The sequence below is a fragment of the Lactuca virosa genome, chromosome 2 (genome assembly GCF_052849685.1).
Source record: "Lactuca virosa cultivar CGN04683 chromosome 2, Lactuca_virosa_CGN04683_v6, whole genome shotgun sequence".
Lineage (NCBI taxonomy): Eukaryota > Viridiplantae > Streptophyta > Magnoliopsida > Asterales > Asteraceae > Lactuca > Lactuca virosa.
The window spans coordinates 120,391,506-120,463,594 of NC_136427.1; the positions used below are offsets into that span (position 1 = coordinate 120,391,506).

A 72,089-nucleotide genomic window follows, 5' to 3' on the forward strand; every position below is an offset into this window, starting at 1 on the left:
GATCTGAAAATCCTGATGCTAGCTGAATATTGTCCCTGATGCGAAATTCAAAAGCTAGAGGAAGAACTCTGGAGTCTGACAATGAAAGACTCTGATATTACTGCATATACTGCCAGGTTTAGTGATCTGGCTATTCTGTGTCCAGGGATGATTCCCACTGAGAGCAAGAATGTTGAGAGATATATCTGGGGACTCTCTCCTCAGATACAAGGAAATGTAATAGCAGCTAACCCTCTCACTTTTGACAGTGCCAAGCGTTTGGCACAAACACTGGTAGACCACCGAGTTCGTCAGGGCTTTATGGTACCCATTCCGGAGAAACCAAAGGAAGAGAACAGTAAGAAGAAATTATGGAAAAAGTGAAAAGGGAAATCGTCTCAATAGCCCTCGAAAAAGCAACAAACAGTGGCAGCACACACTGCTATTGTTCCTGCTGCTGTTCCAACCCCTGTTCCTACCACTGTGTCTGCTACTCCAGCAACCCCAAGTAGATACGTTGGAACATTGCCAAAGTGCAATAAGTGCAGCTACCATCATAAGGGAGTTTGCAAAGAAATGCACTGCCAGAATTGTAACAGAAATGGGCATACTGCCCGTTTCTGCAAGGCACCAGCACAACCCATTTCTCAAGTCGTTGCCGCGGGAGTGAGCCAAGCTTGCTATGAATGTGGGGAAGTAGGACATTTCAAGAGAAATTGTCCTAAGTTAAAGAACGCTGGTGGTACAGGAAGAGTCTTGGCGATTGGCTATGAAGAAGCAGTAGTGGATCCTAATGTGGTGACCGGTACGTTTCTTCTCGACAATTCTTACGCATGCATTCTTTTCGATACCGGTGCAGAGAAAAGTGTCGTAAGCCATAAATTCAAACATCTTCTAAAACAAAATCCCAAAGCACTAAAAGATACATTCACCGTTGAGATGGACAACGGAAAAACCGAGAATACCAATGACATATACATAGGATGCACACTTACTCTAAATAACCATTCGTTCCAAATTGACCTTATGCCGGTCTCAATTAAAAGTTTTGACATCATAATCGGCATGGATTGGTTAAGTCTTCACCGTGCTGATATCCTGTGTTATGAGAAAGCTATTCGTCTTAATCTGCCAAGTAATGAATCTCTTGTTATCTATGGTGACAAATCTGGTGCAAATCTCCAAATCATTTCTTGCGTCAAGGCTCAGAAGTATCTTCGCAAAGATTACTGCGCCTTCTTAGCTCACGTTGTTGATAAGACACAATAAGTGAAAAGCATCAAGGATATCCCTGAAGTCTGTGATTTCCCTGATGTATTCCCTGAAGATTTCTCAGGAGTTCCTCCTGAACGCCAAGTCGAATTCCGAATCGACTTAATTCTCGGAGCTACCCCTGTAGCTAAAGCCCCATATCGTCTTGCACCTTCAGAAATGCAAGAACTGTTGGGTTTTAGTATACTACAACATCCTATGGTGCACATACACCTAAATACCTTGGATCTATGTTTTCTCTATTATACATGCAAATATGAAGTTTCCAAGATATTACCCTATACTAGCATACAAATATCATATACTTGGGTAATAAAATAGATAGAATACATACCTTTGTTTTATGTAACTTGTCTTCATGAAGCTTGAGTGCCTAGTGCCCCAAGTGTGACACCTCAAATGGTTCACACAACACCATGAACACTTGGAATAACCTTGAGAATAAGGATACTTTGGTTCTCTCTAGTGAAATCGGCCTTGCCCTTTTGTGTACACACACTAGTGCCCATTTCACCAACCAAGGACATCTTTATATAGTGTGGAGATTAGGGTTAAACCCTAATACCCATGACCTTTCATTTCATATGATCCATGGGTTAAACACTCCATGATCTATCCATGAAAGCTTAGCCCAACCTAAATGAACTTGGCCCATCACACACATATATCTTAGAGTCCATATTTAATTAGTTCCTTTTGATCACTTAATTAATTATAAATTAATTCTTGATCAATACTAATTAAATAATATGATTATATATTAATATATTAGAACTTATAATATATTAATATAAATCACTAGTATCCTTTTTCCTCATCTTGTCTATCCAATTGTCCCGATGCCATGCAACCCAAATGGACCATGCCGGGTCGGGTCAAGTCTTACTAATTATAGTTATGGACTTAGACATTAATCCAACAGTCTCCCACTTGGATAAGTCTAAAACTATTATTGAGTATGACTTCAAACCCCGACTAGCAATCGTAGCTCTCAAAAGCTTCTGTCGAACTCTGACCTTGCCGATGAACTCTGACCTTTGTCAATGACTTGTCCATTAGATAAGGGATCATATATTCCTCCATTCTAGATATCATATGGACTGAGACATGGATTATAAATCATTCTCTCTGTCCATTTGTTGTTTCCTGATTTCCGATTCATGACGACTGACTGATTGAACATATCAAATCAGTCCTGACTTGGCCAAGCACTCACATGTGTCATCATTAAATCATCGAGGGGCCCACAGATATCGCTTTTATCCCGAAGGTAAAAGGAATGGATAAACTTCGATTCATAAGGCTTGTTCTACTACTTGTTGAATCATACACAAAGGCACGTTTTATAACATCGAGTTACCAATGCGGTTTCGTGCAATCAATGTACAACCAACTCATAGTAACAACTCATATCTCTAGGTTTGAAGAATATAAGATATTATCGATTCATGATCACTCGTGATAAAATCCATGAAGTGATTCAAATGAGCGCGGGTTGAATCTAATACTCAGAACTTATGAGCACTCATGAGTGTTGTAGCACCACTTTGTCCAACATCTTAGACCTCTACAAGCCAACCCATGACAGTCTTGATTCATATCTACTTCCAACATATGACCGACTGTGGATGGTTTTGAATAACTTAGTCATTCCGGAAGAATAACCTAGTTACTATGGAAGTCAAAACATGCAAAGTGAAACACAAGAATAAATGAATCTAATATGGTATCAAAACCTATGAATATAAATAAAACACTTTCTATTTATCACCATACTGATTACTCATTATTCATTTTTTCGGTTTTATCAACTTTATACTTGAATTAAAACACTAGGTGTCCCATGCTCCAAGCATGTACACTATGTTTTCTAAACAATAGCTTTGCCATACACCAAGTATGCACTCTATGTTTGTCTATGATCCTTACTTTTGTGAAATAAACCAATTGACCAAACTTTCAATGATTCTAATTTCACACTCCCAAATCGAAATTTGTTAGATTTTAAACTTAAATGCACTACCCTCTTGCAATGAATGTGTACAAAGTCACAAAGGCTTGTCAACAACCATTACAGGGTATTCCAATGAAGACCTACTCCATGGACACAAAGCCTTATGTTCAAAGTATGCATTGCTTTGAACATGTTTCTTGCACTAAGTTTTTTCTAATCTTACACAGATTGCTTCCATCTATGGAGACAACTCTATATTCCCATTTTGACTACCACTTATGAACAAGAGTTGCCTCTTTTCAGACTATGTCAATATGGTCCTTCCAATATTAACAGTATACTTCCAACTGTCCTTGAGCAACCAATCTTTGGTAAACCTCAGATTGTCCTCGACAATTGCTTAATCATTTTAGTCATATCCAATTCTAGACCTTTTCCCTTCTTAATGCCTCTGGGCATTTGGAAAAATTTAGAAATGACAAATATTATAGCACATGCAATCGATCCTGTACCCAAAGCAAATGGTACACGATTCATGATGTCTCACATAAAGACATGATTCTAGACCAGTCTTTTGCTACAATATTTTTATTTGCCATGTTTTCAAAATTTGACTATGAAGAGGGATGCCGTAATCATAATGGAATTTTGAGAACACAATATATAGAATTTCCTTAAGTTGAACCAATCCAACATGAAATTCATATATATATTCTTGACTAAAGATGATTAAGGTCTCAATCTAAGCCTTTAGAACTGAAATGAAGTATATCCTCTCCCTTAATTATAGCAAAACAACTTTTTCAATCCCTGCAGCCTCACGAATTGAAACTTTTGTTTTCTATAACTAACATTGCTAACTTGCAACACTAACAATAATTATCATGCTCCCACTAACATGATGATTATTAGCATAACACTTATGCTCCCACTAGCTTTGACATGTACTCAGAAATCAGCTGGACTTCTAGAAATCAATACTTTATTGACTTTCTTACCAAAGTTTAGATTTCTGATACGAGATGCTTTGATAAAACTTTATCAAAATCATACACCTTTCCTTATATAGCATGCATGTGTGTCTAAACAATTTCAGAACTATGAAAAGGGATGCCGTAATCATAGTCTCAATTGTTTAGACCTTTTGCCATCTGCTTCAAATCTACTTGGTGGAAGTGTTTCCTCACCATCATTTTCATGAATCGGAGAGAAATCTTATGACCCTTAGATTTTATGGTGTATGTGTTCTTATCCATGTGAATCGTCAAAACCATAGTCACAAGACAAGGATAATGACAAATCCAAACTCATATGGACTGAACTCAATCTTAATTTACCACCTGGAAGCTCAAGGGTCTGCCATTGCTTCCAAGTTGTTATGCAACCAACTGAGAACTCTAAGAACTCATATGCAAAGACAACTTTAACTAGAATGGGCACAGAAATAGAAATATGTCAACACGATAGGTTATAAACCTCAAGTCGTGTGCTAGTGAAGAACCTCAGGTTTTATTCTTGATTAGTTCTTGAGACTTTCAAGACCTTTAAGACTCCCACTGTCCTCTTGACATATAAGACTCTCTTGTCAAATATTCAAGGAATAGTGCGGATTCTTTATCAAGACAAACACTTCACACAATTGGCCTAAATTGGTCTTTGTTTTATTCAAAACATCACAACTTACCAATTTCAAATGTACAAGAGTAGGACACTTTTACTCTTACATTTGACAAGTGTTAATAATCCTTCTTTAAGATGTGTCACTCAAATTACAATCTTGGAGCATGACTCTAAGAATTGTTTTGGAACGAGGTATGACTCATCTTCTTGATTTAACCATTTCAACAATTCATGACTCCTCTTCTTAGCCATAAAAATGCACTAAGATGTCCTTAGAAGACCAATTGTGATATGGTTCTTTAATCATTAAGATGATCACAAAACTTGATACTAAAGTACTCTCCCATCTTTTCAGATTTGAGAAACTTTTATCTTTCTGCCTAAGTTGATTATTCCCATTCGTTCTGCCATACATTGAGACTTTTCCAATGTTTCTGAATTATACTTAAACTTGTAAGTATAACAATATTTACTAAACTTTAGTAAATCATGACGAATAGTCTTATCGATCTTTGTGGTGGACATGACCAGTGCACAAGAATGTGTACTCGATCCCTTTAGTCCGTCACTTGATTCACACATCCATGTGAACAAGTCTTAATTTTCCAATGCTTGAAAGTTCTCATTCATCATACTATTCAACTTGCATGATTCCAAGTTTCTATCCAACTGAAGCCTTGGGAATGAGAATCTTTCCTTATTTGGTAAATTATGACACTACCACAAACGAAAGAATCAAGTCCATTTTTTTTTCAAATATTGCTATCAATGGAATCATATAAACAACCATTTTTCACAAATGCCACTTGTAAGGATATTTAAAATAAATAAAACAAAATTTTCTTTTATGTAAAACTTGCAGAGAAACTTATCCTTACAATGCAAATGCATATGAAAAACTTGTTGTTATCTATTCCTAAGCAATATATCAAAACTCTTAAGAAGTACCTCAAAAATTCTGATCACCGAACCATGCGATCGAAATCTATCTTCGCGATCAGAATCAGCATATACTTCCTTTAAGTTTCTTCACATTTCTTTGATTCTTAAAACATCAACATGTGACCCAGTCACATCATGCAACAAGAATCTCAGAATAGAAACTTAACAGAGTTAGATAGTGGACTTTACCTAAAGTAGAGTCAAACTTCTTGACTTGATCAACCTTATGATCTTTCAGGTAAATAGGCAGCTTCGCAATCAATGCCCCTTCCTTTGGCAAGAGAAACATATGGACTCTTTGGGAATGGTGTACTGGACTATCATAGACTTGCCCTTCTCTTTACCATTTGGTCAACCGAGTTGACTATGGCCAATCCCTTTCCATTGGGAAGCGAAAGCTTTTCTGGATATCCAATGTTACCATTTTCAAAGTCCATGGAAGTTTGGAGAGTTGATCTTCTAATCAAATTTGCTTTACTAGTCCTCCAAATCATTGTTGATTCAGTAGCACCAAGCAAATAGATATGATCATTATGGTTCATGTCATAGTCTGTTTCATAGTAGTCCCAAAGGAACTCACTATGTGACTTAGAAAGTGATTGAACATCCAACTTTCTCAAGACTTTGACACCCAACTCTCCCGACTTGTCAATATGTGACTTCATCTCCAAGATGTGATCACACCTAGACCTTGCCTTGCCAATAGGGTTTGAGTGACCTTGAACTTGTGGGTTAGGGAGAATAATTGGAGGAGGTGGAGGAAGTAAATTTCCAAGAGATTTGGGAAGATCATAGATGTCTGAACTAGACATCTTTTGGGAGATATTCAAGATAGTTGATCTAAAGTCCTTAATATAACACCCAATATGAAATATTAAGGCTAGGATCCAACAACCTATTTATAACTGGAAGAGGGATGCCGTAATCCGAGTTATAAAATAGTTGAAGGTAGGTAAATGACGATTTACCAATTTCCACCATGAAAAACGAAATAATTTATTTAGGTTTTTACTTGGATTTGAAACTCCTAGATCTTTTGAGATTCATTGAACTTTGCAATGGCATGTTTCAATCTCGAGTGTGCCCTTCAGGTTTTGTGACTGGGATGCCGAGGATCACAAAACAAGGTGTGAAGTAACCATGCAAATATACTTGGTACCCTTAATATTTACCCCTCAATCGATGTGCCGGTTAACCACACGAGCTCCACCGATACTATGATAAATATTAAGTTACCCTTTGCCTACTTTGTTAAATCCAGGTTAGTGTGCCGGTTAACCACACACGCTCCACTAACGGTTTAAACAAAGTGCAAAGTGTAATTTCATGGATTAGCCCCTTATTCACGCTTTCCTAAGTAACTAAGATTGGGAATTAATAAAAGGTTTAGTTACTTAGTATTTATCATTAATACTTTTAATGAAGGGAGAATTATAGTCCTTGTCCTACCTGTTCGGCTAACGACCCTCCACCAGTCAAGGAAGCGGTGGGTGAGAGTGGACACCCATTAAGCTGCCATTTTATAGGCAACAACCTTATACCCCCCTTATAGACCGGCTTCGTGAATGAGTCCTACTAATGGTAAGACTGACTTGCTCTTATACACACACACACACATATATATATATATATATATATATATATATATATATATATATATATTATTAACTTATAATATTATAAAGTATAAGGGTTGGATTTTAACTTTTAAAATTCTAAGGGCTTAACTTGGAATTAAACTATTCATTAGAGAAAACTTTTCAAATTCAAAAACTTGAGGGCAAGTTTTGAAACTATTCAAAACTCTTGGATTTTCATAACTTATGAGTTTTAAGTAAAGCTTTAAAACTTTTAATGAAGAGACTCTTGGACATCCATAACTTGAGGACAAGTTATGGAGCCATAAAAACTATTTATAAGAAAAGACTCTTCATTTTTTTTGTAACCTAAGGCATATTTATGAGTTTTTTAAGATTCATAAATGTGACTTTTCATATAACTTGAGGACAAGTTACAAAAAAACACATTTTATGAACAACTTTTAGATTAATTAGGATTGAAAACAACTAAAACACAATTTTTTTTTCATTAATCTAAACTAACTCATAAATCAAGGAAACATAGAACTTTTGGTAATCCATAACTTATGGAGTTAAACGCTTGTTTTATGATGAAACTTTTCATGTTCCATAACTTAAGAATAAGTTATGGAATTCTTTAAAACATTAACACCAAATTTTCTAACTCCATAAAAACAAATTTTTTTTTTAAAACCTTTTCATATCCATAACTTATGGAGGTTTCAAAACACATAAGATCACAACTTTAAAAAAAACTTTTTGAGCTCCAAAATTTTATGACAAAATTTGTAACTCCTTAAAACATTTAGATCAAACTTTTAAAACTAATAAAATAATCATATCATTTTATCTTTTACTAAATTTGACCTAATTCAACTCATATAGCAAATGATTCAAATTTTACAAATAATTAGTTTTTCACAAAACAAGTAATTATCTTAAAATTTGACAAACTTCATGTTTTTTTTTTCCTTTTTTTTCAACTTTGAAAATCAAACATTTGCATGAATATAACAGAAAACAACCCATGGCTCTGATACCACTGTTGGGTTTTAGTATACTACAACATCCTATGGTGCACATACAACCCTAAATACCTTGGATCTATGTTTTCTCTATTATACATGCAAATATGAAGTTTCCAAGATATTACCCTATACTAGCATACAAATATCATATACTTGGGTAATAAAATAGATAGAATACATACCTTTTTTTTATGTAACTTGTCTTCATGAAGCTTGAGTGCCTAGTGCCCCAAGTGTGACACCTCAAATGGTTCACACAACACCATGAACACTTGGAATAACCTTGAGAATAAGGATACTTTGGTTCTCTCTAGTGAAATCGGCCTTGCCCTTTTGTGTACACACACTAGTGCCCATTTCACCAACCAAGGACATCTTTATATAATGTGGAGATTAGGGTTAAACCCTAATACCCATGACCTTTCATTTCATATGATCCATGGGTTAAACACTCCATGATCTATCCATGAAAGCTTAGCCCAACCTAAATGAACTTGGCCCATCACACACATATATCTTAGAGTCCATATTTAATTAGTTCCTTTTGATCACTTAATTAATTATAAATTAATTCTTGATCAATACTAATTAAATAATATGATTATATATTAATATATTAGAACTTATAATATATTAATATAAATCACTAGTATCCTTTTTCCTCATCTTGTCTATCCAATTGTCCTGATGCCATGCAACCCAAATGGACCATGCCGGGTCGGGTCAAGTCTTACTAATTATAGTTATGGACTTAGACATTAATCCAACAAGAACTATCCAGCCAATTGAACAAACTTCTCAGTAAAGGCTTCATTAGACCAAGCTTCTCACCCTGGGGAGCACCGGTCTTATTCGTGAAAAAGAAGGATGGATCGTTTCGCATGTGCATAGACTACCAAGAATTAAATAAACTTACCGTTAAAAACTGATACCCTTTACCACCGATAGATGACCTCTTCGATCAACTTCAAGGAGCTAGTTTCTTCTCCAGGATTGACCTGAGATCAGGATACCATCAACTACGAGTCCAAGAGACCGACATTCCAAAGACTGCTTTCAGAACTCGCTACGGTCACTACGAATTCGTAGTGATGCCCTTTGGTCTAACGAATACGCCGTTGTATTTATGGACCTGATGAATCGAGTATGTCGACCTTACTTAGAAAAGTTCGTTATAGTCTTCATTGACGATATACTAGTTTATTCTCAGAGTAAGGAAGAACACAACCAACACTTGCGACAAGTCTTGGAAACTTTAAGGGTAGAGAAATTGTACGCGAAGTTCTCAAAATGTGAATTCTGGATTCGAAAGGTGGAATTCCTAGGTCATGTAGTCAGCAAGGATGGGATTCATGTTGATCCCTCCAAGATCAATGTTATAGAAAGTTGGGCGACCCCACGAACCCCAACATAAATTCGTCAGTTTCTAGGTCTCGCTGGCTACTACAGGAGATTCATTCAGAACTTTTCAAAGATCGCGAAGCCACTCACTACCTTGACCCAAAAAGGTGTAATATTCAAATGGGAGGAGAAACAAGAAACTGCTTTCCAGACACTAAAAGAAGCCCTTTGCAGTGCACCGATCTTGTCCTTTCCAGAAGGGACGGAAGATTTTGTAGTCTATTGCGATGCGTCCAAGCAAGGGCTAGGTTGCATTCTGATGCAGCGAGGAGAGGTTATATCATATGCCTCGAGATAGCTTAAGAACCACGAAGTCAACTATACTACGCACGATCTCGAACTGGGAGCAGTGGTTTTTGCCTTGAAGATCTGGAGGCATTATCTGTATAGTACAAAATGCACAGTCTTTACGGATCATAAAAGCCTTCAACACATATTTGATAAGAAGGAACTCAACATGAGGCAACGACGATGGGTAGAACTACTAAATGATTACGAATGTGAGATTCGTTATCACCCTGGCAAGGCCAATATGGTAGCAGATGCCCTTAGTCGGAATGAGTACTCGGGTCGCCGAGTAAAGTCTCTGACCATGACTCTCCATTCCCACCTATCTACACAGATCAAGGAGGCTCAGCTGGAAGCCTTGAAACTTGAGAACATGACAGGTGAAGCCTTGAGGGGAATGGAAAAGAATTTGGAAATCAAGGGTGATGGAGTTTGTTATTTCATGAATCGAATCTGGACACCGAAGTTTGGTGGCTACAGAGATGTTGTCATGAATGAAGCCCATAAAACTCGATACTCCGTTCACCCGGGTTCAGACAAGATGTATTTGGACCTAAAGAAACTCTATTAGTGGCAAAACATGAAAGCCGAGATAGCTACTTTTGTGGGCAAGTGTCTAACTTGCGCCAAAGTCAAAGTAGAATATCAAAAGCCCTCAGGTTTACTTCAACAACCAGAAATACCTGAGTAGAAGTGGGAACAGATTACAATGGATTTCATAACCAAGTTACCCAGGACAACGGGTGGTCATGATACCATTTGGGTTATTGTCGATAGACTAACCAAATCCGCACACTTCCTGCCAACAAAAGAAACAGATAAAATGGAGAAGTTAACAATGACGTACATTAAAGAGATAATACGATTGCATGGTGTGCCAATATCTATTATCTCTGACTGAGATAGTAGATTTACCTCGCGGTTTTGGCAATCATTGCAAAAGTCCTTGGGAACAAATCTTGACATGAGTACATCGTACCATCCTCAGACTGATGGGCAAAGCGAGAGAACATTTCAAACGCTGGAAGACATGTTAAGAGCTTGTGTGATAGATTTTGGTAAAGCTTGGAATACCCATTTACCACTTGTTGAATTCTCCTACAACAATAACTATCACACTACTATCAAAGTTGCACCCTTTGAGGCTCTCTATGGCCGTAAGTGCAGATCCCCTCTGTGCTGGGCTGAAGTGGGCGATACGCAACTAGCAAAGAACCAAATACCTGATAGTACTGTAACCGGTCCCGAGATCATTCGTGAAACCACATAAAAGATTGTTCAAATCCGGGAACAGTTGAAAGCTTCTCGAGATAGGCAGAAGAGTTATGCGGATAAACGACGAAAACCATTGGAATTCCAGGTTGGTGACCGCGTTCTGTTGAAGGTCTCACCCTGGAAAGGAATGATACGTTTTGGTAAACGTGGCAAACTGAATCCAAGGTACATTGGACCATTCCAGATTATTGCTAGAATTGGTCCTGTTGCTTACAAACTCAATCTACCGCATGAACTCGGTAACATTCATCCCGTTTTTCATGTCTCAAATCTTAAGAAGTGTTTGTCCGACGAGACTCTTGTTATCCCACTCGATGAAATCGAGATAAACGAGAGCCTCAATTTCGTAGAAGAACCAGTAGAAATCCTAGACATGGAAGTGAAGAGAACTAAACAAAGTCGTATCCTGATAGTGAAGGTTCGCTGGAATGCAAAACGAGAACCTGAATTCACTTGGGAACGAGAGGATCAAATGAAACAGAAATATCCACATCTCTTTCCCTAGTCTTAGTGTATCTGTATAGTCTTAAATTTCAGGACAAAATTCCCTCTAACGAGGGGATAATGTAACACCCGTTATTTTCTACTTTGTAAAAGTCAACCTTAGTCAACAAAAGTCAATATGTCGAATAAAAGTCGAACTTGGTAAATTATTATTTTAATAAACTTAAAATAAATAAGTTTGATACATTTAAACACTAGGTAAAGTGTTGTATAAAATAGGAGCCTCGCTTTTCCTTTTTCCCCTCAGACCGCAAACACTCTACGGGCCGCAAACGGTTAGCAACCGCAACCATACACTCCGAACTACAAACCTGCGATGTGGATTCTATCTCCTCGGGAAAGACATCTTATCGTCTCGGTAAGTGTTCTCAGCTGTGAACTCGCTTTTGACCGCAAACGGTTCGCAACTGTGAACCCTTCGCGGCCGCAAACTGAAGGTCTTATCACCTCGGAAGGTGTTCTCGGCCGCAATCTCTTATGTATATATATGAGTTTGACTGATTTTTCCTTCATTCTACACCTTCCAACCGAAAACTCAAGCATTCTCTCTCAAGTATCAACAGCCAAAAACCTCTTCTCTCCTCAAGAACATGCGAAATTCTCTTGAATTCAACTTAGAATCTTGCGAGTATCATACCTTGATCTTGTAATCAACATACAAACACTTCCAATCTCCATAATTTGGGCCGAAAACCCTTGAATCTTCTTGGTTTCACCAAGAACACCAAGAACACATACTTGAAGGTGGCCGTAAACCCAAGAACATCAAGAACTTCTGGCCGTAAACTCCAAACAGCCATCCATTTTGCTTATAACACTCTTATTTGTAAGTTAAACTTACAAATTGGTTCATTTCCTTATCATATTTGTGATTATATTCACTAAAAGTGTACATATATATTACATAGAATGCTTATAGGATTCATTTTGCTTCGAGATCTAACTTGTGGAAAAACATCCTAAAAAAGAACCTTCAATCGAATCACTCACAAAAGGTGAGTTCATACCCCTATATTTTTATGATTTTTAACTGTTTTAGGGGGGGGGGGGGAAATACAAGTGAAAAACAATAAAATTGTGTTAATATCTAAAATGTTTTTAATGTTTTTAGTGTTTTTAAATTGTTACAATTATTAAAATTACATATTTATATCTGTGTAAATTATATAATTTGGATTTAGAAGATTTAGAATATGTAATTTGACCCCATTTCATGTTCCTTGTTTGGTTGTGGGCTTGGGGTAACGTTATTTAATCGAAGGTCTAATTAATCACAATTATATAAATATTACATTTATATAAATATAAAATGATTTTCAAACTGTTTAGTACTATTTGAGTACAATTAGTGGATTTCATAGAACAACCGTATTACAGATTCTTACAAAAGTTAACAAAGATTTTCATTACGGTAAAACAAATAGTTAAACTATAATAAGCATAGTTTAGGGAACTTATTCATTGGTTTCAAGGTTCAGAATACATAACAGAAAACAAACAGAGTACATAAAGGAAAACAAGCAGAGAACATTTTTCAGAAAACAAACATAATACTTTACTGAAAACAAACATATAAACTATTTTCTATATAGTTTATGAAACTTACTTACAGTGTATTTATTACAAAGTAACTTTTCAATATTTTACGCATGATCATCAATATAACACTTGTGAGACAACCTTCATGTACTTTTCTAAGTACCCAACAAGTCCTGAAATTATAACCAGAGTCTCCTAGAGGGAGAGCGCGACACTTGTATATAGATCTATATGGGACTGACAATTCCACACCTGAACTGCTAGCTACAGTTAGGCATGCATGCCTGGGGTGACAAATGTCCTACCAATTGCGACACCTGAAGAACGTTGTGTTCAGGCGATCTTAGGTCATCAAACATGGTTATAATAACTCACAATTTGGTATTGAACAAAATGATTAGTGTATGAATAAGAAATCAACTTCACATAGTTTTATTAATATGAAACTATAATACAACATTTTACAAGTATAAGTACAAAATACTATTTCAGTACAGAGAAAACATACTTTTCATGATTTCAAGTAAACGAAATTACAATTTACCACTTTAGAGTACAATAACTTTCACACGTTTTACTTACATTTTACTACAACATAAAATATAGGATTTTATGGGAAAACATAATTACTTTATCAAAGAACAAGAAAATAGATTTCATTTACAAACATACTTATGAACTCGCCAACTTAATTGTTGACACCTTTTCAAAACTACTTGTATTCTCAGGGAAACAGTAATACAGGTACAGCCACAACTTTTGAGAAGACGGAGATCTATAAACTCATGTCTTTAAAACTTGTACTTTTGGTGTCATATACATTATGTTTTGAACACAGATGTAAAACTTATAACTTTGTAAATACAATGGTTGTTGTTGTACTTTGATTACTATTATGCATTGTTGTGATACTATACATGACGTCCTCCGCCCCCGAACGTTTCCGTCGTTCCGGTTTGGGGGTGTGACAGATTGGTTTCAGAGCATTGTTTACAGTGAATTCAGTATATCAATCCATAAAAGATATACAAACTATAAATGCTATGGGGCTGAAGCGCTCTGACTAAAAGTATACTTTAAAATCTAAGTGTTTTATAAGAATTATACTAACATGCATATATACAAGAAACAATGTCACAGTAAGAATTATACAAAAGTATTTGGATGTTGGACACTACAGTTAAATCTGGACAATTATGTAATCATATCTGGGATCAATATAGCCTGATCAACTATATTTATTTGAGATATGACCAACATGTGTTTGGGAGTGATTGTGGTGTTGCAACAAGTCTAAAAGTTATCTAAGTACCAGAAGAACTTTAGAATCAAACATAAAGATAAAATACTATAGGAGTATTTAATGACACTATAACACAGAAACAACAAGATACAAGAGAGTCGTCCTTACTAGAAACAAACATGTGAAAACAAAGGATTATTACTGGTAAAGCTATAATTACTAAGTGTATACACAAAGTTATATATAATTAAGGTTTTATAGACTTAGAATCTGTGATTTAGCTTTATTTCCTGTTCCTTGTTTGGTTGTGGACTTAGAGTAGGATCACTTATTCGATGGTCTATTGAGTTTTGATTATGTATGATTCTTATACACTAAGTGATTATAGATAGACCGAGTATGTATTACATTATACATATTCATTTGAAGAGATAACACAAGTACCATTGTGATTATTTACTTATATTAGTAAACTCCTGTTGTAAATCGCAGAATACTATGAAAGTCAGGATATGATGTGTTTAGAACTAAAATTATAATTGTTCAAATATCACCCGACTCATAATTGCTATAGAAAACTTATCATTATTTTTCTCTTAAATTATTCTAGAGAAAGATGCCTCCCAGGAAGTCTAACAGAAAGAACAACAACAATCCACCAAATCCACCACCACCTCCACAATATGATGTTGCTGTCTTCCAAGCAGCAGTAGTTGCCGCCATGGCTGCTGCCATGACGCAAATTAATGCCAGTGGTACAAGTGGAGCTGGCAGTGGGGCTCATAACTCTAATCGTGGGGAAAGTCTAGGACACCCTCGTGAATGTTCGTATAAAGACTTTACAAATGCAAAGCCCAAAACTTTTGATGGCACCGGAGGTGTCATTACTCTGACCCGTTGGTTCGAAAAAACAGAATCAGTATTTGAAATTTGTGCTTGCCCTGAGGCAAGCAAAGTAAAGTTTGCAGCATGTACCTTCCAAGATAGAGCCCTTTCCTGGTGGAATGGCTATGTCAAATCCTTATCCCTTCCTGTCGCCAATGCTATGGGCTGGGATGATCTGAAAATCCTGATGCTAGCTGAATATTGTCCCTGATGCGAAATTCAAAAGCTAGAGGAAGAACTCTGGAGTCTGACAATGAAAGACTCCGATATTACTGCATATACTGCCAGGTTTAGTGATTTGGCTATTCTGTGTCCAGGGATGATTCCCACTGAGAGCAAGAATGTTGAGAGATATATCTGGGGACTCTCTCCTCAGATACAAGGAAATGTAATAGCAGCTAACCCTCTCACTTTTGACAGTGCCAAGCGTTTGGCACAAACACTGGTAGACCACCGAGTTCGTCAGGGCTTTATGGTACCCATTCCGGAGAAACCCAAGGAAGAGAACAGTAAGAAGAAATTATGGAAAAAGTGAAAAGGGAAATCGTCTCAATAGCCCTCGAAAAAGCAACAAACAGTGGCAGCACACACTGCTATTGTTCCTGCTGCTGTTCCAACCCCTGTTCCTACCACTGTATCTGCTACTCCAGCAACCCCAAGTAGATACGTTGGAACATTGCCAAAGTGCAATAAGTGCAGCTACCATCATAAGGGAGTTTGCAAAGAAATGCACTGCCAGAATTGTAACAGAAAGGGGCATACTGCCCGTTTCTGCAAGGCACCAGCACAACCCATTTCTCAAGTCGTTGCCGCGGGAGTGAGCCAAGCTTGCTATGAATGTGGGGAAGTAGGACATTTCAAGAGAAATTGTCCTAAGTTAAAGAACGCTGGTGGTACAGGAAGAGTCTTGGCGATTGGCTATGAAGAAGCAGTAGTGGATCCTAATGTGGTGACCGGTACGTTTCTTCTCGACAATTCTTACGCATGCATTCTTTTCGATACCGGTGCAGAGAAAAGTGTCGTAAGCCATAAATTCAAACATCTTCTAAAACAAAATCCCAAAGCACTAAAAGATACATTCACCGTTGAGATGGACAACGGAAAAACCGAGAATACCAATGACATATACATAGGATGCACACTTACTCTAAATAACCATTCGTTCCAAATTGACCTTATGCCGGTCTCAATTAAAAGTTTTGACATCATAATCGGCATGGATTGGTTAAGTCTTCACCGTGCTGATATCCTGTGTTATGAGAAAGCTATTCGTCTTAATCTGCCAAGTAATGAATCTCTTGTTATCTATGGTGACAAATCTGGTGCAAATCTCCAAATCATTTCTTGCGTCAAGGCTCAGAAGTATCTTCGCAAAGATTACTGCGCCTTCTTAGCTCACGTTGTTGATAAGACACAATAAGTGAAAAGCATCAAGGATATATCACTCCACAATTCATTTCCATCTTCATTTTCCACTCATTTTCCTCTCTAATCTTCAAGTGTTCTCTCCCTCTTTTCTCCAAGAAAATTCGTGAGTGTGTAGTGTGTTTCAAGAAGTTTTCTTCAAGCATTATACACTTGGTAAGTTCCTATCAAACTTAAGATGTTTTATTTACAAATTATACTAAGATTATTCCTCTAACAACTCCATTTTCGTGTCAATGCTTCGTAGAACCACCTTTCACTCGAAAATCTTCTCAAGGAAGCAAGCTAGGGCCGAAAACCTTCTTCATTCTCCTCTACAACTCGAAAAAGCCCCCAAGGTTAACTTCATACCCCTTATTTTCGAGTTTTCTTTCTTTTGGGGGAGGATACAAGTCTAGTCTTGTGAAGATCTTTGTATATTTGCATGTATTTGTGTGTATGTATGTTTATGTGTGATGAAATGTTGATATTTCATGCTTACACTCCAAGAACTCGAGATTTTGCTAAGTCTCAAATTGTTGGAGCTTAGTTATCTTGATATGTTCTCACTTATCTTGGTGTTTGTCAAATATGGAAACAAGTTACTAAGTGAAAAGAAATGATTTTATTGATTTGTGTTAAAGATCACAAAAATATGTCCAAGAAAATGTTAAAGCAATTTTTTGTCATGAAAACTTGAAAAATGGAAAAATATGGAAGTTTCACTCAAAAGGGGCTATTTTCGACCATAATGGTAAAAATGGGCTAGTTTTGACAATTATGGTAAAAATGGGCTATTTTTGACAACAGTAGTAAAAATGGGCTATTTTTGACAATTATGGTAAAAATGGGCTATTTTTGACAACAATAATAAAAATGGGTTATTTTTGACAACAAAAGTAAACATGGGCTATTTTTAAACACTCCTAGTAAACTGTATAAATTCCGAAAGGAATTATTGCGTGTTATAATTTTGTAGTCGAAAATATACACTAGTAACATTATTTATAACGTTAAATAATGGAATGCAATATTCGCGTAAATTTCCGTTAAGGCTCTTATGAGACACTCCTTCACTCGTACCTACCTAGTGTATATCGTAAACCTGTGGTTATAACCAGAGTCTCCTGGAGGGAGAGCGGGATATTGTGTATAGATCTATACGGGGTTGACACCCACACACCTGAGCTGCTCGCTACAGCTAGACATGCCAGTCTAGGGTGACAATTATCTTTAGAAACCGACGACTGAAGAACGTCAAGACAGACGCTTTAGTCACATTAGTATGGTTGTAACGACTCACATAGAGAATAACAATATTATTTTAGAGAAATTAAATATCCTCTTAACTTTTGTTCCTACCAATCTTCCTACCCATTTAAATGATGACATGTGTTATATTAATATCCTAAAATATCATTAAATTTCATTTAATGAGCATTAAATGTTACACATGTCACCATTTAATTGGGTAGGAGGATATGTAGGAACAAAAGGTAGGAGGATATTTAATTTCTCATTATTTTAACATTTACGCAAAACACACACTCTACTCATTATTTAAAGTACAAAACTACGGGTCGTCTATTTTGCAACTAACTTCACCACTCGGGTCTTAGGGTTTTAGGACCACAACTTTTGTAAAACAGAAAATATAGGATTTTCTGGGAAACACTCTGTATATATTTTTAAACAAAGAATACACATGCAATTATACATGATTTGAAACGAGACTCACAAACTATTTTTTTTACAAGAAAATATTGGATTTTCTGGAAGTTTTCAAACTATTACGAAGTTTTCTTACAAATATGCTTATGAACTCACCAACATTCTATGTTGGCGCTTTTCAAAACGACTTGTATTCTCAGAGACTCAGTAAGCCGGTTTCGCAGCTATGGATTTTTGGATAATTGTTGTATTTTGAAATATCATACATTATGTTATTTTGGATGTAATTTCATGAACAAACTCAAAGTTGTAAACAATGCATGTTGGTATCTGTAATGTATGATGTTTGGATGGCTATGTTTCAATTATGATCAATTATTATGATATTACAAGATGAAGTCACTCGCCCCCGGACGTTTCCGCTGTCCCGGTTCAGGGGTGTGACAATATTTAAGCATTGCAACCAAATGATGAATTATTTTAATGGAGTCTGGTTGTATAAATACAATGCAAGATATGTATCTGTTTGGACTAACCAAACTTTACACTTTCACAACCACACTAATAACATATTTCAGAGTCAAAATGCAAATTAAAAAATACTTTGATTCACAACATGCTAACTTAGATATATTTTTTTTACCGTATTGAACTTTTAGTGAGATTGCAACACAATGAAAAAAGTTATTTTTGGAAAAAATAATTAAGCTGGTGTAGCATGTGAGATGTTACTTTTTTGGAGTTATAACACCATGCCTGTACCCACCAACCTTAGACCGATGAGTGTCATACCACACCTTACCACACTTTTGACCAACCACGTTAGCGCCACATCATTTTCCCCTCATCATACAAAATTGGTGGGTGTCATACTACATTTTTATTTATTTATTTAATTTTCTTTTTTTAATTAAATAAAATATAATTTAATAATATATAATTATATATAATTAATAAAAGAAAAGTACTTCATTAATTAAAAAAAAATACATAATAAACTAAAAACATAAAAAAACATAATCGAAACATAGTAGAATAGCATGTGACGCAACTATAACGTATCGAATGAAGTGGATGACGATGAAGACATTTTGGAATTATGAATCAAAGATATATAAAAGTGTTCGGTGTTTTTTTTTTCTGAAAAATAGCCGTTGGTAAATAAGGAAATTAAGTGCAGCAAAGGAGTCTCGAGTAATGGTCATACCGCACCTCCATCATACGATGTCGTGTTTACCGCACCACCGAACCTGGTGCGGTAGAGGTGCATTCTGACCGGTCTTAGGGCTTTGATTTGAGTGGTTAGTCGACGTTTTGTCGACTCTTTAGTCAATATGTTTGATGCGGGTAAATTTGATCTCTAACTCGGTTCATAAAGAAAAGAATTGCTGACTCGGTAACGTTCACGTTTTTGCCCTTTGCCCTGATACCATCGGCATCACAGACGCTCCCATCTTGAACGAGACCTCACCCAACGCTGCTTCAGCCTCGCCGGACACCTCCTCCACCGTCGTCCTCTCCAGCGCCGTCCACCTCCTCGACCGCCTTCCTTCCCTCGAATTGCAATTCAAATACTCTCCATTTATTCAACCTAACATTGACATCGAAGGAAACAGGTGATCTTCTAATTTGGATAACTCGATAACTTAATTATGTGCCGATCTTTGTTCTTATGGATTCATTGTTTTGATTTGATATTAAGTTATCGATTGGTAGGGTACGAGTTTTTTAGTTTTATGATTGTTGTTTCTCCAGCTTAGGTTATTGGTTGATCAGTATTGTGTGTTTAGTTTTTGCCCACCATCTGTTCGCTAAAATTCCTCAGGGGCTGTTTAATGCTTCAATTTCTACTCTTCTTTCCCACTAATTGCACTGTGCGATTGGGCTTTTGCTACAACACACGCTCTCAGTGTTTGATGCTTCGATTTATCATTTAGTGCCCATCATATGAAGAACACAAAGAATATCATACTTCCAAGATTCGGCTTTTGATACAACACAAGCTCTTAGTGTTTCCCAAGTTTTGGGTGTTTGGCAGTGTGCAAACTCTGTAGCATACTTACAAGATTCTCCTCCAAATGTGAGTTTATCCCTTCTTTTTGTGCTTTAGTTCATAGTACAGTGCACTTGAATACAATAATCTTTTAAGGTTAATCACTAAAATGTCCAAAAGGGGATCATAAAGTCTACTATATATGGTTAATTTGTTTTCATTATCATGACAGAGTGTTGTTCAAGAAGTTATACGGGTTGATGGTGTAGAAAAGTTATTAGTAAGAGAGAAAGAGCATTTGGTATTACTCCGAAAAAACTTGTGGAGTTCAATAAAAGAAACAGAAGATGGAGAAAAAACTTGCTGTGAGCATCTGGTATGTAATTTGCTCCATATTTTGTTGTTTGCAATTGTTATATATTTGAGATATTCATTCATGGGACAGTTTCAGACGATGATTTAAATTACAAGAGCCATGGTAGAACTATAGACAGAGCCGAGAGCATTGATTTGGAAACAACTTTGAGTGTGGATAAAGGGTTTGCAACAAAGATGGAAGATGGACAGTATCATGGTCATGGTGCAGCTGAGGATGATGATAGCTTATTGAATTTAACAACTTCTAATGCTACTACAAGGAAAACAACCGGGAGATGGGGGTCAACATTTTGGAAGGACTGTCAACCCATGCATCAGAAGCATGGGTCAGAGGAATCAAAAAGCAGTTCTGCTTACAACAATGAAGACGGATCTGGCAATGATTTGTCAGATGTGGATAAGGCAAATAAGGGTCAAAATGTGGATGAGATGCTGTCTGATGATTACTACGAGTTGGATGGAGATGACCAAAGTGATTCAAAGCATCACAAGCTGTTAAATAATGCAGCTGCAGGTGGTTATAATTCAATGCCACAACGGGGAGTTTCTGCCAATAACTTGGTGTCTAGAAAGAAGTCAAAAGATTCATCTCGGGGTGCATACGTGGAAGATGCTGATTTTGAAGATGACGAGGAGGATGAAGAAGATGGTAACTTGATGTTGTTTGATGATATATATATATATATATATATATATATATATTCATGTGTGCTTCTCTTAAAGATAAGATATGGACTTACATTTTCTTAATATACTGCAGAAGATGACCCTGCTGATGCAGATTTTGATCCTGACTTAGTCACCACAAGTGTTGGAAGAGGGAAGAAGGTTATTATTATTACTTGTACTTTATTCTGGCTTACGCCTATCTATTGGGTTTGAGGAGTAAACACTGACATTTTCAATCCTTCAGGGACATGATGATGACTGGGATGGTGAGGATTTGGATGAAGAAGATAACTCTGAGGAGGATGAAATCGACATTTCAGAAGATGATTTTTATAAAAAACCAAGTGGTATGCAAAGGCAGAAGAGAGGGCGTAGTATTTCAAAGTCTAGTAGAGAACCCAAACCATCTACATCTACATCTTTTGGCAGGAGGAAAAGAGGGAGAGCTTCATTTGATGAAGATGACTCATCGCCAGATGATGATTTAGACGATGATTTAGAAGAGGACTTCAAAAGTATAAGAAGGAAAAGCAGCCATCCTCGCAAAGACACATCTTTTCTTACAAAAGGTTCCGGAAGGATCAATGAAGTTAGAACTTCTACTAGATCAGTACGGAAAGTATCATATGTTGAAAGCGAAAGTGAGGAGCATGATGATGATATCAAGAGAAAGGGCCACAAGGTGTGTAGAATAGATTATACTTATAGTAGTCATATCATATGGTGTTGTTTATTATTAAAGCTTAATTTGTATACCCTTTTGTGAGGTAAGGATGACATGGAAGAGGAAGATGGTGATTCGATTGAGAAGGTGCTATGGCATCAGCCAAAGGGCATGGCAGAAGAAGCTGCAAGAACCAACAGATCTACAGAGCCTTTACTGTTGAACCAATTATTTGACTCGGAGCCAGATTGGAACAATACTGAATTTTTTATCAAGTGGAAAGGCCAGTCACATTTGCATTGTCAATGGAAATCGTTTTCTGAACTACAAAATGTAAGTATTTCTAGTGTAATGTTATGATATTATCATTCCCTTTTTAATCATTTTTGTTTTCGTTTGTTTGTTTGTTTGTGGTCATCTCAGCTGAGTGGCTTTAAAAAGGTTATAAACTACACTAAGAAAATTATGGAGGAAATAAGGCACAGGAGAACAGTATCTCGCGAGGAGGTAATGGTTATTTCATGTTCTTAATATTTTTCCTTCTCTTCTACAATAAAGTCAAATGGGGTTGTTTTATTTGTTTGATAGAGATTAGAGAAGCAGAGCCTTAATGTTTGCTTTGAAAGTTCATTTAGATTCCAACTCCCTCTGCCCCTCACATGCACCATACCTTATGCATGGAAGTTGTAGTCACTCATGGCACTTTGAATTATGGTTATGTTGTTCTGTTTCTTGGGTGTTACCACTGAATAAGGCAGATGTAAGCTATAAAGACACTCTTTTATGCCTCATAGCGTTTATTTAGCTCTGTCACTTTGTTCTAGGGGTGAAGATTTTGATATGAATGAAGCAGAACAAGGCTTAGTAGCTATATCAAGGATCTCTAAAATAAGTGGCTTTGACCTTATTCAATTTTTTTAAACTGTTCTCTATGTCGTAGTGTATGAAGTATGAACATGTTTCCCCATGGAAGTTATGCATATTGAGGAGTGTTTAGCCTATTAATTGACATGTTAAAGTCATTATTTCCATTGCAATTTACAAAGACATCATTGTAGAAGGCAGTGACACTTTTTGACATGTGAGAAGGAAATAACATTTATTTTGGACAATGGAAATGACAAGACTCGGTTTTAGTTATTGGCTAATATAGTGGGAGAGTTAAATCAAGAATTAAGCATTCAAAGTACAATGCTATAATTGGAATAAATTAAAGTAGGATGCTATAACAAACAAATCAATCAAAGTACATTGCTATTTCTTGCATTTGACTTGATTTATGATTTGATGATCCTATTCCTAGTTCTATGTTCTTTATGAACTTCATCAAACCAAAATTATTTATTCTTTCTTTCACAACTGACAACCCTGCATATTGGTTTGCAACATGATATTTTGCTTCCGTTCGTGTAAAACATCACTTATATTATTTACTTTTTGCTATCAAGAACTTATAGCCTTGTCATTTTTTTTCCAAAGTGACCTGATTTTACTTATTTTGTATCCTTTTTTGGTTAGATCGAGGTCATTGATGTGAGCAAGGAGATGGATCTGGATCTTATCAAGCAGAATTGTCAGGTTTTATAGCTTATGCAATTTGGGTCATTCCTTATTCTCCTTTCACACTGCTCTATGTAATATGTTTTATTTGAATTGCACCAATTAGGTTGAGAGAATAATTGCTGATAGAATCGGCAAAAGTTCGGAAGTGCCAGAGTATTTGATTAAGTGGCAAGGACTCTCCTATGCTGAAGCAACATGGTATGTGGACACAGTTAACTTGTATGTATGAATCTTGATTTTTTATCTCTCTCAAGTGTTGGTAGGTGGCACTGTGTATAATTATTTTATTCGTATTTTTTGCTGAATCAAGTACCATGGCCTAGTAGTAATCAATAATTCCTATTTATGTTTGTTTCTATTAGCAGTCTACTTTTACTCACACTGAGGTGGACACACAGGAATAGAGGGAGTATAAACTCATTTTACCTTGTATGTAATAATGTATACAAAATTTTGTATATTGACTTTTATTCTAAAGTGCTCTTTTTTGGGATCTTCTGGACTCAATCTCGTATTCTGCCATATCATTGTTACAAGAGTAGTTTTATTTTTTGATTTTGGTCTAGCTGATATGCTGTAACTGATAACTGGTGGTTTGGTTAGTTTGAAATATTTTGTGGTGCGTATCGTTATTTGATTTTAGTATGATTTGTTTATAGACACTGAAAAAGTAGGTTCCCGTGTGTTAATTTTTTCCCTAACCAATGAAAATGAGACACAGCGGCACATGCTTGTATTTAATTTTGATATTTTCAGGGAGAAGATTGATGATATTGCTTTCGCACAAGCAGCAATTGATGAATACAAGGTAATGTTCTAGTCTTAATGTGTTTTGAGTTGAAGAAGGATTATTTGGGTATCCTTAGTTTTTATTCCTTTATTGGTTTTTGATTTGTGAATTTGGATGCAGGCTCGAGAAGCTGCCCTTGCAGCTGCACATGGAAAAATGGTAGATTTTCAACGAAGAAAGAGTAAAGGTATGTTTGTTTCAAGATGCAGTTTTTATTACTGATCATATTATAACAACAATCTAAGAATTGGTTTCCTTGGACAAAATATACTACCATTTCTAAATCAAGAACACAGTCTAACATTAGATTTAAGAGGATAACAAGTATTTGTAAGTTTGCTGTGAACCTTGTTATGTCTGAATGAAAGCAAATAAATGAAAAAACTGTCGATAACTTTTCCTTGGCAACTTAAATAGACATTTTAAAAAATAACCTTTTGTAACATATACAAATAAACTAACCCTAGAAGGATACCGATATTCATAATTTCAGTCTCGTGGGTATTAGTGGTTCTTGTTTGTTACCTATCAAACATTAAGTCGGTTATTTATTATTTTTTTTATATTTAAATTATTGCTTTTATTCTTATAGCAAGTTTGAGAAAACTTGATGAACAGCCGGATTGGTTAAAAGGCGGGAAACTGAGAGATTATCAACTTGAGGGGTTGAATTTTCTTGTTAATAGGTATGTGATACAGATACCTCCATTAGGGCTGGGTTAGGTAATTGTTTTATTTAAAGCTGTACTTATTAACAATATTCACAGTGCAGTTGGAGAAACGATACAAATGTGATATTAGCTGATGAAATGGGTCTTGGGAAAACGGTTCAGTCTGTTTCTATGCTTGGTTTTCTCCAGGTACCGTATGGTATTCATATGATATATTTAGTTTCTGCCAATTTGCTTCACAAAGCGATTAAAAATAGTGTTTTTGACAGAACTCACAACAAATTCATGGGCCGTTTCTTGTTGTTGTTCCTTTATCAACATTGTCAAATTGGGCTAAAGAATTCAGAAAGTGGCTTCCTGATATGAACGTGATCGTATATGTTGGGACTCGTGCTAGCCGAGAGGTATGTTAGTTATTTTTTTGTGTTTCTTCCATACAAACTTTTTCCATAATTGGAATCCACGATTCCATTGTTGCCAAATGTATGAAATTCATTTCTGTTGCATAGCATTAGCAAGGGGTAGCCAGCTGACTACTTATTAACAATGTGTGACTGATGTGATATTTCAGCCTTTTATTTATGTTAGTTTAGTATTAGGGGTAAATTCAATGAATGTGGTTTCATCTATTTATGCATTATAGCATCCTACTTCCATTTCTTTCTATTACCAGAATTATACTTTCATTTCTTTTATTAAGGTGCTGGCTGTACTTTAAAAAATCTACCCATTTATAGCATTGTACTTTGAAAAACCTACCCATCCCATCTATAGCAGTGAGATAAAATTGCTTTGAATTTGGATGACAATTTGGTAAGACAATGCTGTAATAGGAAGAAATGGAAGTAGGGATGCTAATGCTATGACAAACAAATCAATGGAAGTACGTTGGTTGCAATTTCTTGTAGCTCAGCCTCAGATTATTTGAAATGAATTCCTTTTTCATGCATGTGATTATAATAGGTTTGTCAGCAGTATGAGTTTTTCTCTGATATGAACACTGGTGGAACTACCAAGTTTGATGCCCTACTGACTACCTACGAAGTTTTACTAAAGGACAAGATGGTTCTATCAACAATTAAGTGGAACTATCTTATGGTTGATGAAGCACATAGATTAAAAAACAGCGAAGCTTCATTATATACATCACTCAAGGTACAAAAATTCACAATTCTCTGTCTCTGTCTCTGTCTTTGTTTTGCTTGATTCTTAGTTGGTTACTTGTTTCACTCACAGGAATTCAGCACGAAAAACAAGCTTCTTATTACTGGGACTCCCTTGCAAAACAGTGTTGAAGAACTATGGTATGGTAATTTTTATCTATCTTTTATTGGAGTGCCAGTTGTTTTCTCAACTTTATCTTTCAATCAGTATGAAATAAATACTTTTGTATTATGGCAGGGCGTTGCTTCACTTTCTGGACTCTGATAAATTCAATAGCAAGGATGAATTCGTTCAGAACTACAAGAACCTCAGCTCATTCAATGAGATTGAGGTGCGAATTATCATACTTATACATACATCCTTTCCTGTTGCATTTAGGGTTAGGGTAATGTTACATTATTTTATTTATACTTAATAATTTGTATACATATATAGCTTGCGAATCTTCATATGGAGTTGCGGCCCCACATTCTGCGAAGAGTTATAAAGGATGTGGAGAAGTCGTTGCCCCCAAAGATTGAGCGTGTTCTCCGGGTTGAGATGTCCCCTCTACAAAAACAGTAATATTCTTATTCCATTTCTACCCATGGATTCTGAAGATCTTGCCACTTAACTGACTGACTGCTTTATAATTTATTTGTCAGGTATTACAAATGGATTCTTGAACGCAACTTTCATGACCTCAACAAAGGTGTACGTGGAAATCAGGTTAGTATTTACATGAATAAAAAATATTAAGTTCGTTGTAGATGTTTATTGCCTGTGTTAGTTTTTATGTTTTTAGAGAAACATGTTGATGTTAAATTCGTTTTTGAAATAATTTCTGTGCTAATGCCTAATACTTTTTATAATTTTTGAGAAATCACTTCACTACTGCATACATGCTGTTAAAATACAACTTTTTAGTTTTCTTTATAATATAATTGGTGGTTATCGGTGTTGTTGGAACGTAAAAAAACTTATTTATATTCTGTTATTTTTTTAGACATACACATATAGTTAAATAAATATTGACTTGGGTCTCATCTGTTGCAAATGTTGAGGTTTCCCTTTTGAACATTGTGGTGGAGTTGAAGAAATGCTGTAATCATCCATTCCTGTTCGAAAGCGCGGACCATGGCTATGGTGGAGACTCTGCTATTAGTGGTAGCAGTAAACTGGAGCGGGTAATTCTTAGCAGTGGAAAGCTAGTTATCCTTGACAAGCTTCTTGACAGACTTCATGAGACACATCACCGGGTTCTAATATTTTCACAAGTATGTTGTAATAAATAGTAAAATAAAATGATTTTGCCCAACATCAACACTTGGTTATTCCTTCCTTCCTTGTTTTTTTTAATGCATTGCAGATGGTTAAGATGTTGGATATTCTAGCGGAATACCTATCAATTAAGGGGTTCAAGTATCAGAGACTTGATGGAAGTACAAAGGCTGAGGTCCGGCATCAAGCCATGGAGCATTTTAATGCGCCTGGCAGTGATGATTTCTGCTTCCTTCTTTCTACTCGTGCTGGTGGTTTAGGTATCAACCTTGCAACAGCAGACACAGTGATCATTTTTGACTCTGACTGGAATCCTCAAAATGATCTCCAGGTATCTTTTTCCTTATTTCAAACATTTTCTCTTCTTTGTACTCATTTTGAATTAACTATATGCTTCTTTTTACTCTTATCTATATATGCTTCCTTCACGTCTTATATGCTTCTTTTTTACTGATTTTGAAGATTTCCCTCATCTTATTAATCTTGTGTATGTAGGCAATGAGCAGAGCCCATAGAATCGGACAACAGGAGGTTGTTAATATCTATAGGTTCGTGACAAGCAAGAGTGTTGAGGAAGACATCTTGGAGCGTGCAAAAAAGAAGATGGTATGTATGGTTATGCTCTTTTAACTACCAATTTGCATAATCTCTTACTTAGTCTAGATTGATACATTAATTCGATAATCTGAACTGTAAATATATAGCATTAATTCGATAATCTGAACTGTAAATATATAGCATTATATTACAACATTGTTTTTTGAAAGATATACCCAGCTATATAACATGGTCATGGTGATCCAAATACAAAGCAGTTTCAGCAGACAGATTTTTTAAAGTAATGTCATAATAAGAGAAAAAACTGAAAGAAAATGGTATAATTGGGTAGATTTTTGAAAGTAGGGTTCCTTAGTCTGAAAAGAATTAGAAGTACAAAGGTGTAATAGAAAGAAATGAAAGTAGGATGCTATAATAAACAAGTAATCGAAAGTAGGTTTCATTTAGCCTTTCCTTGAACAAGGTTCAAGTATCAACATGCACTTTTGCTTTCTTCTTTGAATACCAGCACAAATATGCTTCTTTTTCTTATGTTTGGATTTGTTCTTTTCAGGTACTTGACCATTTGGTTATTCAGAAACTAAATGCCGAGGGAAGATTGGAGAAGAAAGAAGCGAAAAAAGGGAGTGCATTTGACAAGGTATTGTATTGATCACAAGTATATGTATGTATATGAATGAATTTTAAGGAGTCACACACATGTTGATGTTGGTGTTATGGTTCCAGAATGAGTTATCAGCTATTTTAAGATTTGGAGCGGAGGAACTGTTTAAAGAAGATAAAAATGAGGAAGAAAGCAAAAAGCGGCTTCTAAGCATGGATATTGATGAGATTCTTGAAAGAGCAGAGAAGGTTGAACAGAAAGGTGCTGAAGACGAGGCAGGACATGAATTACTGAGTGCATTTAAGGCAAGAAATATCATAAAATTTCTCTTCTTTCCAGGGTTATATCATGTGATAACATTACAATAATAATATTCCTCATTTGATTTGGCAGGTTGCAAATTTCTGCTCTGCTGAAGATGATGGAAGTTTTTGGAGTCGCTGGATAAAACCTGATGCCATCTCACAGGCTGAGGTGGGTGTTGTACTTGTACATATTATATATATTATTTTGAGAATGTGTATTTACTATTTATTTATTTAAATTAATGTAGGAAGCCTTAGCTCCTCGAGCTGCAAGGAACAGCAAGAGTTATGCTGAGGCGACCCCATCTGAGAGAAATAATAACAAAAGGAAAAAGAAGGGTGTTGAATTACAAGAGCGAGGAATAAAACGCCGAAAGGCTGCTGCTGATTATTCTACTTACCAACCACCTGCACTTGAGGGAGCTTCTGCTCAAGTCAGAGGCTGGTCATATGGGAGCTTACCAAAGAGAGATGCTACACGTTTTTTTCGTGCAGTGAGTCTCCCTCTCTTTATAATTTACATATATATATATATATATATATATATATATATATATATATATATATATATATATATTTATAAATGGGAATAGAAGGAAACAGGAGTCCTTTTTAAATGCTGAAAATGACAAGGGTCTAACTTCCCTTCCATGATTTTTCTCTAAATTAGCACCCTTTGGTTACATTCTTTCTTGCATTTTATATCCTTTTAATCCTATATGAACAAGGGTAGAGGCATATTTCTATTCCTATGCAAAGTTATTAAAATCTTGTATGATTGTAAAATGGAGCTTATGAAAGGTACATTGATTCTTGAATATAATGTTCGGATGGACTCACTTGCGACAGTATATTGATTTGATTCTATGCTGAACAGTGAAGACATTGGCTTGTATTCTGAGATTATTATTAATTAATTAATTTATTATTAATGTAAAAAAAACTGACTCTGAATTTTGTTATAATAACATTTGTATAGATTTATGATCATATCTTAAAAATTATTTCATCGACTGCGTTTACAAGCTTTTAATCTTTTTTTTTTTTGAAAGATTACAAGCTTTTAATCTTAGTATATGATAACATTTTTTTTTTGTGTGAGTGTTGTTTATTCCTCGAAATAGATTTTCATAAAAAATGTCCTTTGGTTATGTGGACTACTATATCTAATTTGCATTTTACCTTATTTGTGTTGTATATTCACAGTTACCAATAGTTTCAGTATAATTAGGTTATATGCAAGCATACGTTGATCATACATTGTAGCTTGAAAAATTCAAATAAGTAAAAAATTGAATGTCTTTATAAGAAAAAGTGGTGTAATGGAAAGAAATAAATGAAAGTAGGTTGGTAGTTGTTGCCAGCCTTTGAAGATGAGTTTGTATCCTAACAAAAATGATTGATCAGGTGAAAAAGTTTGGAAACGATAGCCAAATCAGCTTAATAGCTGCAGAGGTTGGTGGGTCTGTTGAAGCTGCTCCAGTAGATGCACAGGTTGAGCTTTTTGATGCTTTAGTAGATGGTTGCAGAGAAGCAGTTAAAGGAGGAAGTATGGACCCAAAGGTAAATCTCTCTCTCTCTCTCTCTCTCTCTCTCTCTCTCTCTCTCTTGTCTATGCCAAAGACATAAATTGAATTGAAGATAGCTCTACAAAGCTAGGTTGTTGAAAGGCAACATAACATGGTTTGCAGGGATTGTGGTTAACTAACCTAAAAATGAATTTTGATGTTTAATCAGGGGCCATTGTTGGACTTTTTTGGTGTTCCTGTGAAGGCTGATGATGTATTGAGCCGAGTGGAAGAACTTCAACTCCTTGCAAAACGAGTAAACCGCTACAATGATCCAATCTCACAGTTTCAGGCTTTGATGTACCTCAAACCTGCAACTTGGTCTAAAGGTTGTGGCTGGAACCAGAGTAAGTTTCTCTTTTACTTTCTTCTTTTCTTTCTCTTCTTTTTGGAACTTTTATATGATTTTTTAAACATTATATGTAATCACAATGTAAACTTTTAACTCTACTCTACTCTTAAGTAATTACTTATAATCAATGATTTTTTTTTTTACATACAAGAGATTGAGATTGTAATAAAAGATATATTTTCTAGTTCTTTGCGTGAAGAAATTAAGTCATGAAGTTTAAAGAAAAAAGCTAGGTTTATCATTTACATTGCATTTTTTCATTCTGTTTCCTGTGTGGAGGAATGAGAGCTAACAAAAAAACAAACAACTTATTTTCATTCCATTCCTTTCGATTCCGATTCCAACAATAGTAATACCATAACACTAGGTAGGTAAATGGTTGTGGGTGAATTACAGTTACAATTTTGATTATTTTCAGAGGATGATGCAAGACTACTACTAGGGATCCACTATCATGGATTTGGGAACTGGGAAAAGATACGGCTGGATGAAAAGCTTGGCCTCTTGAAGAAGATTGCTCCTGTGGAACTTCAACACCATGAAACTTTCCTACCACGAGCTCCCCAATTAAAAGAAAGAGCTTCTCAACTTCTTGAAATGGTATGTATCTTCTCTTGCCCCATATACTTACTTGCTTGATTTCACTCTTAATTTTTTATGCTTGCTTTGGCTTTTTGTTATTAATCATTCACTTTCATGTTGTAGCTTCTACCACAGTTGTATATCCTTCCTTAATTCTGAATAAATAATGCAACTTTCTGTTGATTGATATGAGTGATTTTTGTTTGTTTAAGGAACTTGTGGCTGTTGGTGGCAAGGCCTCTGGGAGCAAAGGGGGTCGAAAGGGCACTAAAAAGCAAAAAGATCAATTTCCAGTAAGCAACCCGACTTCTCGCACTAGAGGCAAACAGTGGAAACCAGGCTCAGGGTCTCCTGAAACAAAACTCCCAAAAAATAAAATCAAAATGACACGTGGCACTGGCAAGAAAACCGAGGCTTTAGTTAAAGAGGAAGGTGAGATGTCAGACACGGAAGAAGTGTATGAACAGTTCAAAGAAGTTAAATGGATGGAATGGTGTGAAGATGTCTTGACTGAAGAGAAAAAGACACTTGAGCGTCTTCATCGCCTACAAACCACCAGTGCAGATCTTCCCAAGGAAAAGGTACATTCCTTTTTCTTTCCTTCATTTCATTTGTTTGTTAGAAAAATTCACTTAATTATAGCTAGCAATATTATCCGAATAGAAACAACTTTCACTTTCACTATGAAGGAGAAGGATAACAACAGTGTTAGTTATGATTGAATGAATTTTGCAACCACATGACATAATTAATACCTTTTAAGGAAAAAGGTTGTTTGTAGTAGCTGTGCTGTTTCAATACCTTTTTTCTTTTTTTACTTTGTGTTCAGGTTCTTTCGAGAATTAGAAATTATTTGCAGCTTCTCGGGCGAAAAATTGATCAAATTGTTATTGACCATGAGGAGGATCCATATAAACAAGAAAGTATGCCAAACTTATTTCCTATTGTTATTTATTTATTTATTTATCATAATATTTTGTTGAATAATGAAATCAGAGATGACAACACGTCTATGGAACTACGTGTCAACCTTCTCAAACCTATCGGGTGCCAAACTTCAACAAATCTATTCCAAACTAAAACAAGAAAAAGACTCGGCAGCAGTAGGAGTGGGCCCTTCCCAAATCAATGGAGGAGGACGAGGAGGTTTCAGAAACGATTCATCCACATCCACATTAGTTCACAAAGGCCTCGACACTGCAAAATTCGAAGCATGGAAAAGAAGAAGACGGGCCGAATCCGACCCAAACACCCACACCCACACCCATTTCCAAAGACCCCCCTTCCCTAACGGGACCGGGACCCGTTTACCCGATCCAAGTATTGGAATCCTTGGGGCAGCCCCATCCGACACTCGACCCGTCCGCCCACCTGCTTTTGGTCAAAGACAAGGAGGCTTCACGTGAGTGAGTTATATACATATATATTTTACAGTTTACGCCTGTTTTAGGGAGGGAGAGGTTATTATTGGTTTCACCCTACCCTACCCTACCCTACCCTACCCTGGTTGCAAACCTTTTTGTGGTTTTTTTTACAAATATTATTTTCGGAAGCCTGTCCTGTCCTGTCCACAAGCAATAAAAAGGTGGTGGTGGTGGTGGTGGTTAACCGAAAGGGAAAAGTAAACGGAATCATGCAAGTGCAACCATAAAGTTTTTGCTTTTTTATTTTTTTGCCTTGGTTCGTATCTCTCTTTCTCTTATATATAGTGGCAGTCGGTAGTTCACTTTACGCTTAACAGATTTGGTAGCTCCATTTTGAGATATAATAGCAACAATTTTATGTATCTCCCAAATTCAAATTGTATACTATCCGCATCTGGTTTTTGGTTAACCAATTATCAGTCTCTTTTTGATGTGACTAGCTTTTACTTTTATAGTATGCGTGCAGTTGCAGGAGGTTACAATCCATAAATCTGACATGCACTGGATTATTACCCTTTTTACTAGCATTGTTACAATTTTTATTTATTATTTATGTGTTATAGATACTCACTTTTTTTATTAACTCACACTTTCAGTTTTTTCCTAATTAAGCTATTGTATTGTTGAATATTACATTATAGATGTGAAAATTGTTTTATATATTGATGATATTGCTATTATTGGCTACATTTTTTCAAAATACAATTTTATAATACAAGAAAAGAAAGTACATTCAACCTGTATCAACAAATTAAATCTCTTACTCAAAATGTTTTCTGTATCTGTTTAATATCATTAACTTAGTGCTTTATGGAGGCAATTTGATCAACTTGTTAAATTGCCTACTGTGTAGCCTATTCGGTATTCATTCTTTTCTAGCCAATTTGGTATTCATTCTCAGCTTATTAAACTCATGCTGTTTTTAACTTATGCTTACTTAAGAAGCCATATTCTCATGAATGAACCTTTAACCAGTGTCCACTGCTTTTTCAGGGAATAGTCTAATAGAGTAGTAGTTCCTCTTTCTGCTACTTCCAATATTCAGTCCAGTGCTTTTCTTAGTAAGCTTGATTCAAAAAAACCGTAATGTTACAAATCCAAATTTGATATGCAAGCATTGTGGTGTTGGTTCTACATTTTTTTTTAAAAGTAAGTCTGAATTTCAAGGAAAAAAAAATCTTTCCTGACAAGTAACAATTGTGTTTCTGATGTTTCCTCAACTGAAAAAATTCAAAAACGAGCCTTCATCTCGTCACTTCACTGAGGATCAGTATCAAAGGATCATAAACCTTATTGGTTACAAACCTTAGTGTGATATTGCTGCTAACTTGGTAGGTATTTGTTCATTTCCTTATTCTTTTAAGCTTAGAATCAGTTGTTGACGCGGGAGCATATATATGACTTGGTCTAAAACATTTTTCAGAAAAGGTTGTTGACATATTTGATTTGGCCCTTCAAGTTGACCACCCAAATGGGTCTACTGCCCACATAACTAAAACTTGAAATCTTAGATTGTCAGATTCTACAGTTTTTGATGTGTTAGTTGTTACTTAGTTCAAAGTAAATCTCTTGTCTATTCATAAGCTCGCCCGTGATAGTAAACTTTTTGTTGGATTTGATGAAAATAAATGTTATATTCAGAATTTTTGCATATGAAAATGACTGTGGGGGGCTGGTACTGTGGTGGGGGGGGGGGGGGGGGGGTATTTCTTTTTAATAAATATGATAATGGTAAGCTAGATGTTAATGCTTCTAATGCAACTTGTTCTGTTTCTAAATATACTTGGCATAGTCCTTTATGACATCCTTCTGATCAAGTGCATTCTGTTTTAACATGCTCTCTTTGTTTAGAAAATGAAATTATCTCACCTTGTTAAATTTGTCACAAGGCAAAACAGACTCGTGATCCTTTTCCTTTAAGTGATCACAAGTCTAGTGAGGTTAGGGGATTAATTCATCGTGATGTGTAGGGTCCTTATAGGATTCAAAGTAAGGAAGGTTTTAAATATTTTTTTAACCATTGTTGATGATTATTACAAGTTGTGTGGGTGTTCCTTCTAAAATCAAAAGAAGAAGTTTTTGAAACTTTTTAAGTTTTACCAAACTTAAAAAAAATAGATTTGGAAAAAATGTGAAAACACTTAGAAGTTATAATGATTCTGAAGTTATAAATTTTTAGTTTGATAACTTTGTTAAAATTGAAGGAATTGTCCATCAAAACATCTTTGTATTCTGCTCAACAAAATGACATAGTTGAGAGGAAACATAAACATTTACTGAATGTTTCTAGATCCTTATTGTTTCAAGGGGGAATTCCTTTTTCTGTGGTCTGAAACAATTCTTACGGCTGCTTATTTGATTAATAGACTTTCCTCATCTGTTTTAAAGGAGAAGTCTCTATTTGAAATCATTTATGTCCATACCCCAGATCTTGATCATTTGAGGAATTTTGGATGTTTGTGTTTTGCTACAAAGCTAAAATTAACAGATAAATTTGAATCTAGAGCAGAAAAATACATTTTTATTGGTTATTCCATGTTAAAAAAAGCTTACAAACTTTATAGCCATGAAAAAAAGTATATCTTTTCTTTTCAAGAGATATTATGTTTTATGAACACATACAGGGGCGGTTCAACCAATTTGGGGCTCTAAGCAAACAAAAAAATTGGGTCCCTTCAAGTAAGCAAACAGTTTCAAACTTGAAACCCTTGGATTTATAAACAACCGTTTTTACCATCAGGCCAAGCTCCAACTTGTCTTTGTAACCCAAGAAATACGTATATATATCTATATAATTAACAGAATAAACTTTAAAATTGGGGGCCCTAAGCCCTTGCTTACTTTTGCAAAGGGTAAAGCCGGCTCTGAACATATATTTCCCTTTAAAATGAAATCTCAATCTAATGTTCAATCTAATTTTATAGGTTCTTATCACTTTAGTTATTTTAATCCTTTTTTTTTATTTTGTGAATATACTAATAGTGGTCCCAATGATGTTATTCCAGGTTCCTTAGAATCTAACCAAAATGAGCAACTCAGTAAATATGTTTCAGGCCATAACATGTTTACATATAAGTATCTTCTTATTAATCAATCTCAAAAGAAAGCATATAAAAGAAAATAACTGTTAGTAAAAAAAACCAGCAAACAAATAAGGAAATAAATAATCAAATAATAATTAATCTTATCAACCATGGCTAACTGTATTATAGATAACATAATCTGAAGTTTTTTTTTTTTTTTTTTTTTTTTTTTTTTTTTTTTTTTTTTTGATAATGTGATAATGACAAGCTAGATTTTAATGCTTCTAATGCAACTTGTTTTGTTTCTAAATATACTTGGCATAGTCCTTTACGGCATACTTCTGATCAAGTGCTTTCTGTTTTAACATCTTTTTGTTTGGAAAATGAAATTACCCGACCTTGTGAAATTTGTCACAAGGCAAAACAGACTTATGATCCTTTTCCTTTAAGTGATCACAAGTCTAGTGAGGTTAGGGGATTAATTCATCGTGATGTGTAGGGTCCTTATAGGGTTCAAAGTAAGGAAGGTTTTAAATATTTTTTAACCATTGTTAGATGATTATTCCAAGTTGTTTGGGTGTTCCTTTTAAAATCAAAAGAAGAAGTTTTTGAAAATTTTCAAAGTTTTCCAAATTTAAAAAAAAATAGATTTGAAAAAATGTGAAAACAATTAGAAGTTATAATGGTTCAGAATTTCTAAATTCTTAGTCTGATAACTTTGTTAAAATTGAAGGAATTGTCCATCAAAACATCTGTGCTGCTCAACAAAATGACATAGTTGAGAGGAAACATAGACATTTACTTAATGTTTCTAGATCCTTATTGTTTCAAGGGGGATTCCTCTTTTTCTATGGCCCGAAACAATTCTTATGACTGCTTATTTGACTAATAGACTTCCCTCCTCTGTTTTAAAGGGGAAGTCTCCATTTGAAATCATTTATGGCAATACACCAAGTCTTGATCATTTGAGGAATTTTAGATGTTTGTGTTTAACTACAAAGATAAAGTTAATAGATAAATTTGAATCTAGAGCAGAAAAATACATTTTTATTGGTTATTCTATGTTAAAAAAAGCTTACAAACTTTATAGCCATGAACTAAGTATATCTTTTTTTTTTCTAGAGATATTATGTTTTATGAACACATATTTCCATTTAATATGAAATCTCAATCTAATGTTCAATATGATTTTATAGGTTCTAATCACTTTAGTTTTTTTAATCCATTTTTTTTTCTGAATATACTAATAGTGGTCCCAATGATGTTATTCCAGATTCCTCAGAAACTAACCAAAATGAGAAACTCAGTGAATATGTTTCTGGCCATAACACGTTTACATATAAGTATCTTCTTATTAATCAATCTCAAAAGAAAGCATATAAAGGAAAATAACTGTCACTCATAAAAACTAGCAAACAAATACGCAAATAAATAATCAAATAATAACTAATCTTATCAACCATGGTTAACTGTGTAGATCACATAATATGAGGGTACTCATACTTGTATTTAATCCATCCTAGTTCAATTAATTAACAACCGTTAAATGATATTGGTAAGTTATCCACCGACTCCTAAATTGATTAACTCCAGATTAATTTCATTAATCCTATGATTCTAAGTTGTCTACCAGCAAGGATAACTCTTATAGACTCAGTCTTTTCATTCATATTATGCAATGACTCAATAGGTATGATCAATCATAGGGTTAGTGTCAATTTCTCAAATTGTCCAAGTTATTAAATCCATCATGAATATTAACTTAACTTTATTATGTTTAACCTAGGGATGTCTCCACTAGTAAGGTCTGTCTACACCTCAACTGTTCAAGTTCCGATCTCCCAGCTGTTAACTAAACAGTTGATACAAGATACATAATTTAAACCTAATCATAAATCATATACTCAGTCACATAAACATAACAAAATCAATATCAATACACATGGATCTTTAATTGAGCATACACACAATAAATTGAACAACTCTCAATAACCAAATATCAATCAATTAATAAAACTTGGGTTTCACAAATAACAAATAATCATAAAAGGTTTAATCCCAAATCTCAACAAGAACATATAGGAGATCAAAAAGTTGATTAATTATAGACAAAAAAGTAAATAGACTGATAACCTAATGATTTCTTCTCTTGATCTTTAGATTTCTGAATCTATATTAGCCTATCGGCTGATATAGCCTTCTAGACTCTCAAACCGTCCTCTTTAGGTCGTCTTCGAGCCTGTAGGGTTTCTGGAAATTGTCCTACTGAGTACCTTCCCATGTTGGACGAATTTGGGGTTCTATTTATAGTTTTTCAGAACTGAATTACATCGTGACACGATTTGGAAATCTCTACGATATATAATAAATCCATAGAATATCTTTAGAATCCTCAAAATATTTCCATGCTTAACTCCAACTTTATTGATATGACTTCAAGGCTGATTTTGGACATAATACAAGCAAATTTAGCAAAAAGACCCTCACACATGAGTTGTAGGGAATTTTGTATATTTTCCAAACATATTTAATCTTGTTAGTTATAGTTACAAATTATTATATATGGCCCAAACACTGCAAATGGGTCCATCAACCAATTTATAATTTAGCAAACATTTTTCTATTTTGTTCCAACTTATCAATGTAGCTCTATTTTAGCTTGTTTTTGTCCCTTTTATCAACATAAACTTTTTACTTACAAAATATAAGTATAAAGGAATTAAGCACATCTTGTTCTATTTTAATTACAAAAATTCCAATGAAATGTCTTTTAATATATATATATATATATATATATATATATATATATATATATATATATATATTAGTAGGGTACTCGAACGATGCGGTGGTAACAAATAGTGCTTTCGGCCGATAGTTTCCATGCGACGATTAATTTCATTTTCACGTTAGATAGTTCATTTAAGCCTTTTGGCGGATTGTTTGTGTTGGATAGTTCTTTACGACGAATACTTTCTAGCTAAGTGCCTAACTGCGGGAGGTGAATAGGTTCTGTTACGTTGTTATCTATTGTTTTGGTTTTTCCTTTACGATTATTTGGTAGGTATGTACTTAAAGAGAATTTTACATTGTAATTATGATTAAAAATTTGCTTTCGGCTAGACTATTTTGTATTACAAAAATAAAATTATGCTTTTCTTTTCTGGGTTAAAAATAAAATTATACTATTTTCTTATGAATGATAAAAGTTCATACGATAAAAATAAAATTACATTGCAATTATGATTAAAAATAAAATAATATTATTATACGAAATGCTAAATGTTTATAATATACATTTGGCTACTATTTTCCGCAGATAACTATTATTTTTATTTAAATAAATAATTTACTTTTGCTGATTATTTCCGTTAAGGCATTTTGTTTTATTTCTAAATACAATCTTTAAAATCATTTTTCTACTTAAAACTATTATGATACAAAATAGATAAAAATAATATGTATATCGGTCATAATATATTAGTATGTTAATTAATATATATTTTACTTATTATTAAATATAACTATATAGAAAATAGTAGGAGTAATACTATAATAGTATATGAAAGATTTTATAAATAACTAGGGAAGATTATCCGCTTTGCGGGGTTGGAAGGCATGCAATTATAAACTGTTTTGGTCATGTAGTGCACAATGGCATGTTAAGGAGAACATTTTATTTATTTATGAATAGCCTCCAAGAAGGACCAAGAAATGTCTATGATACACACTTATTGTACCACATAAACTGAAATAATTCCTTTTTGGATAACTTTTTAATCTAGTGTTACATATTTTCCAATGACATAAATGCAAGAAATAACAATGTACTTGCTATTCCTTTCTATTATAGCATTGTACTTTCATTTTTTTTCTTATTAAAACATTGCACTTCAAAAACTCTAACCAATAATAGCATTGTACTAAAAAAATGTCTCCACCATAATCTTGCATACCATCATCACCACCATAGTCAGATCCTTTAAGATCATACATATCTTAAAATGTAACACCATGTGTATTAGAGGTTTTGCATCAATATCCAAGATTAATAAATCTATAATAGAAAAAATAATATGATAAAAGTGATAAAAACGTGTACTTTACCTTCTTCTTCATTGCCTTGTACTTTTGTCCTCAAACTTGCAAGCGATAATTCCCAAAATTTACATAACATCTATAAATTATTAGTAGTGAAGAAATATTATTCAAATATAACTGTTGAATTAGGTGTCTAAGCCTATAACTATAATTGACATGTACTTGACCCGAGAGTAGCATGATCCATTATGGGTTGCATTCTCCAAAGCAATTTGATAGGATGAATTTTGTGAAAGAGGTTATTTGTGATTTATTAATATATTATAAGTATAATATATTAATTGATAAATCATATTATTTAATTGATATTGATCAAGAATTAATTTGGAATTAATTTAGTGATCAAAAGAGACTAATTAAATTAACAAGGGCTGATTATGTAAATCAATGATACATATAGTTTGGGCTAATGATCCATAATTGATTAATAATGGACTAAGTTTATATGGAGTCCATGAAGTGTTATTGGACTAAAAGCTAAGTGTAAGAATTAGGGTTTACATATGACTCTTGGAATTCTACACTATATATGTAACCCCTTCAACCCTAAAATCGACACTAGTATTCTATGAAGGACATATAAGATTTTTGTGTGTTCCTAACCTCTCTCAAGCTCCTACATTTTCTCTTAGTGTTTTGTGAACCATTTGAGGCATCACACTTGGGGTGCTAAGCTCTTGAAAGACCAAATTCAACAAGCTACAACAAGAGATAATTTTCTAACTAGTTTTTATGATTCAAATATCAAATTGTATGCTAGTTAGTCTTCATGCTTTGGAAAAATGAAATTGCATGTATAATTAGAGAAAACTTAGATCCAAGGTATTAGGGTTGTATGTGCACCATAGGAGTGTTATAGTACTTAAAACCCAACAGTTGTGTCAGAGCCATGGGTGTTTTCTGTTATATTGATACATAAGTTAATTGTTCAAAGTTGAAAAAGTTGAAAAATTATTGTCTGACTGCTAGAATCGACGAGTCCCATGAGTGGACTCGATGAGTTGGGTCGTATGGTGATGAACTCGACTAGTCCAGTATCCGACTTGACGAGTTGGATCATCAGTTGGCAGTTTTTCAGGTTTTTTTGGCCAGAATTGGATTATGATCATTACCATGAACTGTTTTATTGTTTAAAATTTGATCTAAATGGTTTTGAAGAGTTACAAAACTTGCCATCAAGTTTTGGAACTCAAAAGTCTTTTAAGGAGTTACAAAACTTGTCATCAAGTTTGGAATTCAAAAGGTTTTCAAGAGTTACAAAGCTTGCCATCAAGTTTTGGAAATTAAAAAGGCTCATTTATGAAACATTGAATTTTAAAAACCTAGTAATTTGAAAAGGTGCAAATCTTGGGTTCATAACTTAAAAAAATTAATTAAATAGTTTTAATTTTGATATTTGTATTTAGAACCTTGATGTTTCTTTTGAATGGTTCAAATTACACTCTTATGGACTTTATTAAATTAATTAAATGTTTAATTAAAAGAGAAAGTTAATAAATCCATAATCATATGGTTAAAGTTAATTAAATTAAAAGTGTAATTTATTAATAGATTAAACCACCTAGTATTTTAAAAGTGTAAAATACACCCTTATACTATATAAAATTAAAAGTTCAATATATTATATATGTATAAGTAAAAAGCCAGTCTTACCGTTAGTAGGCCTCATTCACGAAGTTGGTCTATAAGGGGTGTTTAAGCAAGCGGCCTGTAAAATGACCGCCATTGGGTATCCACTCTTACCCACCGCACCGTTGACTAGTGGAGGGTCGTTAGCCGAACAGGTTTGATAGGAAACTTAAATCCTTATTAAAAGTATAATGAAATACAAAGTAACTAAACACTTTATAAATTCCCAATCTTAGTTACTTTAGGAAAAATGTGAATTTGATGCTAACCCATGAAATTGCACATTGCACCTTATTGGTCAGTTAGTGGAGCGTGTGTGGTTAACCGGCACACTAATGTGGACTAATGAAGGATGGCAATGGGTTTCTCGTAAATTATCATTGATCAATGGAGCGTGTGTGGTTAACCGGCACATTGATTAGGTGATTGATGACATCGAGAGTACCAAGCAAATTTGCATGGTTATTCACACCTTGTTTGTGATCCTCGGTATCCCAGTCACAAACTTGAAGGGTATAATCGAGATTAAACATGCCGTTGAAAAGGTACAATGAATATCAAAAGATCTAGGAGTTTCATTTAAAACCTAATTTGTTTAAAATTTCGTTTTCGTGGTGGAATTGGTAAATCGTCATTTACCTACCTTCAAATATTTTGCAATTGGATTATGACATCCTTCTTCCGAATTGTAGAATATTGTGTTGGGTCCTAGCCTTAATATTTCATTTGGGTGTTATATTAAGGATTAAATCAACTAAATTGAATTTCTCCCTTGTAGATGTCTATTACTGACAACTATGGTCTTCCCAAATCTTTTGGAAAAAGCTTTCCACATGAAGATGATATTTCACAATATCATACTTCACTTCCTCCACCTCCTCCAATTATTCTCCCCGACCCACATGTTCGAAGACTTGAAAAATTCAAGGTCACTCAAGCCCTATTGGCAACCAAACACCAAGATGGAAGGTCTGTGTGTGCACATGTCTTGGATATGAAGCCACACCTTGACATGCTATGGATGTTAGGAGTTGTTTTCTCGAGGAAGTTGGTTGTGGACTGGGTTCTTCAGTCACTTCCCGAGTCGTATGGTCAGTTTGTTAAAGACTACTATATGACAGATCACGACGTGACCCTTATCGATCTTACATATTTGCTAATTGCTGCTGAATCAACAATGATTTGGCGCACTGGTAAAGCAAATTTTATTGGAAGATCTACTTTCCAAACTTCCATGGACATTGACAATGGCAACATTGGAAGTCCAGAAAGGTTTTCTCTTCTCAATGGAAAGGGATCGGCCAAGGTCAGACCGTTTGACCAGACGGTAAAGAGAAAGGCTAAGTCTGAGATTGTCCCGTGTGCCATTCCGAAAGAGTTTGTTGGCTTCTACTGCCAAGAGAAGGGGCATTGGATGCGAAGCTGCCGTATCTACCTGAAGGACCACAAGTGTGACAACCGTCAATTTTTGGTCAAGTCAAAGTCAACCAAAGTCAACAAGTCAAACCGGTCAACTCATCTAACCCTTGTATATTAGGGTTTCCATTATGATTCTTATTGTACTACTCGCAATCTTAATACAAAGTATCACTTAGAGTTTTCACGTGTTCGGAAATTCTAAACCCTAATCAGGGTAAGTGATGAATCTACTCGATAAAACATTATTCCATACCCCTCGGGAGCGTATAACATTCATAACAAGGCTTAACAGAGTGTAAGAACCTTGCATTATGAAGCCAAACACTTAAAAAGGTCGCAAACGAAGTCTCTCTCAACCTCTTTCACTCCATCTCTCCCAAATCTCTCCAAGTATGTGAAATCTCTCCCAAATCTCTCACTGTATGAGAAATCTCTCCAAGTATGTGAAATCTCTCCCAAATCTCTCCAAGTATGTGAAATCTCTCACAAATCTCTCTCTGTATGAGAAATCTCTCAAATTATGTGAAGTCTCTCCCAAATCTCTCCAAGTATGTGAAATCTCTCCCAAATCTCTCCAAGTATGTGAAATCTCTCACAAATCTCTCTCTGTATGAGAAATCTCTCTAAGTGTGTGAAATCTCTCCCAAATCTCTCTCTGTATGAGAAATCTCTCCAAGTATGTGAAATCTCTCCCAAATCTCTCTCTGTATGAGAAATCTCTCCAAGTATGTGAAATCTCTCTCTGTATGTCAAATCTCTCTCAACTTCTTATAATCACTCGGGGCATCCCGACCCTCGAATTAGACGAAAACAGCTCGAAAATGGAAGTCTACGCGAAAAACAGCCTTAAGGAGCCGAAACCTCTTAAGGAGCCGAACCCTCTTAAGGAGCCGAACTTGTCAGAAGCGAAGGTGTCAGAAGCGAACTACACCCTCTCGGACCGAAGCTCAGCAGATCGAACCGAAGCTCGGACCTTCGGTCCCTCCCCCCTCCCCCCTCGCACCTTCGGTCCCCTTCTCTACTATCGGTTCCTTCCTTCCCTTCTCTCGGTTCTCACTCCATTAGAGCCGAACCTCGCAGGTTCGGTCCATATTGCCGGTTTTTGACCCAAACTTCGTTTTAAGCTCGTTTTTCGTGATTTTAACGCGGGATTTTCACCCAAACTCGTATTTTAACATAATAAACCCCAAATATTCATATTTTAACTATATTTTGGGGAAAATCCTTGCCTAAGAATAAAATCTAGTAGGTAAGATTTATGGATGAAGTGTTGACTTTATCTAGAGTATGACACAAGCAACCCCTCCCCATACCTTCATGGTACAACCCTCAGTCACTATTCCCCCTACCTAGTCAACTATTTGTCCTTTGACACCCCTCCTCCAGCTGTAAAGGTTCACCAAAGGCTGAAAATCTCCTCTTTCCTCCCATTTCACTCACTTTTCACCAAAGAGCAAACACTTTTCTTTCTCACTCTCCTCTCCAACTTCTCGAATTATCCAGGAGTTCTAAGGCTTCTCATACACCTTGGTAAGTAAATCTCTTCCCACACTCGATTTCCTTACACTTCTTCACTCAAATCATGAGTTCCTTACACAAATATCGTCATATTTGTTGTTAGATATTCGAATCATCAAGCATCTTCAAAGTGTTCTTGAGTTGAACACTTCTCTTCTTCATCATCCATCTACTGAAATCACTCAAGGTGAGTTCATACCCGTACATTTTCATGTTTTCTTCAAGTTTTAGGGGGGGGGGGGGGGAATACAAGTTAAAACACCAAAAACTTAACTAAACTCAAACAACAACTTTCATCAGAAAAGTTGAGTCTTATTCACAGACTGTTTTGACTATCTTAAACTTAATATCTTTCAAAACTGTTTAATATGAAAATAGTTCAGGTTCATACCTTTAAAATGACTACTTGCACATCTCCATACGATTTTTCTACGATTTATGGTGATTTTTACAAAAATGCCTATCATTTCAGAAACGAATTCGGACCAGTCTGTGAATATGAATATTTTAACACAAGTTAAAGACTTCTAAAAATCATAATAAAAATTATGAATAAACTAGACCCATTTTGGGAACTCTCAGAATTTACGGATTCAGTTTTCGACTTCGTATGATTTTTCTATGATTTTTCTAAAACAATGCTAAAAGGTTAAAAACTAGTTAACAGCTTACAACTTTCATAACACTTTGTAGTATGTTGAGCAAAGTGTATAACCATAAGTTCTAAATATTGAATGTATTTTCTTTTTAGTTTATCATCATAAACTGAAATTTGGTCATTCATGATAAGGTTTCTTCATTCATTTCGAACACATATAATAAACTACAATAAGCATAGTTTATGGATTTTTACTACATGAAAAAGGTTTTACTCTCAAAACAAATGGGTTTTTCATATACTACATGATAAACTATAATAGTAATAGTTTAAGTATTTCATATCACTAATTTATTCATAAAAGGTGATTTTACTTCCTCCACGGAAGAGGTTTTAATATCAAACTATGTGTAAACTAGTTAACTTAGGTTATGAGGCAATTCTCTCCCCGTACGTTCGAGTACGGGATCCCAATTCATGTAAGTTATAACCAGAGTCTCTTGTAGGGAGAGCGTGATAATTGTGTATAGATCTATATTGGGATTGACACCCCATACCTCGCTGCTAGCTACAGCCGGACCGGCAGGTCTACAGGTGACAAGAGTCATAGTATCTTAACGTCTGAAAAACGTTGTGCAGGTTATTTCTCGTCATAGTATGGTTATAGCGACTCACATAGGGAGTTAACAATCTTTCAAGTTTACAAGGAAAATTCTACTTTGAAAAGGGGTTTTATCTATTTAAAACTACAAATACGTTATAAGTACAAAATGCAAACACATTCTCGGTCCTGGGATTTAGGACTACATAACTTTTATAAGGAAAATATTGGATTTTCTTTGGAAACACATTACTAGCATGAACATTATAAGTACAAAACACACACACACACATTCTCGGTCCTGGGATTTAGGACTACATGACTTTTATAAGGAAAATATTGGATTTTCTTTGTAAACATATTTCTATTAAAACTACATTTCATCTAGAATTGTTAGACTTCAGCTATAATTGCTAAGTGTATATGCTAGAGTTATATAAGATTCTAGTCACAATCGACTTAGAATTGGTGGGCCCGCCTTATCTCATGTTCCTTGTTTGGTTGTGGACCTAGGGCAGACCCATTATATTCAACGGTTTATTTAACTTAAATTTTATATAACTTATATACGCTGGGCGATTATAGAAGGAATCTATGGGTCCTTCTAGGGTACATTATCGCATAACATAGGAGCATTCATTTTACACCTAACAAAGAAAATATTGGATTTTTTTCTGGAATCATACTCTATCGCTTTTACAAGGAAAGAGGCTTTTTCCTCAAACAAAACTCTTATGAACTCACCAACTTAATTGTTGACACTTTTCAAAACTACTTGTATTCTCAGGAAATCAGTGAAACAGGAAACCAACAGCATTTTGAGGATGGGACGTTAAAATCGTCAAACAGTTCATTTTGTCATCATAATGTAATTGATTTTGAAACATGTAAACATATACTATGGTGTAACCTTTTCAATTATATTTATGATGGTTGTATTTACTTTGATCACTATTATACTCGTTTTTGTGATACTATACATGAAGTCCTCCACCCCCGGACGTTTCCGCCATCCTTGGTTTGGGGGTGTGACAACAAGGATGGTAAAGTCAAAATGTATGACTCTGCTTCCGTTAAGTCCATTATCTAACTCCATTAAGTTCCTATTCATAGATTCTTAATACATGATGTGATGAGATTACATTTTGATGTTTTGTAGGATCGAAGAAAAGAAAGGAAGCTTAAAGGAAGAGTGAGCTGAGTCTGATCACGAAGAAATGGATTTCGATCGCATGGTTCGATGATTGGATTTTCGAGCTGCTGCTTAGGAGTTATGATAGATTGCTTAGAAATATTTAGAAACATAGTTTTCATATGTACTTACATTGTAAGGACAAGTTTTCCGCAATTTTATAAATAAAGAAAATCTTGTTTTATCTTCTTTATATATTTCCTTGCAATGACATTTGTGAAAATTGATGTTTGTATGTTTCTATTTTTTGGAAAATGGATTTGATTCTTTCGTTTGTGGTAGTGTCAAAGTTTGCAAAATAAGGAAAGATTCTCATCACCTAAGGTTCAATTGGACAGAAACTTGGAATCATGCAACTTGTATTGTGTGATGAATGAGAACTTTCAGCTTTGGGAAATTAAGACTAATTCATTTTCACATGTATATGCGAGTCAAGTGAAGGACTAGGGGATCTAGTAAAAATTATAGTGCACTAGTACAGGTCCACCACAAAGAACAATAAGACTATTCGTCATGATTTACCAAAAGTTTAGTGAATATGATTATGCTTACAAGATTAAGTATAATCTGAATCATTGAAAAGGGTTTCAATGGATAGCAGGATGAATAAGAAGAATCAATTAGGTAGAAAGATAAAAATTTTCTCCAATATGAAAAGAAAGGAGAATACTTTAGTATCATGCATATGATCATCTTAGTGATTATTAAACCATATCACAATTGATACTCTAAGGACACCTTAGTGCACTCGTGTGGCTAAGAAGAGGAATCGAGAATTGTTGAAATGGTTAAATCAGTTAAGGTGAGTCATACTTCGTTCCAAAATCGAGTCTTAGAGTCATACTCCAAGATTATGCCTTGAGTGACATATCTTAAGTAGGTTTATAGCACATTTGTAATTGGTAGTTGTGATGTTTTGGATAAAATAAAGACCACTTGTGTGAAGTGTTTGGCTTGATAGGAATCCACACTAACCCTTGGATATTAGTTTTTCAAGGAATGTTTCTTGACAAGAGAAACTTACATGTCAAGTAGTCAGTGAGAGTCTTAAAGATCTTGAAAAGTTTCAGGAACTAATCAAGAATAAACCTATTGTTCATCGCTAGCACATGACTTAAGGTTTGTAACCTATCGTGTTGACATATTATTGTTTCTGTGCCCATTCCAGTTAAAGTTGACTATGCATGTGAGTTCTGTGAGTTCTCAATTGTTTGCATAAGGCAAAGCACCTTGTTCAATGAAAGTTCATTGATCTGTAATGGTGAGCTGCTCAACAACTTGGAAGACATGGTAGACCCTGGTGCTACCGAGTGGCAAGAAATTAAGATTGAACAAGTTCAGTCCATATGAGTTTGAATTTGTCATAGACCTTATCCTATGATAATGGTTGGAAATAATAAATTCACATGGATAGGAATACATACACCATAAAATCTAAGTGGCATAAGGTTTCTCTCCACTTCATGAAAATGACTGTGAGGAAACGCTTTCACTAAGTAGATTTTGAGAAGATAGCAGTTGTGTTAATTGCGTTCTCAAATTCGATTATGATTACGACATCCCTCTTCATAGTTCGAATTGTGAGAAATGGCAAATAGTCTGAACATTCGGGACTTATTGCTGTAAGTTCTGAAATTTTTTAGACACACATATGAGATTTCTAATGAAAAGTGTATGAGCTTAGATAAAGACTTATCGAAGCATCTCATTTCAGAAATTTAAACTTTGGTAATAAAGTCAATAAGTATTGATTTCTAGAAGTCCAACTGATTTCTAGGTACATGTCAAAGCTAGTGGGAGCATAAGTGTTATGCTGGTCAAAGTATAATTATCATGATAGTGGGAGCATGATTATTATGTTAAGTATTGCAAGGTATCAACGCTATTTATAGGAAACAAAGTTTTAAATTGCAAAGTTGCAGAATTTTGGAAAATTGTTTCGCTATAGTAAGGGAGATGATACTTATACTTTATTTCGAATCTAAAAGCTTAAATCGAAGTATTAATCAAACTTAGTCATGAGTATATATGAATATCATGTTGAAATGTTTCAACATTGAAAATTCTATATGGAAATATTATAGCAAGGGACTGGTCAAGTATCATGTCTTTATGTGAGACATTATGAATCGTATCCCATATGCTTCGGGTATAGGATCGATTGCATATGCTATAATATTCACGCATTCTAATTTTCCAAATGCCTAGGGAATTAATAAGGAAAAAGGACTAGAACCGGATATGACTAAAGTGGTTAAACAACTGTCAAGGACGATCTAAGGTTCGCTTAGGATTGGTTGCTTATCGGCAGTTGGAAGTATAGTATTGGATGGACCATATTGACATTATTACAAATACATATGATTCTATTAGTAATGAGTTGTCATATGGAAAATATGGAAATTTTCCATAAATTGGAGATGGAAATTAAGAGTCTATGTGTAAGTTATAAACTTTTATGTAAGAATGATGTTCAAGGAATGTACTTTGAATGTGAGACTTCACATCTATGGAATTGTCTTGTAACAATATCCAATGGAATGCTTTGTAATGTCGTTGGCAAAGTCTCTGTGACTTTGGTACCTCAACATTACAAAAGGGTACATTGCATGGTAGTTTGGAATCTTACACTTGTGATAAAGATTTGGAATTGTGAAATGAGCATCATTGGAAATGTTTTCAATTGATTTATTTCACGAAGAAAGGATCATAGATAAACATAGTGTGCATGCTTGGAGCATGGGATGATTATTGTTTTAATTCAAGTATCAAATTGATTGGTCGAAACATTATACAATGAATAATGTGTAATCAATATGGTGATTAAATAATAAGTGTTTTATTTATACTTCAAAGTTTTGAGACCATATTGGATTAAATTGTTCTTGTGTTTCACTTTGCATGTTTTGACTTCCCGAATAATAAGATTATTCAAACATCCACAATTAATCATACTTTGGAAGTAGGTAATGAGGTAAGACTGTCATGAATCCGACTATAGATTGTCTAAAATGTTTAGACATAGCACAAGTTTGCTGCAGTGTTCATGAGTACTCCTGTAATAAGATTTGAGTATTGGATTAAACCCATGCTCACATGAATCACTTCATGGATTTTATCACGAGTGATTAGTGTGACGATAATATCTTATATTCTTGAAACGGAGAGACATGAGTTGCAGTTTACAAGACGGTTGCACATTGATGATATGTAAACACACCAGTAACTTGGTATTATAAAACATATCGTTATGTGTGATTTGATGAGTAAATGGAGCAAGCATATGAGTCGAAGTTTATCCGTTCCTTTTACCCTAAGAGGGATAAAAGCGATATATGTGGGCCCCTCGATGATTTAGTGATGACACCCTAAGCGCTTGGCCAAGCCTGGACTAAATTGATGTGTTCAATCGTAGTCTGTTGTCAGTCGTCATAAATAGGAAATCAGGAAACAACACATAGACAGAGAGAATGATTATAATCCATGTCTCATGTCTATACGATATCTTGTAGAATGGAGGAATATATGATCCCTTATCTAATGGACACGTCAGAGTTCGACAGCGGCTTTTGAGAGCTACGATTGCTAGTCGGTTTTTGAAGTCATACTTGCAGTTATCGTTATTAGACTTATCCAAGTGGGAGACTGTTGGATTAGGTGTCTAAGCCCATAACTATAATTGGTATGTACTTGACCCGAGAGTAGCATGGTCCATTATGGGTTGCATTCTCCAAAGCAATTTGATAGGATGAATTTTGAGAAAGATGTTATTTGTGATTTATTAATATATTATAAGTATAATATATTAATTGAGAAATCATATTATTTAATTGGTATTGATCAAGAATTAATTTGGAATTAATTTAGTGATCAAAAGAGACTAATTAAAGTAACAGGGGCTGATTATGTAAATCAATGATACATATAGTTTGGGCTAATGATCCATAATTGATTAGTAATGGACTAAGTTTATATGGAGTCCATGAAGTGTTATTGGATTAAAAGCTAAGTGTAAGAATTAGGGTTTACATATGACTCTTGGAATTCTACACTATATATGTAACCCCTTCAACCCTAGAATCGACACTAGTATTCTATGAAGGACATAGACGATTTTTGTGTGTTCCTAACCTCTCTCAAGTTCCTCCATTTGCTCTTAGTGTTTTGTGAACCATTTGAGGCATCACACTTGGGGTGCTAAGCTCTTGAAAGGCCAAATTCAACAAGCTACAACAAGAGGTAATTTTCTAACTAGTTTTTATGATTCAAATATCAAATTGTATGCTAGTTAGTCTTCATGCTTTGGAAAAATGAAATTGCATGTATAATTATAGAAAAATTAGATCCAAGGCATTAGGGTTGTATGTGCACCATAGGAGTGTTATAGTACTTAAAACCCAACAATAACAACTTCAATTAATGATATCCGGAAAGTGTAAAAAGACAACCTAACCATATTGTAACGCTCGATTCCAGGTATGAAATTAATTCCAATTTGTTCACGATTTCCCTTTGAACACGGCGTGTTGAAGCCTCAACACGACGTGGCGATATGGCTTTGGCTCGCGAAGTTTAATGGACCAACACAACGTGTTGTGGTATCTTAACACGACGTGTTGGCAGCTGGGAAGGAAACCCTAATTTTTAGGGTGTTGCACCTTATATAAATGACTTAAGTCCTCATGACTGGCCTCCTTACCAGCCTCCATTGCCACTAAAACCCGAAATCAAACCTTGAGCCTCTTTGTGGTGTTCTTGAGCTATTAAGAAGTCCTTGGTACCATTTTTGTGCCTTTGTGAAGGAAGTAGAGAAGTTGAAGTTGCTTTGCTTGGTGAGAAGGCTTTGGATCCAGAATCATCTTACTTTGTGGAAGCTTTCTGAGGTATCAAGTTTGAACCTTGACTTATAAATGTTTAGATCTCCTCCTTTTGTGCTTTGTTATGCTTTTGGCCCCTTTTTGGGTTGATGAATGAGTGAAGTCGTTTTTGGGGCTTGTTATTCCAGATCTGAGTTGTATTGGACCCCTTGAGCTTAAAGGTGTAAGCTTTATGAGAAAATTTGGTTACATGTATGCATTAAGTCACATATTAAGTCCCTTTTAAGCTTAAGAGCCTCATTTAGGCATGCATGAATGTAGAGTTGGTAACTTTACGTGGTTTTCCAGCTCAAGGAGGTCAGATCTGTGTCTTGGGGTATGTCTTAAGAGTTAAGTGCTTATTTGTTAAGCCTTGTGCTATTAAGCCTTAGGGTTTGGGTTTTGAACTCTTTTTGGTAGTCCTTATGGGTAAAGTTGGAAACTTTACACTTCTAAATCTCGTTTTGGTCTAGTTCTGGGTTTTGAAGCTCTTGGAGTTGAAGAAGACAGCTTAATGTGTTAAGATGTTGGAACTCAGGCAAACACGACGTGTTTGCATGTCAACACGGCGTGTTGGCTGGGGTTTTCCCCAACTAGTTGGATGATGGAGAAACACAGCGTGTTTACAAGTCAACACGACGTGTTGGGTCAACATGTACTTTTGACCTTGACCTTGACTTTTGTCTTTGACCAAGTTTGACCCTAAGGGAGGGTGTTAGGGTATTTCGAGTTATATCTAAGGTTTGGTTATTGTTTAGATGTCGGGTAAAGCTGATATTCGGAGCCGAGACCTATTCAACTATCGCTCAGATTCATAGGTGAGTTTTCTTACTGTGTTTAGCGGGTCGAAGGAACCCATGTCGGGCCATGATTATGCATTGATTGGTATGCTAGTTGTCTGCGTGACTCTTGCATGTGTTGATGTACTTGGATGTTTACCAGGCGGGGCCCGATGACTATTTTGTATGTTATGTATCTTGTGATTATTGCATGTGTATGTGTTTACTTGATATATGTTATATGCTATATATATGCTGGGCGGGGCCCAATCTATTTATCGAGCGAGGCTCGATACCGGGAGGGGCCCGATGCCGGCGGGGCCCGATTCCGGGTGGGGCCCGATGACGGGCGGGGTCCATTATGCGCTATTATGGATGGTATGTGGTATTTTATGTAACTCATTAAGCTTTCTGCTTACAAATTTTAGTTTATGTTTCAGGTACTTTCGGGCCCAAGGGGAAGAGTTCGGGTTGACTGTATCACACACACCCCATGGATTCCGCTTTTGAGATATCACTCTGATTGTTATGATGTTGAGACTTGTTTTCAATTGAGTTGTATGGATAAAGCTTTTGGAATACTGTTTTATTTAAATTAAAAATGAAATTTTTGGATCATATTTTTGGGACGTTACAAGTTGGTATCAGAGCCTTGGTTTGAGGGATTTGGGCACACTCTCGGGTGTGTCTGAACTCAAAATGAGGTTTTGGTAAAGTTTTTCAAAAAGAAATATATTTAAAAAAAGGGGTCTTTCCTAAAATAAGAAAGGGTGTGGTGCATGCAATCAACCGAGCTCAAGTAAGTTTTCCCAAAATACTCATACATGTTATTTGATATGCTTTGATATGTGAATCTGTGAATCGCATGCTAGTTACGGCTAAGGATCTGCTCAGTTTTTGCATGATAGAATACTAGGAGAGATGCCTTTGTATGCCTGTTGTATGAGCTTGCAGACTTGCATGCTAGTACTGATCAGTCAATCATAGGAAGGCCTGATTAGTTTATGCCTGGTTCTGATTACTTGATGCTCGAATGCTGGTTGCTTTGTGCTTTTAGGAGGTCTAACTAGTTTCAGCTAACTAGTAAACGAATATGCTATGTTACATATTATGGGAGCTAAATAATTTTAGAAGGTTAAGTTTTAACTCTATTGTACAACTCTTGTTTTGTAACAGCCCAAATTCCAATAAAAAATTTCAGTTTTAAATAACCAAATCAATTTCATGAAATATAAAATTCCAATCACATTTGTTTTCCAAAATCCATAACATCATATAAATTATCCATAAAATCAGAGTGTCCCCAAATAAAACGCCAGAGAGTGCATGTCGCACCATCACGCTAGGCTCTTGCCCTTAGATCCTGAAGTACCTGATGTAACACCCAAAAATTCAAGCCAATTTAAAACTTTTTAAACAATTCAAAACCCATTAGTCATTACAAAATGTTTTCAAAATAGTTTAATATCAGAGTATCCCAGAAACAAAGTCGTAAAAAGTGAGGAGTTGTACGATCACGCCTTTGCCTTGCCACGATCTCCTGATGTACCTGAAACAATAAGCTAAAACTGTAAGCCCGAAAGCTTAGTGAGTTACCCCCAAAATACCGATACACATACAGTCGACATAACAATATCAGCAATATCATAACATAACAACTGAACAGAACAGCACGTAACGGGTCTACGGCTTTACAGACTGGAATACCCTTGGGCCCACAGTGTGAGTCTGGAATGCCTACCGGGCCCTCAGCTCACATCTGGATTACCACAGAGCCCTCAGTACGAGTCTGGAATACCTACCGGGTCCTCAGCTCGTATCTGGAATGCTCCCGAGCCCTCAGTACGAGTCTGGAATGCTTACCGGGCCCTCAGCTCATATCTGGAATGCTCCCGAGTCCTCAGTATGAGTCTGGAATGCCTTGCCTGGCCCTCAGCTCATATCTGGAATACTCTAGGGTTTGTTGGCTACCGCACGGAACAATACAACCTCAACCAATCCCACATAACATGTCGACATGTAACAGATAAATGCACATACAGATAATCAATCAGCATCACAGGTAGTCCTACAGATCTACCAGACTAGCATATCAACTGACATACATCACTAACTCAAACTCAACATATCAATAACTACTAAGATATCAAATCCAATGGGCCGGCCTTGGTGCCTTAGACCCTTTAGTATAGTGAGGATAACTCACCTGGCACTGCTGAAGTCCCGCAGGTAAAGCTCCCGCTGGTGGTTGACAGATTCCCGAGCTGTCAACATCAAACAATACCTAATTAATAATTGGGTTCCAAGCCCAAGTTCCAACTCACACTACAAAATCCCAAAAGTAAAATAATGGGCCAGAGCCCAACATATGGCCGAATTTTCCAAATTGGGCCCAAACCTCTACATGGTCTTTCCTTAAGGCCTATCCAATTATTCCAATCCAATTCCCATGGCCCATTATCACATAATCATAAAGGCCCAATTATGGCCCATCTATGGCCAAATTTTCCAAAATGGGCCTAAGTCCTCACATGGGCCTTATCCTAAAGCCCATCTAATTACTTTGGTTCATTAACTTGTTCTTGGATGGCCCAATTCAAAGCCCGAGTGAGATTAGGGCTTTCACATGAAATGATGATTAGGGTTAAGTGTTTCTTGCTTAACCCCTAAAGGACTTAATCCATTAAGTCCATTATTGCCAAGTTAGTTTGCCAATGATTATTAATTATTATTTTAAGTATAATAATTAATTCTCGTGTGTGTGTCCCAAACAATTTCCACAATTAGGGTTTTATGCTCTTAGGGTTTTCCAAACCCTAATTAGGGTTTTCCAAACCCTAATTAGGGTTTCCTACCCAATACTAGCCCATTAGTCAATTGGTTGGGCTTTAAGGTCACTTTGGGCCTTATTGGGCCCATTAGGGTTTTATTAGGTCCATTGGGGTCTCTTGGGCCCACTAGGGTTTCTTTTGGCCCATTAGGGTTTAGTAGCCCCTTGTCCAAACATCCAAACGAGGTCCAAACGCAATCAAAGCACACCGCCACCCGACACGGCGGCCGGTGGCGGCAGGAGGCGACAACCACCACTCTACGGTGGTAGTTTGTGTTCTTCTTTTCATTATTCACTTTTGTTACAAATTACAATATTATCCGCTTAACACACACATACATTAATAACACAAACTAATTACACACACACAGCCGCACCGTGGCGGCCGGTGGTGGTAGATGGTGGCAGCCACCACCTCACGGTGGTGGTGGTGGCCCCTTTTTGATTTCCCAGCCAACAACTACACACCCTACAGCAGAACCAAACACCCACCCGCTTTTTTTCTAGCAAACGGATCCAACCACCACCCCGGCGGCGGTTGACGACGGCAGTAGCAACCCAAGCGATATGACGGCGGCAAAGCGACGATGCTGAGATTTCCCCCGGTTCCCGGGGATTCTCGATTGCTCACGACCACACAATAGCGAATTCGACCCTTCGCCGGCCCCTAGTGGTCGTTTCGAGTGTTCACGGTGTCACAGGCATCGGACTAAGGTGATGGCGGCGCTGGAGATCGCTGAAACGGAGGTGGCGGCTTCGTTGGTCGACGGTCTCAGTGGTGGTGCGGCTGGAGGTTCGTAAGGCGGCTGATGAAAGCTTCCGTGGCGGCGGCGAAGGCTGAGAAGTGATCCAATAAGCAAACGATGGTAGTAACGAACGCAACCACATTTTCCCGACGTTAGGTTGAGTACGAGGGGGTTGCTCCGGTTATTGGCTTCGATCGGCGACGTCGGCTGGCAAGGAGACTGCCGGACATGGCAGCAATGGAAGTGGCGGCTGGAGGTTAAGGGTAGAGGGGAGTAGCGGCTGCAAGTGTCACGATTAGGGTTAGGGTTACCAGGTGGGTAACGCTTAAATACCCCTTCCCTCCTAAGCATTTTTCCATAATGACAAAATCAGTCCCTCCATCTTCTTTTCTCTCAAATTAAATCCACAATTTACCATTTAAACCCCTCATTTCCAAAATCCTTTCATCTTAGGTCCGAAATTTACTCTTTTAACCCCAGTCATTCAAGATCCTTTCAAATCAAGTCCAATATTACTCTTTAACCCCCGAAACTAACATTCCAATAATTCTTATTTAATTTTGAGCTCTAATAATATAAAATAATCAAAATAATTACTTCCCGGGGTTCCTGATTTATTATTTAATTACTCTTCTTAAAACGGGATGTTACACCTGAAACAACCAACAAACGGTAAGCTAATACTTAGTGAATTCCCCAGAGCATACCGCACACAATCCACATAATCACACAAACCATATCAGCCATATAAGCCACATAAACCACATAAACCATGCATACAAACATATAGGGAAGTCGTGAAAACCCTCCAAGGTCTTACTCCGGGTGCCACTGGAACCCCCATGTGGTCTTAACCCACTGCCATGGGAACCCCCACATGGTCTTAACTACCTGCCATGGGAACCCCCACATGGTCTTAGCTAACCAAAAGAATGTCATACAAGCTAACATGCAATCATACTGGGTTGCCAAGGAAACCCTCCGAGGTCTTACACCGATTTCCATGGGAACCCCCACATGGTCTTAGTCTAATGCCACGGGAACCCCTGGAGTCTTCCATGCAAGTATCACCGAGACAACTAGCATACCACATAAGACATAATCAACTAGAGTACCACATATGACATAATGGGCCGGCCTTGGTGCCTTCGACCCATTGGTATGGTGAGGAGACTCACCTTAGTCTGCTGAACACGAAAGCTGCTCGCCTAATAGTCCGAAACCACCCCCGCTGAACAATAATACAATTAATCCTAAGTTAGGATTAAACACAATCTAATTAAAGAGTCCATTTACCTAAGCCCAATTCCTGTCATAATGATTCAAGAGTCTTCGATAAGGTCGGCTGCGATAAGCTCGCGCAGCCTCTCGTCAATAGGTTCAGTATCGTAGCCCGATCCAGATCCTAATCCCCCTGCTCCATGACGCGTCACCACCATTCTGAACTGAAAAATACCATACAACAGAATGATCAAGATATTCCAAAAGGGGATTCATCCGTACCGGTCTCCTTAGAGCTTCCAGATCTAATATTGGTTCGGGTACAGGTCCTGTGCTTTCAGTAGTATGGGCCCAATACTACCTTCCACACCTACCTGCACCTTCCCCAAGGCTCTACCTGACAACTCTAATTCGTCCCAGAACGAAACATATCTAACAGCCTACCGCATAACTCAAATCTTAGGCTATCCTAAGATTTGCTCAATCCCATCAACCAGAACTCAATTCAATCATAAAAGGTTGCCCTATGCATGCAAATCATACATAGAACATGATCAAATAGATTGTCGAATAACAAATTCTACCCTTGGACCACAACACGGCAAGGAACAGGAAATAAGGCAAAATCAATTATTCTAGGGCTATGCGATCCTAATCGTATACAATTTTGAAAGCATACACATAACAAAAATCCATTCGATTATCAAATTCCAAATATAAATATAACATGGCTAACATATTGGGGAACCACTTACTTGAGCTCGACCGATTACGCGCATTGCACCCTCCATTTTTCGGTTTTTACGAAGTTTTTAACTTTTGATTTTAGAAAAACAATTTTACCATTTCCTCAGTTTGAGTTCTGACACACCCAAGAGTGTGCCTGAATCCCTCAAACCAAGGCTCTGATACCAACTTGTAACAACCCAAATTCCAATAAAAATTTTCATTTTTAAATAACGAAATCATTTTCATGTAATATTCCAATCACATTTGTTTTCCAAAATCCATAACATCATATAAATTATCCAAAAAATCAGAGTGTCCCCAAATAAAACGCTAGAGAGTGCATGTCGCACCATCACACCGAGATCTTGCCCTTAGATCCTGAAGTACCTAAAACAATCAACAAACTGTAAGCTAATACTTAGTGAGTTCCCCAGAGCATACCCCACACAATCCACATAATTACACAAACCATATCAGCCATATAAGCCACATAAACCGCCGAAGCCATGCATACAAACATATAGGAAAGCTGTGGAAACCCTCCAAGGTCTTACTCCGGGTGCCACTGGAACCCCTATGTGGTCTTAACCCACTGCCATGGGAACCCGCACATGGTCTTAACTACATGCCATGGGAACCCCAACATGGTCTTAGCTAACCAAAATAATGTCATACAAGCTAACATGCAATCATACTGGGTTGCCATGGAAACCCTCCAAGGTCTTACACCGAATGCCATGGGAACCCCCACATGGTCTTGGTGCCTTCGACCCTTTGGAATGGTGAGGAGACTCACCTTAGTCTGCTAAACACGAAAGCCGCCCGCCTAACAGTCCGAAACCACCCGCGCTGAACAATAATACAATAAATCCCTGATGAGAATAATTTTCTCTTAGATCGATAGATTCAAACAGATATTAATAAGACAATAACAAGCAATATGAAACAATGAACACCAACGTGAATCAAACGAATGTCGAATGATTAAAACAACAACCCTCAGAAGAGCTCGATGAAGAACTTCTACTTTAGAGGGTGCTAGGGTTACAATACTTATCAAAAGAAATATTCAGAAGCGTAACTAATGAGATGCATGCATGCACCATAAATACTAAACCCTAAAAGCAAACACACGGTTGGACATGCCCAAACCGTGATTACATATGGACCGAACTAACAAGGCCCAATGTCGCAACATATAAACTCAACAATCTCCCCCTTTACGCCAATTGAGGCGAGAGATCACTTCGGTTGAGTAACTGTAGTTTTCCTCACAGTCTTGAACAACTTGGGGATGATGGCAAGAAGAGTTTGACGGAAAAGAATATACCACCGAAGCATATCAGTAAACATCTTTTTATCGGCTTCACTGTTTCGATTACACCCGTGTATGATGTTGAGAATATGCTCAAAGCAGGCAGTGGAGAACAGGTGTTTGTTAACAAGAGCGAACAAGCATTTTTGACCTTCGCCCCTGATGAACATGACTGTATGAAACTTAGGGTCGATTTTTCCCTTAATAATCACATTGATATCGCTTGCCTTCCCAGTTGGCTTGAAATTGGGATTCTTCTTTATGGCAGAGGCGATTTCCTGATCTATCTTTGCGACTTCAAGAATGTAACACACCAGCATTCGCTTGATGTGATCTATAATAGTGTTGAGAGAAAAACTTTGAGACACACTTGAACAAACGTTAGAACAAGTATATTGCAGAATAGTTAATCTCGAAGGATCTAAAAGCTCAACAATAATATAAATAAGTTAGAGTTAGATAGTTAGAGAGTTAGTTGCGGAATAGAAATGAAATAGAAATGACAACAATTGTTATATCATGTATACACATAAGTTGATTCATAACAAAGAATGCATTCAAACCAAGTTAATAAGTGATATCAAACTTAGTGATTAAGTCACAAGAGACTTGCTCCGAAGAGAGGTTATAATCAGTTATATTCTAGTAAGATTTGAGAGTAAGAAGAGATGCGTGATAGAGAGATAGAAAAGATATCTTCTTCGTTGTTTTGATAAGAACGAATGAGCTCTATTTATAGAGACTCAAGGGATACACTAGATTACATCTCTAAGAGTAGTCATGCAAGGCATACCGGACAATAGAGAGTATTACAGAAATTAGAAAAAGTAAAGTAATCTAGTAAAAGTGACTGCGGTAGAAGATGACTCCGGATGCGGTTGCTGATGAAGGAATTTGACTGCGGTAGCTTATTGGCTACGGTAGCTAAAGTTCAATAGGTTCACTTTTCATGATTCAACAATTTCCCCCTAAGTGACCTCTTTAACTTTTTGTTCAGCTATCAAGTTTAAGAAACTTGATCAGGATCCACCAAAACTTCCTGATGTTTTCCAACCAAGTGATCCTTCTTAAAATCTTGAACTTGACTTTGGAAGTTGTATGCTTTGATCTTTCGACTGCGGTTCGACAGATTTCAAGTTGCTTCCTGGTGAGGCGATTCATGGCAGTCATAGGAATAAAGTATTTGACTTTATCGGTCTTCCTTTTGAAAATGACTCCGAGCTCAGGAAAGTTGGTTGCACCTAAGGATCTTTCTTGATAGCCTTCGGTAGGCATTGGTGTAGGATCGAGTGGTGGTAGATTGATCTTCTTGGCAATGGTGGGGTAGATGTCTGCATCGATTTTAGCAAAATCACAGACAGTCTCCTTAAAAAACGTACTAGCCCTTTCAAGATCTATCTTCATCTTCGGATGCTTCTCTGACTTGTTCTAGAACACCTTAGCTAAGAGAAAGACTTCTTCAGGATTCATGCAGGGGAAGTCAGCTTGGGTGCGTACATAGTCGTGTTCCCTTCTAGTGAGAGTGTATTGGATGAAGTCAGCCTTCATGAATTTCCGGAGCTTGTAGTTTTTGACTGCGGATGGTCGATCGTTAGACCATATTTTCTCAATGGGATAGGCATGCTTTGCATAAAAATGGTTAAGTCTCTCGAATTCCATTGACAGTCTTTTGTGATCTGGAAGGCTGCGGTCGAACTGCTCAAACACTGTGAAGTATTTAGCGTTTGGGGAGATTGGAACATCCCAGTAGCCATCCGGGGGGGTTCAACATATGTGAGATATGGCTTGTAGTCATCATCCAACAATCTGCGGTGGGGATTGATCCAAGAGTTTATCAAGGATTCATCCATGATAGTATCAAAACCGCATTCTCTCCATATAAGCTCAGCAAGTTTAGCTGCTTTCCAGTCTTTTTTCTGTTGGGTGGTGGCAGGAGAGTCATTTGATCTTGGAGAGGACATGTGATCAACCAGATTTTTGAAGTGAGGGGGAGTCTCTGGTTTCTCAGGAGTGATCTCCTTTTGTGGTGGAGTATGATGAGATGGTTGCGGTGTAGGAATTTTTTCTATAATGATGGGGGGACTTTGATGAGATGGTGGTGGTGAGGGTTGCGGTGTAGGAATTTTTTCTGTAATGATGGGGGGACTTTGATGTTGTGAGATGGAGTGATTGGAGTGATGGTCTTCTTCTTCTTCATTTCCCCCTCTTGAGGAATGTAACGCAGGAGCTTCCTCAAGCCATTGTTTAAGGCCATCAACTTTGGCATAAACTTCTTGAAATTGAGCTTTGAGGGCATCTGCCAGTTGTTGATTGTTGGGGATGGTGGAGTTGAAGAGCAGTTTGTGAATATCCTTAGTGAGTTGAAGGATTTCAGGACCATGGAAATTTGATGATAAGGATCGTTGCAGCCGATTGATTGTGGCTTGAAGAACTGAGATAGTGGACTCATACGTAGTGTGAGTCTCAGCTATCAGTTTTTGAGACTGGGTGGCTTGGTCCGCAATTGCTGCTTGTAGATCTTTCTTGATTGCGGTCACCTCAGAGATGAGGCGTTCCGCAGTGGCCATGAATGCCTTGTGATCTGCTTGACGATTGTTGTCCAGGGACCGAATTCCCATTTCAACTTTGAGAGAGATGCGCTCAACAGCCAATCTCTCACGAGTTTCCAATCTCTCGATCCTTTCGATCAATGACTGCGGTCCAGGCATGTCTTCTGGTTGCGGTTGATTTGGCTTGACCGCAGCGAGAATTTGATCTACCTTTGCTTGACGACTTAAAAATTCTTTCCTTGATACCACATTCTTCTTCTTTTTCTTCTTCTCTTTGGGCTTAGAAGTTGAATGATGAGAGCCACTGGATTCTTCTTCTTCATCAAACATCATAAGATCATCATTAGAAGGACTGGGCTTGTTTACCTCCTGAAGAACATCATCATCAAAACCGAAGGTGGGAGCAGAACTGACTTCTATTGCGGTTCCTTCGTCTTGTGATTCTCGAACAGTTGGAGTTGGAATTGGATTTGGAGTTGGAGTTGGAGTTGGAGTGACTTTGGAGGGGCCTGCACCTTCAGCAGTGGATTGAGCTTTAAGAATCGTCTCAGCCATCTCTGTCATCCAGTCTTGAACTTTCAGTATGGTGGCTACGGTATTGGCATTATTAATTGCGTCTGCCCAATACTTAGCCACTGATTGGATTTCTTGTTCCTTCTGTTGCTGTTGCTTGATTTGCTGTTCTTTTCGTGCTTGGAATGCCCTACGGAAAGCGGCATATTTCTTGATGTCGGCCTCAAAAACAGGAGTGTAGTGTAACCATGAGTCGTTTGATTCTTCACCGTCAAATCCTTGGTATCGCACCGAAGTGTCCTTCGGGTCCACAGATCCTTGCACATTTGTGCTCACCGTGCCTAAACCACCTGTTACTGATGTAAGCAGAGTAGGATTTCCTGAGCTTCCTCGGTCTCCTTGACCCATAGTAAAGTTTGGCCTCGGCTCAGTTCCGGCAAGGGCGGAAGAAATGCCCTGCGGTTGGGAAGGTGTTTGAAGTGTTTGGGTTACAGTCAAGAGGATGGAGTTCAACTCCTCAGGAGAAAAGAAATGCAGTCGGGAAGCCCTGGAGACCTTAGGGCGAGAACCAGTGTTATCCTCTTGGGATTGAACTGGGGGGGGGGGGGGGAGTCTTCACGATGCGGTGAATCAGACTCACTTTTTGAGCCGGAGTGGTATTCGATTGTGGAGTTGAATGGGTCTGCGGCCACCCCAAGGACTACCGGAGCCTTTTGAGAGGCTAGGGTATCAGTCCGGTAACGCATTTGGCCAGTGGGATTGGTTTTTCTTTTCTTAAGGATGGCAATTGGTTGCGCATCCTCATCAGAGTCACTGTCATTTGTGGGTGCGGTTGGTTTGGTTTTGCGTTTCTTTGAGGGTGCGGTTGGTTTGGGAGCATCTTTCTTTGGGGTTCTTTGTTTCTTTGAGACGTTGCGGGGGCCTTGATGAGCTGAGGCCAATTTCTTTCTTCTTTGAGAAAGATTTGAGAGAGTAGTGGAAGATGGGACTGCGGTACTTCCAGGGGTAATGATTGCGGATGGGGTTGGAAGAGGCGGGGTAGGAGGGTATGGGGGCAATACCTTCCGTAGCCTCAATATGATCTGAGACATCAGCAATCTCACGACCAAGAGCGGTGAGAATGTGGGTTGGAAGTCTTATAATTGGTCCAAAGATAGATTGATCAGATGAGGGATTGTACCTTTTGAGATCCTTGGTGACAAAGTAATTGATGTCGTTGCCCATGCTGATCCCTGCGTCCGCATGGAGATCTGAAATGCAGAGGGACCAGAATCTTGCAAACTTAAGCTCGGTAGGGTTCTCCCTTGGGCTCTCCTTGGGAATGTATTGTAGAAAATTGTCCCATAGAATCTGACCGTAGTTTACGTCATGGCCTGTGAAGATACTTCATACTAACTCCAGGAGTTTGAGTCCCATATTATCCGTGCCTCCGGTTCTGCCGGATAGACTGCGGATGACAAAATGGCAAACGAATTGCCAGACCGCAGGCAATTGGTTTTTCTTGAATTCTCCAATGCCTTTGATTTTCTTCTGATATCCCATTTGGTAAAGTGCATAAGTGATGTCCGCCATGGATGGAGTAAAGATCTTGATGGAAGGATGAACAAGAAGGTTAATGGCATAAAGAAACTTTTCTTTAGACAGAATTACTAAAGAATCGTTAACTAGGTTTAGATGCACTTCTTGTGGCTTCTCGAGTGGTCGATAGGCTGAAAAGGCACATTTGAATAGGGTGGAAAGGGGAACAACATCTGTAAAAGAATCGAAGGGGCCAAACAGGGGGTGATTGTTTAAGAACTTGATCATCAGCTTGATCGAGGCATTGTAAGATGAATGGTCTTCGAACACGGCTCTGAAATTGCTTGAAGCTATCGTGGGAGTGGGATGTCTTGAAGCAGAGTCTGAACCAGTAGGGTTCACTGATCCAGAAGCTTTGGATTGTTTCTTGGATACACCGGATTTCACCATTGTAACAGTTTGAGAGAAAGTGAAGAAACAAAGTACGAAAATGGAGAAAGGATTCAAAGTTCAGAGAGCGTAAACTGTTCTTGGGGAAGAAGAAAGGTTTTTATAGGGATGAATTTGAACAGCAACTGTTTTTTACCCTAGGTAAAAAAATAAGGTAAAAGGACGTTTAGGGGGTTCTTTTGATTTGGGAGATTAAATCTCAGCCACATATGAAGCGGTTTAAAAATGTTTTTGAGATTTACCAAAAGGGGTTTCCATTTAATGAACTGTCAGACGTACAACATCACGTCAGGTGATCGTGTGGATGGGGTTGATTTAATCCGTTGTGCAAAGAGAAGTTGTAACAGATTGGACGTGCTAGGTAAGAGGAAAAGACAGATTAAGGATTTGTTTATGGAAAAACGTTCTTTTTGTTATCATACCCAAAATAGGTCTGACACAAGGTTTATTCAAAAGGTGAGGGGACAGTTTCTCCAAGGAATGTTTTTTTCTTTATTGTTTTCTTATTTAATGAAGGATCATTAAATAGCACACCATGATTCAAAGATTAATAGAACAGTTGAGAAAATATCAAGGTGGTTGCGGATGGAGGTTTCATTGCGGATGACTCTTTGTTATTGTGGATGACCGGGTGTCATTGAGGATGACTAGATGAATGTCTATAGTAGAGTAACTGAGGAGAACACTTGTACAAGAAATTAGTAATAACAAACAATAAGGACCGGTGAAAGATAAATATGATATATGGTTGCGGTACATAGACTGCGGTACACAGGATATACCAAAACCATCTATCATAAGTAACTTCAGTAAGGACCGCAACAGAGACCAAGGATGGTCTGCGGTACCTATTAATTCAAGAAGAATTGCGGGTCCGGATTCATCATTCCTGACATTTGTAGGAAAGTGTTGAGCTTTGTAGAGTCAAGTGCCTTTGTGAACACATCAGCAATCTCTTCATGAGAGTGGACAAATATGAGTTCAATGTTACCTTTCAGGATGTGGTCTTTGATGAAGTGATACCGTAGTTCAATATGCTTGGTCTTGGAGTGCTGAATAGGATTGTGAGAAATCGCTATGGCACTTTCAGAGTCACAGTAAATCGGTATCTGCAGCATTCTGTATCCGTAGTCCATAAGTTGTGTTTTCATCCATAGTACTTGCGAACAACAGCTGGCTGCGGCCACATATTCAGCTTCTGCGGTAGACAGAGATACACAACTTTGTTTCCTTGATGACCAGCTGACGAGTCTTCCACCCAGAAATTGACATCCACCAGAGGTGCTTTTTCGATCTAGTCTGCATCCGGCGTGATCCGCATTTGTGAATGCTTGAAGACTGAAGTCATTGCCTGCGGGGTACCATAATCCAAGAGACTTGCTTCCTTTCAGGTACCGTAGTATTTGTTTGGCTGCGGTCATATGTGACACTTTTGGGTCAGCCTGGTACCTTGCGCATACACCTGTAGCAAAGACAATGTCTGGCCTGCTTGCGGTGAGGTACATTAAAGAGCCTATGATACCTCTATAAGTCTTGTGATCCACAGATTCGCCTGAGGGATCAGCAGAGATCTTATATCCGAAGGCCATGGGGACCTTAGCCGAAGAGCAGTTGTCCATAGAATATTTCTTTAACAGTTCAGTGGTGTATTTCTCCTGATGTATGAATATCCCTTGCGGAACTTGTTTCACTTGAAGTCCTAGAAAGAAGTTAATCTCTCTATTCATGCTCATTTGGAACTTGTTGGTCATGAGCTTAGCAAATTCATCCACCATTCCTTGATCAGTTGATCCGAAGATGATATCATCCAAATATATTTGTACAAGCATGAGGTGATCACCATTTGCTTTTCTAAATAATGTGGGATCAATCACTCCTCTTTTGTATCCGGATGAGACAAGAAATTCAGAGAGAGTCTCATACCACACTCTTGGGGCTTGCTTCAGACCATAGACTGCCTTTTCAAGTTTGTAGCAGTAGTCTGGGAATTCAATACTTTCAAAACCTGGAGGTTGCTGAAGATAAACCTCTTCTTTTAATTCCCCATTAAGAAATGCACTCTTTAAGTCCATTTGGTATACCTTGATGTTTTTGTGGTCTGCGTATGCTAAGAAGATTCGGATGGCTTCCATTCGTGCCACCGGAGCATACGTTTCATCATAGTCAATACCTTCAAGTTGACTATATCCCTTTGCAACTAACCTTGCCTTGTTTCTGACTACCGCACCAGATTCATCCAGCTTGTTTTTGAATACCCATCTAGTACCAACAATGGTGTGACCATGTGGCTTCGGGATGAGCTGACACACTTTGTTTCTTTTGAATTCTTCTAGCTCTGCTTGCATTGCGGATATCCAATCAGGTTCTAGTAATGCTTCTTTGATCGTTCGGGGTTCGACTGAGGACATAAATGCTGCGTAGTGACAATGATCAGATAAGTCCTTGGAAGATCGAGTCTGGATACCTGCAGATGGGTTGCCAATGATTTGACCTGGTGGGTGGTCCTTCGTCCATACGTGTAGACGGGGTTGCAGATGATCAGCAGCTACGGTGGAGGGAATGTCTTCAATATCAGAAGATTCTGCGGTTGGAGATGGCAGTTCCCCCTGGATTTGAGAACATCCTGCGGAATCATCTTGTTTTGTTGGAACGAGAATGGAATTTTCTTGAGCAGTTGGAGGAGGTTCCCCCTGGATTGCTGATGGGAGTTCCTCTAGAACCTGAGAAGGTTCCCCCTGGACTGAGGATGGAAGAGTGATAATCCTAGAGTCTGTTCTTGTGTCAATGTTCTCTATGTTTTCATCATCCGAGTCCGAAGAGACGTTTGAGGGTAACGATTCTATGAGGATGAGAACTTGAGCTATATCAAGTACTGGAACCTCGATGGTTGTTGCTTGATCCGGAGTAGAGCTTTCCCCCTCAACCGGCGAGGTGGAAGTATTGAGAGATGCTACTTCGGATAGAGATGGACCAGATACATCAGCGTGCTGCTGTTGAGCTTCTTGAGACACAAGAACTTCAGATAATTTTGCTGTTTCTACAGGGTCAAAGAGATCGTCATAGTTGACTTCAACTAAGTTTAATGGACCCGATGAGGCAGAAATATCACTTTCCAGGATTGCGGTGGTTTTAGTGGATGGAGGGGCGTTGCGGATGTGAGAGTCATCAAATTTCACATCGAAGCTTTCAATGATCAACCTTGTGCATCTAATGAGAACTCGATAAGCAACCTTGTTAGAACCAAAGAAGATGCCTTCATCAGACTTCAGTGCAAACTTGTTAAGATGATCTCTATTGTTGATCACAAAGCATCTACACCCAAAGATATGAAAGAAGCGAACATTTGGCTTGCGGTTGTTAAGGCCCTCATATGGTGTTTTATTTAGGCGTTTGCACACAATGCTTCGGTTTTGTACAAAGCATGCGGTTGCTACTGCTTCAGCCCAGAAATAGAGAGGAAGGTGTGCGAAGTTGAGCATGGATCTGGCTGCTTCTACTAGAGTGCGGTTCCTTCTCTCTACTACCCCATTTTGTTGCGGTGTGCAAGGAGCTGAGAAGTTGTGAGTGATGCCTTTGGACACCAAGAAACTGTTGAGAAGATGATTAGTAAACTCGGTTCCATTATCACTGCGGATACGTCTTACTGGAAGCTTGATCTAAAGTTCTATCTCCTTGATGAAATTGATGAGAATCTACGGTGTTTCTGACTTGAGTCTAAGGAAGAAGACCCATGTGAAGCGTGTAAAGTCATCTACAATAACCAGTATGTATTTCTTGTGATGGAGACTGGCTACGGTGGATGGACCGCAGAGATAAATGTGCAAGAGCTCCAGTGGTTCAGAGATTGAAGAGTCCATCACCATAGGGTGACTTGCTTTGGATTGCTTTCCACATTCACAAGCCGGACAGAGAGTATCATTGCTGAATTTGAGAATAGGGAGACCTCTGACTAGTTCTTCGGTGACCAATTTGTTGATGTACCTGAAGTTGAGATGAGCTAGCTTGCGGTGCCATAGCCAGCTGACTTCGGATACGGTTTTGGAGAGGAAACACAACTGCGGTCTGCCTATGATCAGAGAGACATCCAGAGGATACATGGTAGCTTCGGATCTGGATTTGATCAGACACGTGTTCCTATCACTTGTCATTACATAGCAGAATTGATCATCAAATTCAACTCGATGGCCTGCCTTACATAGTTGGCCAACATTGATGAGATTGTGTTTAAGGCTTTCTACATAAGCAACCTTCTGAATAGAGAAGTTCCCCGTAGTGAGAACACCATAACCTCGGATGATCGCATTCGCATTGTTGCCGAATGTAACATTTCCACCGTTGCAAATTGGCCTGAAATCCCGAAGGTATTCTAACCTTCCGGTCATGTGCAAGGAGCAGGCACTGTCAATTAACCATTCTTCTTCTTGTTCCTCATTGCACAAAGCCAGAGAATTACACGGTTAGTTTAGGCATCCAAACTAGTTTGGAGCCTGGGGCAATTGGTGAATTTCTGAATGATGCATGGACCGAGGTTGCAGGGACGGGTTTCTTGTCAACTTTCAATCCTAGTCCTGGATGTTTGTGCAATTTTGGAGTGTTGTGTATTTTTGAAAAATTGCGAGGTTTCTGACTCCGACAAGATTTGACATAGGATGAATCCTTTTGACAAATACATTGACATTGACAGGTTGAGATTTTGTCTTTTGTTCTGACACCTGATTTGGTCAGCGGTCTAAAGGATGAGTTGGGCTTGTGACCGGTCCGAGGTTGGTAAAATCTGACATGAGTGTTGTTGGGTTTTGAAAAAGTTTGTTTTTGAAAAGGTTTAGCACGTGTAGATCTTTGAGTCCTTTTTGGTGGATTTGGTAGAATACCCTTCCACTTGTTGAAACTTTGACGTGACTTTAAAAGTGTTGGAGTGGGTAAGATACCCTTCCATTTTGGATCATTTGAGGAATAGACCTGAAAACCATTGTTTCGAAAAGACTTTACACTCCTTTGGGTTGTGTCAGATGAAATAGGAATGACTTTTGAAGCTGGACATTCCTTTTTGTATGTTTTCTTGACGGGAGAGTTTTTCGAAAAGTAGTGTGAGAAAACAAATTTTTCTGGATTCTTGGACTTTGGCTTCTTATTTTTCGGAAAAATTTATCTATTTGTGCCTCGGGATCTAATTTCCTCTTTGAAAGCCTTTTTTGCTAAAGTTTTTGGGGAACCGCAGTCTTTGATGTTCAACTGCGGTTTCTTGGAATTCTTAGAAAATTTTTGAAAACGTGGACTTGAGTCATCCGAACTTGACGATTCAGGGGTTTGTGAGCATTGACCCACTTCAAAATTCTCTATGGGTAATTCATGATGAATTGGCTGAAGAGTCACAGTTCCTTTTACTGAGGACTGCGGTAGTGATGATTGGACTATTGCAGAGTAAGTCTGAGTTGGGACTTCAGTGGGACTTTTGTGGGACTTTTGACTACAATGTGAGACACTGCGGTCTGAGGGCAAAGATGGAAAGTCTTTCGAGACTTCGGGGCCCTCTATGACAATTTCTTCATCAACTAGAGATGAGGTTTGAGAATTTGGGTAAATGGTGCCACAGATAGGAATTTTATCAATTGTGTGGCCCAAAACCTCAGGCACAATTTCCTCAATGACACAATTATTGCTTAGATTATGGAGTCTACCGAAGTAAGTTTTGATGTCTTCGGGAAAGGTCTTGTCATTGACTGGGAAATGAAATTCTCGGTCTGGAGGGACATACAGTCTGTCTTTGTTGAACCGGGGTGATGAATCCATTGCGGTAGGATATCCATTTGACCAACCCCAATTGTATGTATTGTCCACGGTTCCATTATTTACCAAATTTTCAATAGCTTCACTTTCATTGAACAATTTTTCGATTAAAAGATTTAAGCGTACAATTTCACTCTGAGCTAAATCTCTCTAGTTCAAAGCTATCTCTAATTGTGTTTCACTCAACATTCTTGCATCTTTTTCTAACTCTAAGTCGTTTTATAACATAGCCATTTTGAGTCTTTTGTTATCCAGTCGTCCTCTCATGTGGAACATCTCTTGGGACGCAATGTTCTTCTCATCTAAGGCTTTGTTATAGTCTGTAAGGACGGCAGCACAAGTGTCATTAAGATCATCTATGTAGGGTTGACAGTCATGCATGCTATAGTTTAGAGTTTGGATCATGAGTTTTACCTGTTCGACGATGCTTAGAGTTCCATCCTTTTCCATGTAGCAGTAGTTCTTTTCCAGCTTTGTAGACCCATCATCATCCGCAGTTGCCAGCATGCAGATTTTTCCTTTTCCTTTGACACTGCTGATGGCTTCATCTTCATCTCCGGATGACCAAACTTGATGGTCTCTTTTGACATGGGCTACGTATGCCCTTGCCTTTTCCTTATCTTCCAACTCTTGATCCATTCTAAGGTAGAATGCTCTGTCTTTTACTACGTTGGCCTTACAATCTCTTGCAAAATGATTCTCTTTGTTGCATTTATGGCAAATCACAACATCAGTATTGTCATCTGAGGGAGTACCTGAGTCAGTGGTTTGAGTAGACTGCGATACCTCCTTTGGTTGAGTATTTTGAGATTGCGGTGGTGGATGAGAACTTTTGGGATAACGAGAATGATTATTCTGTGGGTTGAAGTTATGGTTGAATGGAGGTTTGTTGAACTGCTGATTCTTGCGAAAGGAAGAAGGTGGTAGTCGATTGAACTGTTGGCTAACTAGAGCAGTAGCCTTCTGAAATTCTTCTTCATCATCATACTCTGAACCTGCTTCGTATGACTACGGTGGAGTGTCATACGAGGGAGAGTAAGATTGATTATGTGGAGCTTGTGATATGAGAGCGAGTGGTCCTCCGAAGTCAGCACAGTCTTTGAGTACGGTGGATTCTTGTGCTTGCAATTCTCCATAGAGCTTGTAGAGTGACAAAGAGTGAATTTTTCTATCGCCTTGGACTATCATCTTAGCCGTAGTCCAGTGTCTTCCCAAACCATTAAGAAACTGAAGATTTGTTTCATGATTACTGCGGATGGTGCCCGCATTGGATAATTTAGTGACTATCAGGTTGAACCTTTTGAAGGAGTTTTCCAAACTTTCGCCAGTGTGAGCTTTGAAGTTGTTGAACTCATTGAGTGCGGTTGTAAGCTTCTTGTCTTGTGCTTGTTCTGAGCCTTCGTACAAATTTTTGAGAACTTCCCAGATCTCTTTTGCTGATTTTCAATTTTTGATAATATCGAAGTTGTCAGGAGCAACTCCACAAGAAATTTCATAAAAAGCAACATCATCATTTTCCATTTTATCGAGATCATCCTTGGTGGGACGGTTCATGACTGGTTGACCTCCTCCTAGTTTGGTTGTA

At 37.1% G+C, this 72,089-nt stretch overlaps 1 protein-coding gene across 3 annotated transcripts; it reads left to right on the forward strand.

Annotated features, from left to right (window-relative positions):
• Nucleotides 1-19,961: 19,961 nt before the first annotated feature.
• On the forward strand, nucleotides 19,962-33,561 carry LOC145159414 (protein CHROMATIN REMODELING 5-like). Of its 3 annotated transcripts, none has more exons than XM_079078399.1 (33): nucleotides 19,962-20,201; nucleotides 20,523-20,665; nucleotides 20,811-20,954; nucleotides 21,024-21,605; nucleotides 21,720-21,784; nucleotides 21,870-22,307; nucleotides 22,398-22,622; nucleotides 22,713-22,796; nucleotides 23,808-23,867; nucleotides 23,956-24,050; nucleotides 24,609-24,660; nucleotides 24,763-24,829; nucleotides 25,235-25,328; nucleotides 25,415-25,502; nucleotides 25,583-25,717; nucleotides 26,277-26,468; nucleotides 26,550-26,617; nucleotides 26,715-26,808; nucleotides 26,913-27,037; nucleotides 27,122-27,185; nucleotides 27,521-27,733; nucleotides 27,826-28,068; nucleotides 28,233-28,343; nucleotides 28,849-28,935; nucleotides 29,022-29,204; nucleotides 29,293-29,373; nucleotides 29,453-29,698; nucleotides 30,612-30,767; nucleotides 30,942-31,119; nucleotides 31,543-31,724; nucleotides 31,919-32,287; nucleotides 32,536-32,629; nucleotides 32,703-33,561. In XM_079078399.1, exons 4-33 carry the CDS (start codon nucleotides 21,131-21,133, stop codon nucleotides 33,110-33,112), a joined length of 4,974 nt encoding a protein of 1,657 aa, XP_078934525.1. In that variant the 5' UTR covers nucleotides 19,962-20,201; nucleotides 20,523-20,665; nucleotides 20,811-20,954; nucleotides 21,024-21,130; the 3' UTR covers nucleotides 33,113-33,561. The 3 variants fall into 3 exon arrangements, with proteins under 3 accessions (XP_078934525.1, XP_078934523.1, XP_078934524.1); XM_079078397.1 differs by having other exon boundaries at nucleotides 19,963-20,201; nucleotides 21,717-21,784; XM_079078398.1 differs by having other exon boundaries at nucleotides 19,963-20,201; nucleotides 21,030-21,605; nucleotides 21,717-21,784.
• Nucleotides 33,562-72,089: the final 38,528 nt, after the last annotated feature.

Excerpts from the sequence above, each read along its gene's own strand:
- LOC145159414 (XM_079078397.1), top strand. The coding sequence starts at position 21,131 with ATGGAAGATGGACAGTATCATGGTCATGGTGCAGCTGAGGATGATGAT. Across the intron at positions 21,606-21,716 it reads CGAGGAGGATGAAGAAGATG|AAGATGACCCTGCTGATGCA; the intron begins GTAACTTGATGT and ends AATATACTGCAG. Across the intron at positions 27,038-27,121 it reads ATGTCCCCTCTACAAAAACA|GTATTACAAATGGATTCTTG; the intron begins GTAATATTCTTA and ends TTTATTTGTCAG.